General features: G+C 42.0%; 1 protein-coding gene, 1 long non-coding RNA gene and 4 other non-coding genes across 10 annotated transcripts; all 6 read left to right on the top strand.

The window, feature by feature from the left end:
• Positions 1–6,771: 6,771 nt before the first annotated feature.
• STAU1 (staufen double-stranded RNA binding protein 1) lies at positions 6,772–40,315 on the top strand. 5 transcript variants are annotated; one of them, XM_074604656.1, is made up of 15 exons: positions 6,772–6,969; positions 17,499–17,775; positions 18,615–18,739; positions 20,552–20,708; positions 22,095–22,236; positions 22,969–23,134; positions 28,836–28,934; positions 30,287–30,499; positions 31,055–31,198; positions 32,043–32,189; positions 32,986–33,058; positions 35,080–35,399; positions 36,145–36,267; positions 37,783–37,868; positions 38,516–40,315. In XM_074604656.1, exons 2-15 carry the CDS (start codon positions 17,583–17,585, stop codon positions 38,526–38,528), a joined length of 2,001 nt encoding a protein of 666 aa, XP_074460757.1. In that variant the 5' UTR covers positions 6,772–6,969; positions 17,499–17,582; the 3' UTR covers positions 38,529–40,315. The 5 variants fall into 5 exon arrangements, with proteins under 5 accessions (XP_074460757.1, XP_074460754.1, XP_074460753.1 ...); XM_074604653.1 differs by having other exon boundaries at positions 38,502–40,315; XM_074604652.1 differs by having other exon boundaries at positions 6,808–6,969; positions 30,269–30,499; positions 38,502–40,315.
• A 9,981-nt stretch (positions 40,316–50,296) lies between these two features.
• Positions 50,297–50,382, top strand: LOC141750532 (small nucleolar SNORD12/SNORD106). The gene has a single exon (XR_012589692.1). It is a non-coding gene; the product is annotated as a small nucleolar SNORD12/SNORD106 (small nucleolar RNA).
• A 1,015-nt stretch (positions 50,383–51,397) lies between these two features.
• LOC141750531 (small nucleolar SNORD12/SNORD106) lies at positions 51,398–51,488 on the top strand. Its single transcript, XR_012589691.1, has one exon. It is a non-coding gene; the product is annotated as a small nucleolar SNORD12/SNORD106 (small nucleolar RNA).
• Positions 51,489–52,305: 817 nt separating this feature from the next.
• LOC141750530 (small nucleolar SNORD12/SNORD106) lies at positions 52,306–52,396 on the top strand. The gene has a single exon (XR_012589690.1). It is a non-coding gene; the product is annotated as a small nucleolar SNORD12/SNORD106 (small nucleolar RNA).
• Positions 52,397–52,467: 71 nt separating this feature from the next.
• On the top strand, positions 52,468–54,835 carry LOC141750342 (uncharacterized). The gene is made up of 4 exons (XR_012589642.1): positions 52,468–52,605; positions 53,170–53,296; positions 53,540–53,585; positions 54,697–54,835. It is a non-coding gene; the product is annotated as an uncharacterized LOC141750342 (long non-coding RNA).
• LOC141750528 (small nucleolar SNORD12/SNORD106) lies at positions 53,007–53,097 on the top strand. Its single transcript, XR_012589689.1, has one exon. It is a non-coding gene; the product is annotated as a small nucleolar SNORD12/SNORD106 (small nucleolar RNA).
• Positions 54,836–64,424: the final 9,589 nt, after the last annotated feature.

The raw sequence follows: 64,424 nt of genomic DNA, 5'->3' as shown, positions 1-64,424 counted from the left end.
TTAAGTTTAACTCGGATGTTCTCCCTGTCTCCTCATAAATATACTGATTAGGTTTGGTAGCCTTGAATTCTAAGTGCATCAGTTTACGTTGCAGTTAAGGCTGTTTAAGTGACTAGTGGAATGCCTGGGCCTTACTGTGTTCTCAAATGGCCTGGGCACCAAAATACTAGACCATAGGCTTTTAGAGCACTGGTACTTCAGGGATATAAATAAATCTAATTATAGAGACTGGAAAACTCCTGAGCAAGAGTGAAGTCTCAGACTTATGTGATACTAAGCAATGTCATACATGACAGATCTATTTTTTTTTTTTTTAGTTACTTGTCCACAGAAATTCTGCAGATGACTTGAATCAGGACTGATTTTTTGTAGTTAGAATACCTGTTGAAGCTGGGCCCTGTATCAAGAAAGTTACTGAATTTACTGAGGGTGAAACATAGGGCAGAATCAAACGTCTTTCAGTTCTTTCTTAGTGTCTGTGGCTGCCATGTGAGAGTGCGTGCTGGCCATTTCTCTTAAAATATAAAGAAATGAGTTGCTTGTTAGACAATGGATTTAAACTAAGTGCCTAAAAATGTATTAAATGAGTCAGCATCAACAGGTTTTCTTGAATCTGGTTTGCAGTGCAGTGTCAGACCTTCTGTTCATAGGTATGAGGTGAAAGCAGTTCTCAAGAGTGAAATAATACAGTGTTGATAATGCAAAGCATCTGCCTTAATGCTGATGAGAGAGACTGATGTGTGTTATAAGTTTGCCGAAGCGCCTTGCAGAACGAATTTCAATAGACAGGCTGAAACCACATGGGAGATGTGTGACGTTTGCAAGGAACTGAATGCCTACCTCGAATGTCAATGTTAATTGAGCTGTGGTCATTCAAAACCTGCAAGCCCAAAGGATCCTCTGAGCTCTGTCCGCTCTGCAGCTTTGTCTTTTTTCCTTGGGTAATAGGGAGAACAAATCTACAGAGAACTTGCAGACCTTCTTACCCTGTCAGCCTCAAAGAACAAAAATTAAATCGGTACTGGTGGTCACGTTCAGTATTTTGACATGCTCCCTTTGCATCTCTTGGAGTGCATGTATGCTACATAACCTTGTGCCGAAGTGGGGCTCTCCAGCACTATGCAATATTAAGGGGCTCGTTGTATTAGACTGTCGTAGTTCTACAGTTCTAAGCAAGATTTCTTTAGGTTGCTGCGATGCGTAAGTAAGTGAACAGACATTTCTTATCTTGCCAGTACCAACCCTAGGTGGAACTGGACAGAATGTACAGCAACAAGCCAGAAACTTTTTGAGAGGTAGCCAAAGAAAAATTGGCTCTTCTGAATGGAAAATTATCAGTGAATCTTAATGTTCACTATCTTGCACTTCCCCCAACGTGTGACCTTTTGTTGTTGGACAGATGTTCCGTGTGAATAAGTGCCTAAGTGACTTCAAGAAATACTAGTGGCATACTTGTCCTTTAGTTCACTCTGAGTTGAGTAACTCAGACTTTGTAGACATGGCTGTGCCTGTGGCACTGTTAGTGACATGTTATTTAGCGCTGATGTATTCTGCAGACTTCATAAGGCATGCAAGTGTTTATAGACAGCACTTACCCTTTCAGGGAAATGAACTTTTCAAGTGTAGTGCAGGCAAGTGGATGCATCTCTGCTTCCCGGTACAGGCAAATGTTATTGGCAATGCCCTCGACCTTCACTCAGGTGGAGACCTGGTTGCTACTTCTGACACCTCCCATTCTCAAGACTTGGGAGGCAACACAATGTTCCAACTACATTTGTCTGTTAAGTTTAGTGGAAACTGATGCAAGCAATGTCGTAACAGTTTTTGCAAGATTGTTAAACTTCTCTGGGCCGCCCTTGGGTGTATTCCTTGTTAAACAGTTGGGCAAATACCAGTTTCTTCAGAAAGCCCAGGCTGGAAACAGCTGGTATCAATGGAGCTTCTGAGGACTTGGGAGCATCTAATTCAATGTTAGACAATTAACTCCTGGTCCTCTTCCGAAACACTTCTGAAAATAAGTAGCCAGTTCTCCCTTGCAATTGACAATGGGAGAAGATTATTCAAGTTCAAGGGGCAAAAGATTACTTGCTCCATTTTCAGTATGAGATAGGTAAAGGGACACCTGTTTGGGGATCTTTCGACACCACAGAACTCTAATCTGTCCTTTTTTGGAGCCCACTGACTTGTAGTTTTCAACTTCCAAATAATGTTCTGAGGCTTTTGTAGGAGAAGAAATACCTTTTGTTGGTTTAAGGGGGGGGAAAAAGAAAAAATTAAAAAAGCAAAATCAACCCACCCTCAAGACCGATACGTGTTCTTGTTTTCTTGGGTAGCGAACAGGCCGTGATACTACCAGCATTCCTGCAATGTTGGCAGCACATACTAAAGCAAAGTTCTAACTCCCTTTTCTTGATATAAGTATGTGCTAAGATAAGAGTCATCCTCTCAGTGAGCCAGACATTTCATTCCAAAATTCTCTGGTGAGGCCAGAGCATATTCTTTCTCTCAGCTGACTTCTGCTTTCAGAAAACTTGTTTTTCCTCAGGCTCTCGGTAGCTTGCTTGAATGGCCTTCCATCAGGCTACGTTCCTTTGATTGTTGCATGGACTTTTTACTCGTTCCATGACCGTAACATTGTCCAGAAAGGGTAGGCCAGAGCAGAGCTGTCAGAGCGTGTCTGCACTGTCGCCAGCACCAGTTTTAACCATAAGGCATTGTGTGAGATTCCGGCTCGAAGCTGGTCACAGCCATCTATTTGTTTACAGTTCTTCACCCTTTTCTGAAGTTCGCTCATTCTTGTACAGAAAAGGTTTTTCATTCAGTGAGCTTCTCTTCATCAGTCCTGAGACGGCGTGCTTCAAGCTGTCAAAAATGCTGGCGAATCTCTTCGAAAACATTTTGACAAAATGTTGGAAGAAGTTTGCAGCGCGGCATCTATGTACCTCGCTCGAGTAGATAGCAGAAGCAGCTGGGCTGCAGCAGTGTGGAGGTTTAGGCATCCAGCTCCATTTGGTGGAGTAAATTGTCTCGTCTGACAAAGAGCTGCCTCTGCCGGGCTGCCTGCGGCCGGTCACGCAGGGCGAGTTTGGATGCAGCTCCAGAATGGCTTGGTGGTTTCCTTGTCCCAAAGCTCCCCATATCAAACTGATTTTTGTCTTAAAATGGCTTAATCCTTTCTTCACAGAAGCAATAGTATCTCTTAATACCTGCTACCTGCTTTGTGGATTCCATCAACAAAAAAAAAAGCCAAGAGAAGGGTCATGCACATTCTTTTAGCCCTCAGCAGAAGTATTACAAAGGCATTTTCTCCTGTTTTAAGCATTTGCTTTTAAAATTATGAGGATGTTAACTGATAAAGGTACGCTCCAGGCATGACTTCTCTGTGAAAATTTAAATCCAGCTAGCTAGCTAGCTATCAGAAAGCAGGATAAATGCTTTATTTCCTCTTAGCTTTCTACCCTTACTTATTTAAATGCAGTCATTATTGCCATTAGTATAATGTAGAGGAAACGCGAGGTGTTCTGGGGGAATATGGGCTATAATAGCAGGTACCGGCCAGTACGTGAAAAGCTCAGTGGCTTCTGTTGACAGCTGGTTGCAAAATGACTGTAGGCTTTAAAATTTTTATCTCAAAGTAATAATCTTCTAATTCGCACAAGGTCAAAGCTTATGCTGGACTTACTGTATTGTATTCAAGATGAGAATAGAACAAAATACTTTATTATTAAGGTAATAAATCTTAAGGGAAAGTAAAAGATATTTTGTTACAAATGAGTAACATGTCAGACAAGCAGCATAAAGGGGTTTTAGCACAGCTAGTTCGTATATTTAGCTTCCTAGTAAAAAGTTTTCATTTTCTAAAGCTGTGAAGAGAAATTCACACTCTGTTTTTGTGCCTGATGTAAAGGGGTATTTTGAAGTAAGTATTTAACAAAGAAAATATATTAATAACAAATATCAGATTTCTACATGAACATCTGAAAATACTGTAATTACAGTACTGCTTTCTTCATGAAAGAGAATGAAAGTTTCAAATATTTTGCAAATCATTAGCTAGAAATATGTCTCTGTCCTTGTTTGAACCGCTGCATAAAGAAGAGTGGAATCGTCTTTTGTAATGTTTTTGAACAATTATTAATCATACACATACTAGAGGAGTAAATATCCTTCAGCTGAAAGGACAAACGTGTTGGATGTTTGAGGTGGGGCGCCAAGTGTTCCTCGGACTTTCGAATTACGTATGGATTTGCTTAAATTACGGTCAACTTCATAATCTGGCTGCAGATACTTTTTGTCCCAATCGTGCAGATTTTACACTTATGCAGGCATTCACAATTTTCTGGGAAAAGGTACCATAAAACTGAATTTTTAATGTAACTCAATCTGGGGAAAATAAAAAAAAAAGCTAGCTTTTAATTCCCTGTCTCCACCTCACTCTCTACAGGAAACCTGCACAGATGTTGTTTCTGTTCTAGAGGGTATGAAGCCTTAGAGTAATGATTACACAACAGTTGGAATTTCATTTCCTTCTGAAATATAACTGTTGCTGGCTTGGAATGATTAAAGCATCTAACAGCACATATTATTATGCAACAGACCACAAGAACATATGAATAGGTGTTTAAGTGTGATATGGGATATATATCTATCTATACTTATATACTGGAGAATGTCTTTTAAATGCTATATTGTCAATTGATTTTAAGTGTATGATGTATTTTCTTTATGGTATCTTTGGAATCCATATCAGTATTAAATACAGCAATGGATATGGAGCTTTAGGTATACTGGGTTTTATTTCTAATTTGTTTTTGCTGAAACGTTGTAGTTGTGATTCTCCCGACTAAATATGAAGGCTTTTGCATTTACTGTAGAATTAAGTTCCATGTATTTGGTTAGTAAATGTTGTGGGCTGGATGCCACTTTTTTTTGCTGAACAATGGCAGTAATTACTGACTTGCAATTTAATGATGCCGTTGGGTTTAAATGCAATCTTGTAACTTAAAGTGTATTTTTACCTATTAAGAAAGATAAAATATTTCTAAACCAAAATGTTCTCATAGTATCTTTTTCTGGCAGAATGGATTGACCTATTCTAGCGCAACTGAGGACTGTTTAATACTGGACTGCAATTCTTGCTGGCTTCTTTGCTAGTGCAGATTTGTTAGAAAAAGCAGTCATATTGCTTTAAGAAATCATACAGGTTAGGAAAAGCGTCTTTAAAATACTTAATGATACTTAACTTTAAAAAAAATTAATGATGGCATTTATTTAAATCTTGTAGGGCATTTTGATTGCTACAGTGACCCGGGCAGGAAAGCTTGTGCTGTGTCAGAAGTTGACCGGACAGCTGCGTGCTACTGCTAACCTCGTTAGCACTCTTCTTTCAAGAGCTACAGTATCTGAAGCAACAGAACAGTATTTAAAGGCTCAATTTGTCTGACAAATCTAAAATTATTAGAAATCATAGACTTTAGTAGTGGCATGCTGGAATTTTTGCTTTCTTAATGCAAAATAAATACATTCCCATCTTGGTTTTGACTTAGCTAATGTACATGGATTCACTCCAGGCAGTAATTTCAAGAGTCCAGCAGAAACAATCACAAAGTAAGTGAGAGCCATGGGTAAGGTAGCGGCAGTTAATTATTGACAGTTGTGGAGGAGGCTTTGGGAAATGGGGGGATGGCTGCAAAGAGGGCAAATTAAAGCTGTGCATAGGAACTAAACAGATTTAGCTTACACGCCGTTTACATATGCTCTTTAGATTCCAACGCAGAGCTTGAATTTAAGCGTACCCCAGTTAGCTGCCACGTTAAATAACGGCAGTTGTGTGCAGCTCTACACACAAATTGTGCAATTTTTTCCTGGGCAGTATCTGTTCAAAGGATTTTGCATGTATGTAGTTACTGGTTTATCTTAGGTTCAGCATGACTTTTCCTTCCCACCCACATGTTTTGAAATTTGAGATTATTTTTTTTTAAATACTTGTCCCTAGTACACTAGAACACTACCTGTTCTTTTCTTATTTGAAAACACCTTTACGCTGATGTTTAACCTGAATGCAGATTCGCCCTCGGCCTCGTTTCCTTTCTCTAAAGGCAGACCAGGCTTCCCCAGGCAACTTCTCTGTTTCTTTCCTTTCAGATTTTTCTCTTTCCCAGAAGTGCAGGGAGCAAAGAAGAAAAAGGGTATTTTATGCGCGTGTCTTTGCTTTATCCGAACAGCAACGAAGCACAAAGCGGGGCGGGCGGCCGCCGGGAAGGGCTCCATCCCCGCGGCCGCTTGGGCACCCACCCTCTGCCCGGGGGCTGCGGCCTGGCCGGTCCCGCCGGCCCCTTGCCGCGCTGCAGCCGCCTCGTACGTGGCCGCTGTCCCCGGCCCGGCCCGCGGGCCCTCACGACGCCCCTCCGCCAGGGCCCTCGGATCGCCCTCGCCCGCTGAGCGAATGGGGCTGCCGGGCCCCGGAGCGGGAGGGGGCCGGGCCCCGGGGGAAGGCGGCCGGGAGCGACCCCGGTGGCGGCGGCAGCCCGGCCCGCTCCTCCCTCCTCCGGTGCCGCCATGTTGTCCGGCTCCGCCGCGCGGGGCACGCCGGGAGCTGTAGTCCCCCGGCCCCGAGGAGGCAGCGGCTCTTTCCCTGGGCACGCCGGGACTCGTAGTCGCCGACAAGAAGGAGGTGCTCCCAGCCGGTCCTCGCGCCCATTGGCTGACAGCGCGGAGGGGGGCGGTGTCCGCGGGGGCTCGGCCGCTCTCGATTGGTTACACGCCTGCCCCGCCTCCCGGCGCGGTGCCGTCACTTCCTCCCCGGCCGGAGCTGGCCCCGCTCATTCTCTTTAGTGTTTGCCCTGTGCCCGCCGCCTCCCTCCGCCGCCGCGGTCGCCCCCCGGCCCCCCCCGAGACCCGGCCCATGGACTGAGCCGCCCGCTGGCCCGCACCACCAGCCGGCCCGGGAGCCGCAGCCCAGGCAGCCAGGTGAGGGGGGAGGCGGCCCGGGCTCCCCCCGGCGCCGAGGCAGCGGGGCGGGGGGTGGCGGCGGCGGCGGGGCCTAGCGGGGGCCGCGCCGGCGGGGCCGTGGGGAGGGGGCAGCCCCCGCGGCGGGCGGGCCCGCCCCCCCCGCTCCTCTCTGCTCCCGCCCCCCGCTCCGCCGCGTCCCCTCCGCCCCGCCCGGGGCTTTGCCCGGCTGCCGGGGGCGGCCGCGGGCCGGGTGGGCAGCCCCCGGCCCCACCGCGGGGGGGCGTGGGGCAGGGGGCGGCGGGCGAGCCGCGGGGCCGGCCCCGCTGAGCCCGGATGGGGCCCGCTGGCGGGGTCAGCGCCGGCCCCCGCCCGGCCGCGGCGGCCCCGAGCCCGTGGGGCGAGCGGTGGGGGCGGCAGGCGGCTTGGCCGGTCCCTGGGAGGGCAGTGACAGCGGCGGGGCTGGGGTCCCTGCGCGCTGCGAGACGGGGCAGCGGCAGCGCCGGGCACCCCCAGCGCGCCGGGCGGGTGATGTTGGCGATCCTTCTCCCAAAATCCCCCTTTCGGCTTGGAGGGTGACAGTGGTGACTCCGGGCCCCCCCCAGGAGCAGGGGCTGGCGGCAGCAGATCTGGCTTAGGCTCTCCGAAGCCCTTGGAGAAAGTGGCTGCGGCCATCCCACTGCTCCAGGTTGCCCAGAGCCGGTGACAACAGTCACGGACTTCTGCAAAGTCTCAGGGGCGAATGATCTTGGTGTCAAAACTCCCGAGACTGAGCTAGACTTGTCTGACTGTTCAGATAAAAGGTGTAGATATGGTGACAACAGCAGGAGACGCCCCCAGCCTTCCCCGCGTACGGATTACAGTGCAAACACCGAGACAGCTGGCATTAGCAGCATTAGCTTTCCTTCTGAACACGGGCATCATCACACTTTCTCCTCATTGCCCACTGCGTTTGGGAGCCATCGCTGCCCCAGCCTCACTTCCTTTCACTGTGTTTTGATCACAACACTAAGTTTTTCAGGAGATGTAACAGCAACAAGTTCCTTTTGAGTCTTTACACCACTTCTAGAGCTTCTACAGGGTTTGAATTATTTGAGTTGTCCATCGAGGTCGTACTACAGCCAGTAATGTTGATGGCCATTTTTCTGATTTATTCATCTGCTGGGTATTTTTGCCATTGCTTTTCTGGCAAGTTTAAGGCAAACCTGGGAGGAAGATCATTTGGAATGTAAATGGAGGCTAGGTGTAAATATAGCAGTGAAATAAAATATCTGAATGAAGTCCTTTGTCTGCTTCTGGAACAGTATGTTTATAAAATGTTCTTTCTTCTAACTAGAACGTGCAAGGGTACTACATAGTTCCCTTGTGCAAACTGGCAGAAAGGTATTTTTTTTAAATACTAGTGAACATTAAAACTTGAGTTTTAATGGTGCAGCTCTAGGTATGATGTAATAAACTGGTCTCGGATTTTTCTGTTGATCATCTCAGGTGTGCAATGAATTTGTATGTTCAAATTTTTACAGAGATATTAACTGGATGTCTGTCACATCTTGATGAAAATTTAAAGAGCAGATGAGATGAATTTTTTACTGTGTTTTCTATTTTCTGATGTTGTATCAGAATCTCATTTTAAAATTCTCCTTAAAGGATGTATGCAAGATACAATTCTTTTTTTTTATTATAATTTTAAGCAGCCACTCTTTCTTTGTTTGAGATTTTTCATAACATTAATAATTTTTTCACTATCAGTACCATCAGTGAAAGTATTAAGTATTTTGTGGCACGATTGAAGTATTCATGGGTTGACATAAATTTAGGGTGATGTAACTGTACAAAGTCCAAACAAAATTGAAAACTGTTCTGTGCCTTTCAGATCTGACTGAAAAGCAGCAGCTTTATTCTGAGGACATAAGAAATTTCAAAAAAAAATTTTTATTAATGGCTTTGTCTAGAATCCTTGCTGAGGGGGTGATTGTTTTATTAGAGTTCTTGAAGATGCAACTGGAACAATAGAGGAGACCTGTGCATTGATTACTGTGTTAACTAATCAGTATCAGTGGGCGGTTTTGACCTGTTCTACTGCAGGAAAAAAAAAATTCATTAAATATTTTGTCACAGTACTAACTAATTCAGCTAGAAGTAAGTGTTTAAGCATTTATCTTTATTCATGATTGACTTCCCACTTGCTGGTTTATTATTTTGCATTATGTTTGGAACGGTCTGGTTTATGTGTGCATCTGCTAGTTCCCTCTTTTCCTTCAGATTTTACTTTCAAATTTTAGCTTTTCATCACCTGTTCTCTTATTAATAATCCATGTCTTAGCTCCCGAACTAATTTGCTTAATATTTAGTGTTTCTGCCCTTGAAAATTCATCTTACCCATACTCAAAAAGAGCATCATTTTCTACAGTGAATGTTGCCTTTGAGCTGTACCTCATCTTGCCCAAATATTATAAAGATTTATCTAAGGAGGAAACATTGTTCAGCTAGCATTTTACATTTTGTGTAAATAGCCTGAAGTCTGTAAAATTTGTAGTCTTTTTTTTTAATCTTGATAGTAAATATTGAATATTTCCAATTGTAAAGAGTTAGGTGTTGTTATTAAACACTGTTTCACTGTTGCTTTAGAATTTTATGTTATATATTATAAAGTTACCACTGATGCAGGTTTTTCAAAGGTATATTGGGAAGCGAACCATCTCAACAAACCTCCTAGAACTTGTGGGAATTTGTCCTTCATGCTCCAAAATGGTCGAGTGTTGGACAAAAGAGACTCAACCACCACATTTGAGTTATTTAAAACTCCTTTTAAAAGAGGGAGGAGAGGGGGAATCTTTGTAACCAGTATTTTATGTAGGTAATGAATGCACCGTAATATTCCCCAGTCTGCAAACAAGAGGCGAAAGTGGTGGTGTTCAGTGGCGGTGTTGTCTGTCTTGGATGTGAGGGTGACTTCTGCCTTGAGCAGGGCAGGGTTCCTGCTGCTCAGGAGGAGCTCAGCAGACGGCTCCTGCCCGTCGGATCAGCGCTGCTGCATGCAATGCCGCGGTTTTGCCCAGGTGCGGGTTGGTTGACATTGAGCAGCAATAGAGCTACGGGCATGTAAAAATACAGGTGACAAAGGAGTTTGTGGGTAAATGGTGCGCTTTCTGCAGTTCATTTGGTTGTTTCAGTTCTGCCTAACCCCCAGCTCGGATACCCGCGTCCGTTTGCAGGGATAGGACGTGGGGTTTGTGTTCTAGTTGCCCATCTGTGAAATAGGGATAAATGAACTTTCCTGCTTTGAGAACAGGGTTCGGTGTTCATAAGGAACAATGAATCTTCCTTGCTGTCTGACTGAAGTGTCGGTAACTGTTCAGGTGCACGATGTTATGAAGCATCCGATTTTCAGGAAGAAATTAATGTTTAATTTAAAATTTCATTTCCTATACCTAAAACTTTTTCTTGGATATTGATTATTACATGATTTTTAGTTGGTGATGTCAAGAAGTCCTTGTAATTTGAATCGTGATGGGTTTATCTGCTATCTGTTCTGTTTCTCATTCTCCTCTGTTCTCGTTCCATACAAAGCCCTCCCTGCCCGGTGCTGGGTCGTGAATGAATGCACAGGAAGTTTTAACGGGGTACACATGCAAGTTCCTAACAATTAGCATAATGAGAATGTCATAATTTCCAGCCTTCTGACTGTGTGTGTCCTAAGGAATAGGACACCTTTCCATATTCTGGTCCTGACAACGAATAAAACCTATTTCTTTGAGGATTTAGTCTCTCTTGTGGTTCATTGTCAGAGTTCAGAGCAAGTCTGCAGTAGGACCCACGTGAGATCCCCCTTTTTGCCAAACCTGTTGTTTAACAACAAGGCCGTTGTCTTCCTCTGATAAGATAGTTACAGTCAGGTACGCCGAAGTGTTGGCTGTCATGGGAATGCGGGCTGGGGGGGACTCGAGGGGGTGAAGTAGTCCGTCCCTCCGTGGTGTCAGCTATGCTACCCTCATTCTCAATGGGTGTTTATCAATTACTTGAAGTTTGCCAACGGTGAAGTCGCCTCTGTCACCCAAAGCAGTATAGTTCATTGCGGCCATTACTATCAGAAAGCATTTTCTTGATACACTTTTAAGCCTCTTGCCTCTAGTTCTGTCACTTTTAGCACGAAGGACAGATTATTCTTTTCCACTCCAAAAACCTTTGATGACTTGAAGACTGCTGGTTGTCAGGCCTCAGCCAACCCTCTCCTCTTCAGCAAGACCAAATCCTTTAGTGTTTTTCTTACAGGTTACAGTTTTCTAAAGCGAGTGTTTTGTGCTTTTCCTACTTTGTTTTTTGCTGACTGGGTCCACATCTGTCTTGAAGCGTGGTACCTGTGTGTGGATGCAGGGCACCCGCTGAGGGCTCGGTAACACTGAATCCAGAGCAGAAGGACCACTGCCAATATCTCTCAGGCTATTTTTCCATTTTCCCTCTCAGTGTGGTGATTGCTTTTTCTAAAAGAGCCTGTCAGCATTGGCTTGTGTTGGGTAATGATGTTGTGTTGGTTGTAACTCTTCTCTCGCTCTGCCGGTGTCAGTTGGTGGTTTTTCTGTCCTGTGTTTGGTCGGCAGACGGTGGCTGCCCAGAACCTCGCACTTGTTCCTGCTGAGATCAACTGATTCGTTTTTGAGCCGGGTTAGAAAACCAGAGATGGCTGTAGAAAACTCAGTTGCCTTTGTACCACTTGGTTTTGATCCCGCTTGGGAATATTATCCATTTCCTTGGTTTTCAGGTGCTTAGTTAAGCCTCCTGAAAAAATTCTAGATGAAAAGTTGAACTCATAGGACCGTAATCCTCTCATCTCCCTCCTTCACTCTCCAGTGAAAAAAATAGGCACGATATCTGCCTTTTTCAGGCTCTGTGTCCTCATCTGTTCCGCAGGACTCTTTCAGGATAACTGGTTATGGTTCTAAGATTCGTTGTAGGGTTTTGAAATGGCTGGCTGAAGTAAATTCAAGAGCTTGTTTATCTACATCCTCTTCTAACCTCAATCAAGATTGAGATCTTACCCGTTTTCTTGCTGGTAGTAATGTTGCTAGCATCTGCGCACAGTTGGCTTTAGTCATGGAAAAGAAGGATTAAACACTTTGCGCTATATTTGTAAGCAGAATAAAATACGTTTGGATTTCCATTTAGAGCAGCCCATGCAGTGACAGGTTTCATATTCAGTACCAAAACAATTTTATTCTAAAATGGTTTTAGTTAGGCTGATATTTTTATATGCCTATTTATGAGTGAAATCATTAGACTGGAGATGTAGCCAAAAGGTAAAATCTGTATCAGATTTTTGCAGTTAATAGCTGCCAGAGATTCTCAGGTTAGTGGCTTGCTTTTGCTTTGGCTTTGTGAATTAAAGCCTGGGTCTAATTTCAGTAGCTGATCTCCAGGGCTGTTAGGAAGAAGGTTAACTTCTACGCAACTGGAAGCCTTACTACACAAAGTAAATTTGCAAGTGGCTCTGATAATCCAGCAAAGAAGCACTGTTGCGAGATTCCACTGCTCCTGTATGAAAAGTCACTTGGGTTTGGGGAAGGAGCAAGGAAAGAAGACTGTTGGATCAGGTTGGAATTTCTGCTTGGAAAAACGTAGCTCTGTTGAGCAGTCTGTCAGTGAGAACGTCATGGTCGTGCAAATTCTTGTCACCCAAACGCATGAGGCAAACTCAACGTAGTGGTGAGACATTTACTACAGGAGATCTTTTTGTAGCTTTAGGAAGCAAAATGATAACTCTCTGCTTTTCGTTTTAGGCATTTTCCATCATAAATGTCCTATTCAGAACTAAATCCAAACCTTCGTTTTCTGGATCTCCTAAAGGTACAGGAAACTTACTTAAAACATTGAAGTTTCTTGCCTTTTATTTGCATCATATTAAAGAAACCACAAGTTGTGGTAAAACGTGATTATCCACAGGAAGTGTCTGTTTTTTGTTTGATCCTCTGGCTTCTATCTGCAACACCTTTGAGAATTACAACACAAAAAAGCCCCAAGAGAACTTTTATCTGAAAATGCTACATTCTTTCTTTTATACAGGAAGATTTTAATTTATTTTTGGCTGAGTGGACTGAGACTATGTTCACATCTTTGTGCATTTCTTTGCTTGCCTTTTCATTACCTTAGTGACTTCTGAACTTTGTGGTTTAATGTATTGAAAATTTCTGGGAATATTCCAAGCGCTGATGCGCCAAAAGAAGATAAAAATCTAAAAACTGGAGTGGGGAGCGGTGCTCTGTCATCTGAAAATCCATCTCTCTAAGTTTCTTATTGTCCGTAGGTCATTGAATTGTTTGATGGCGGCCATTACCATCATAAGGATAATATTCCAGCGCAACACTATCTCAATGAAATTTAAAATATTGATGTCTGAGTTAGCAAAAAGTAAGCGTGGAAGGGTGGGAAAGGAGCAAGCTGTGTGATCAGCTGCTGGCTGAGATGGTATGAGCAAGACATTTGTTCGTTCACCTATTTTTTGATGTTTGAGTGGTTTTAAGTTCTGGTAATGCCTAGAGTATTGTATAGGGGTCAGTTATTTGTGCTTGTATTTGTCTTGAAAAGTTTGAAGTAGCTAACCCCTGATTATGTGGAAAAATCCCCTGAAATACTGGCATCTCTGGTTCTCTATCCACTGAAACAGCCTTTATAAGTCATTAGCCTCAACTTTCTGGATTAGGGTGCTTTTTCTTGTTAGGATTTTGTAAGGCAGTTGTAGGGTAAGGGCAGATTGCTTTGTAAAAGCACTGTAAACCCTTTTATGGGCCCCAAATAACCTATAATTAAATGTGCAATGATTGACAGTGAGTTCTTATACCCTAGTGAAATACTTCACACAAATCAACTACAGTATCATAAACTTCACAGGTAGCTGAAAAAAATACAAACAAAATACCAGTTTGTTTTGTCAGGCTGTTCTTTGAAGTTGCTTGCCAAAGTGCAAGGTAAATGTTTTTAAAAAGAAAATACAATATATATTTGCATATATAAACTTGTAACATATAATCTTGTAAGTTACTATGTAGTGCCTAAAATTGTCAGAAATTTGTAAAGTGGAATTTCAACAATTCAGAAGATGTTTTTAATGCCTGCTTTGCTTCAGTTCTGCCTGAATTCAATCTAATGAACTCTGCAATAGTCCTGAATTGGTGATAACTCACAGGACGTAGATTCAAGTTTTGATCTGAATGTAAAAACATATGAGATTGGTGTATTGGTGAAGGAGAGAGAAACATGATGATGATGACATAGCGATTTATGTAGAAATGACATAGTAATTTATGTAGAAACAAGCATTGTATTCACTTAGGTTAAAAATGATATATTTAATTGGAAAAGTTTTATTTCCATTGCAGTTCAGTTCTCTCCTTGATAATAAATTTCAGTTCAGCTGTGGTGCAAGACTGGCGTGCCCAGGTACTCAGCTGCTTGAATGTCTTTGGGATGAACCTTGAGCAGCGGTGTGTTCTACAGGTTTCACATTTCTATTTCAAGTAAAAATATAGCTTATTAATTCCTTCACATTTCTTTTTGGTTAAGCATTGCAGCTTTTCATTCCTTCCCCTTTAGAAACAGTCCTGGAAAGGAGCACTCACACCATCCTGTTGAGTACATCTTTCTTGCTAAATTAATGGCTCCAGAGGCCATTTGTATGGTAATTTTGGTCATCAAATCACTGCTACCTTGTAATTGCAAAGCGTTTCTCCAAAGAAGGGTGTGTGGGATTGTTACCACCTTACATAAGCATAAAGTGAGCTGTGCTTAAACTCTGAATCCTTGGTTTCTTGTGAGGCTGGAAGTCTTTTGCATTCCCAGAAGGTCCAGGGGGGGCTGAACTCTTCTGTTTGCTGAAAGGCTGGGGGAGTGCGCGTGGTGAATTCCAGCCAGGTGTGCTTCACACACTTTCCTAGGTCCTTGCGAGTCGGTTTAGATGGGTCTGAGCAGCCAGACCTCCAAAGAAGTTGGGCAACTGGGCTCCGTGCTGAGAATAAGCAGGTTATAAGCTGTGGATGTGCCTGCAGCAATTTTTTTGTCTGGTTGTCGAACGTGCACAGCCGAAGTCTATTCGAAATTGGATCAGTTTCCAAAACCTTATTGTTTCAAGCACTAGGATGTGACCTCAGGTCTCCACAGATTTTTGTGAATAATGGCTGAATTGTCTGTCCTGAATATTATTCTAAGCAGAGGTGTTTGAAGAAAAGCTTTTTCAGGCTGAAGACTGATGGCTGTAACTCTTGGTGGAGAGAGAGCTGGGTAGAGAGCAGTCTGAGCTGCTCCGCTGGGAGGTTCTCTAGTAATCTGCCGTAAATATAGAAAGTGAACTAATTATATCCTTGTCAGGGACTTCCCTTCTTGGGGAAAAAAAAATTACTAGGGATTGGTATACTGTTCTTCTCTGCATTGTATGACTAGAAAACCACTTTAACGTATGTATTTTGGAGCTGAAATTCCCTGTTCCCTGAAACCAGGTGACGGCAAATCAATGAAGGATAGTGCCTTGCTTTCAGAGCAAAGTACGTGTAGGTGGAGTTCTCTGAAAAGGATTTCAGACTTCCTTTCCAGCATGAATCTGAAAGATCCTGATGTTACTGACTTCAAATTAAAAACTTTTGTTGGTGTTGTCTTCTCAAAATGTGTGGATTAGAAACTGTTTAACTTCAATTACTTTGAAGAGCATTGCACTTCAGCAGGAAAGGAGAATTAGCTTTTTTTATTGCACTGCAAGACTTCATAGTCTCTTCCAGGCAATTATTATTGCTGTATTATGTTTGAAAATTTTCAGTGTTTCTGGTGATGCTCCTGGGAATGAAACTTAGTGGTTATAAAATTATTACCCTGGAGTCTTATTCTACATACTTTTCATCTTTGTCTTAGAACTTCATGGAGTTCCTTTAGATAGACTCCCTAATAGCATTTTCACAGTTACAGTGCACCCAATGTGTAACTTCTGCAAATTTAGTAGTCAAATATAGGATTTGTTTTGAGAGTATAACCTACATATAGGTCATCTGAACTAGTTTTGCTCTCTAGTAAAAAGCAAAGTTATTCAACTGGTAGTATGATAAGCCTGACATGTTTATGATGTTTTTTCAAAGTGAGAATATTCCAGATGGTGGATTTGTTGGTGTATCTGTTGTTTCCCAGTAGCTTCTTTCCTCTTATGTAATAAATAAATCAGTAAATAGATCTTTGTATCCATTAACATATTCACCTAGGTTCTCCTCTTAGGCTTGTTTTGTCAGTAACTAGCTAAAAACTTCACTCTGACTCATTGCTGCTCCTCCTACATTTGGAAGTCCATTCACAGGTTCAGAATTTGAAGCTTACAGAGCACTAGTGGAGTTGTGTTGCTACTAATAGCTCCCTGGTGGTATCTGGAGCAGTGATTTCTCCTTGTCATCCGTAAATTATGAAAGAGTAAACCTTTGTTTGCTGCCCTAATAAAAGCTATAGGTGCCCCGTGTATGTGTGCATGTGTGTGTGCCTTTGTGTGTAAAATGTATTTACTTGGCTGTAAATTTTATTTTTAATAAATAAATTGATACGTGGATCGTAAGCAGATACGGGCAGCTGAGCTCTGGCAGCAATGATAGCCTTCAAACTGGCAACCTGTTAGTATATATTTAGGTTTAACTGTCTGAGCATGAAGATAGTGTTGCATCCACGTGTAAGAGAAATCTAATATTAATTTGTCGGTGGAGGAAAGACCTGTCAGAGTGTTTCACATGGACTGGTGCAAGTTCATCACTTGCAGGTGTTTTTGCTTAAATGAGCATGGGTGCCTGTGAGCACTTTCAACACTTGTTTACAGTGTTGCAAGGCCAAATAGCTCTAAATTGATGCTTGAACTCTGACTGAGACACGTTCTGACATAAATAGAGGTAACCTTCAAAATGCATGTCGCTTATGAAGTTTATGAACTCTTACACCTTCACTTCTCCCAGTCACAGCTACTTCGGCATTTTCTGCTGGACACTAGTTGTGACACTCATAAATGGCTGGGCGTTCTCCTCGCTGGCCTGGGGGACAAAGTATATGATTATAATAAAGGATGCATGCTCTGAATAGCTGTTTTGTAAAGACTGCATTTATTGCTTGCCCTTCCAAGTTAAAAACTTTAACTTCAAATGGTAGAATGCATGAAATGTAATCTGTTCATGAAAGTTGCTCTTTGTTTAGTATATAAGCAGTGGCTATCAGTTTCAGTAACTGGATTTGCATTGTAAGTGGATTCAGTGATGGGGAAAACAGATGGATAGTTATCTTAAATGAACAAGCATAAATAAAGCTTCTGTACTACTCTTTTATAAGTGAAAGAAATGTGAAATTTAGATGTTAGGGCTTATAGATTGAAATATGTTGTTAAAACTGGATGTGTAAGTGATTTATTGCATACAGAATGGAAACAATGGATGCTTGATTGAACGCTTTTTCCCCTTTTCCCCTTTTTGTTGATGAAGAAATAATGTCAATAGATTGTTAGTTAGAGAATGCTAAATATTTTGTATAATTCTTTTTTCATCTTTACCTTTTAGGTCAGCAATTTGGCTTCATCACACTGAGTTTGCCTGCATTCAGAGCTGTTTACCTACAGTAATTCGCTCTGGTTGGAAGTGAACATGTCTCAAGTTCAAATTCAGAATCCTTCTGCTGCCCTTGCAGGGAGCCAAATATTGAATAAAAACCCATCTCTCTCACAGCCTTTGAGTATTCCTTCTACTACTAGTTCTTTACCCTCTGAAAATGCAGGTAGACCTATCCAAAACTCTGCTTTACCCTCTGCGTCAGTTACATCCACCAATGCAGCTGCAGGTAAGATTGAGTGTCTGTTAATAAGTGTATATATTCTTAGTATTTATAGTTTGGCATGATACATTTCTGATGTCTTGCACCTACAAATGCTTTAAAAGTACCGTTTTTCCAACTACAGTGGCTTGTAATGCTTTCTCCCTATTGAATGAAATCCGAGACAGACAGAAGCGTACTTCTCCTTGAAGTTCTAATAATGAATTGAAATGTTTGTAATAGTAAAGAATATTTAAAATTGTATAACATTGAGGTTTTGAAACATTGCTATCCATCTTTTCTACAAGTAGCTTGTTTTAAATACAAAAAAATTATGTTGTTTGGAATAGTTAGTTTAGTTCTATTATCATCAGTTCTTTCATGACCAGTTTAGTGATAAATATATTGTGCTAATAAAATATAATAGAACAAATAAAAGGTAATAAATAAAAAATAGATAATAGGGAAACATAGGAGAAGGAAAAAGAAATGAACCGACTTTTTGAAATTATTCAAAGCAGGTGACCATGATGAATACGTAGAAGATTTGTTCCTTGAAATGTACTACGTAAGATGTAAGCTAAATGTGGGAGTCTCCTAACTTCATACTTCTGGCTTACGTTAAAGCATTAAATTTAATAATGCTGTCTTTTTGGCACACACATTGCTTGGAAATCCCAAAGTTCAGTAATTTGTTGCCTGTTTTGCTAATGACCAGAACTGTCTATTCCAGCAAATCTTTTCTGAGAACTGGTGTATTGCAGACAACTAAATGCTAAGACAATGAGATTATTTTTTTTTTATTAAAATTTGTAGTAGGGTTCATGGCTATCGGTTCATTTATCTGATTTTATGTAATCTTTCAGCTCCTTCAAACATGGCAAACCCCAAAGAGAAGACTCCAATGTGTCTTGTGAATGAGTTAGCCCGTTTCAACAAGATTCAGCCTGAGTATAAGCTTTTGAGTGAGCAAGGTCCAGCTCATTCTAAGGTAAATAGTCATAGAACTTTCTTGTTGCTGCTATTCATGCTCTTTCACTTTCATAAGTGGAAAGGCAAAGTATATGCTTTCGGTGCAAGATAATACAGAATAATGGTGAGGGATGGGAAGCTCACAAAGTACTGATGGTAAGGAGTTGTGAAGCTGTTACCTAAAACTGCTTAGCTTTTTGGAAGAGTTCTTTATGTTAGCTCCATTATGAGATGCTTGACTTTAACTTTCGTTTAGCAAACCAAGGTTTGTCCCTTTCAGTCTTTGCTAAAAAATTTTGTATTAAATATGGATGATCTTTATACAGTCATTTTCTAGTATGATGTTAAGCTTTTGTTCTACGTCTTGCCTGTTCTCCAGATTTTCTGTGTTCTTCCTGTGGTACATTTTGAGATAATCCCACAAACTTTAAAAGATCAAATTAGTTTCTTAGTCCAAATCATTGCGTGAGATGCAGGAAGATTTATGGCAATTATTTTTGTTTAGGAAAAATACTACATAAGTAGCTGTAACGCTTTTGTGTCTATGTAGTTGGTGAGGTACAAATCTGTATTTGTCGATATGCCTGGAATAAGTTTTACTACTTAATTTTAAGAGTTGTTCTCTCTTGTGCGGATCATAACTGAATGTTACTTTGCTGTTGCTCTGTTTTAGTTGTAAATAAAATGAACTTTTTTGTCCTAATTGCCCGATATTTGGAAAACAAGGATCTCGGTTTATGTTCTTTAATGCCTGAAGTACGGTATGATTGAACATCACTGAACATTTATCTGTTGTGGAACAGTTATTGCAGCAAAAGAATCTTTAGTTCTTCACAGTGGGAATATAGGAATGTCAAGGGTAGAGCAGCATGTGGGGTGCATCCCATGGCACGGCATATCTTAAATTTTTTCATCCTCACTGAAGATCTGTATTGTATGAGGACTGAGGTCAAGGCATACAAGGAAAATCTGCCTGAGATGTGTCTATTTAATCTGACATCATCTCCTTAGGGTGTTTCCTGGAAAAGCATTCGTTGTATGTTAGAGAAATTGCCTTGGAATTAAATAATATTAAGAACTAAAATCGTTTGTCCAAAATATGTGTAACGTCAGCTTCAATGTGCAAAGGAAGCAAGGTTTGCATTTACAAAAAGTATTGGAATAGCATTCAGAGCATGTGTTCACTTGTGTTTTCATTCTGATTGAAATGAAACTTCCTCTAATTACCAGGGAGATCTTAGCTTGCCGTTGTATGATTAATTTGTGAAAATTTAGGACAATAAATATCCTTCCTTATTCCACATACTTAAAAAGTGTCACAGAGCTTTGCTCTTTAATCAAATAGGCTTGTGCTCACCTGTGGGCATGTAGAAGCTTTTAAGGTGCAATGTGAACTTACATTTCTTCAAACTGCTGAAAAATATCGTTGAAGAAAACCCACAGTATTAAAGCAAGGATTGAGCTATGTGGAATAAAAGTCTGAATTTCAAGGCTGCTGTTCGGAGTAATGATGGCATACCAGCTATGCATGTAGCTGTCACCTCTGTACACGTGGTGTCTTTTGTTTTTTAGCCTATCCAATCTCGTGCAGCATGCAGGATAGCTGCTAGCTACAATTACTGTGAAATTCTTAGGTCAGTAATCAGGGCAATCCTATCGATGTCCAAAGCGTTTAAAATCTAGAGATGACATAGTAGTTGAGGAAAGCTTTGATTACAATATTCTCAACTTCTGCATCACTAAAAGACTCATCGTTTTGTGGAAGAGGGTCTAATAAATTACGTGAATTGTGAAGCAGCTCATAATAAAATTAACGTTTTCTATTTTTGAGGTGTTTACAGTTCAGCTGACTCTTGGGGACCAGCACTGGGAAGCTGAAGGAACTAGTATTAAAAAAGCGCAACATGCAGCAGCTGCCAAAGCTTTGGAAGGGACAAAATTCCCTAAGCCTACGGCTCGTCCATCTCGTAGTGAAGGCAAAAATCCAGGTATTATGTCACAGCAAACTGATTTAAAAAAAAAAAATAGAACACAGCTTTCTGGTTTTGTATGTATTTTAAAGTTGCATAAGGATGAATAAAAATAGTGATTCTGCATATTTAACAATGGCAAAACCAAACAGGAATTTGGTCAAAGCAAAGAATAATCTTTTGTGTGGGCAGATGAATGTGGTTGATTATGGCGATGGGATAATTCAAAAGCTTGCCAATACAGATTTCTTTGGAAATGTAAGTAAAAACAAAAACAAACACAACAAAAGTCCTGTTAAACTTGTGTTGAGGGATTGGATCAGAACTTTGTAATTTCCATCATTTATACTTCTTTAAAAAGAAACGAATGTTGGTGTGTATAAAAGCATTTAAGTTGTAGCTAGCTATGTTTAGGGTACTTATTACTTTACTAAGATTGCTGTTAAGATATATTTAAAATGTAAAATTAAGTATGAACTAGCTGCATATGTGATTGTTTTGTATTTACTCTTAGTCACTTGAATCCAAAGCTATTGGGGCAGCATCAGTATGTTCAGCAAAGGTTAAAACTCATCTTTTGTGCCAGTTGTATACTCATATCACCTAAATTCTTTCTTTAAAAACACTTCCTACAGTCAACAGTGAAACTGTTAGAAGCTAGCAATTACTTATTTTGTCTGTGAATCTGTTCCATAATTTCATTTTCTTTTGGCAATTGCCTTATAACAAGATCCTGTTGTACTAGAGTACACACTGATTTTTGAGCCAGTGAGGCCTGTGATAGGAGAAATGACCACTTACCTGAGTGTTCTTTCTCAAATGAGAGTACTCAGAGTCAGTTCTTCATCCACAGGATATCTGCATTGAGGGAAATGTTTGTAGCCCTCAGTAGCGATATAGCTTCCCTTTGAAAAAGCAAATTGCAATTTGAAAGTTGAAGAGTCATAAACCCCCTTCTTAGGTCATTGAGTACAAAGAGAAACATTTGATCGTTATCAGTAAACAACAGAAACAGTAGGTATGTAGCATGTTTGTTAATTTAATTTAAAAGTGTTTTGGGGGGAAGAGAAATTTCTGTTCTGCAGATCACATTGTTAGATACGCTGTAAAAATACATAGGTAGCTTTGCAAGTTTAAAAAAGAATTAAATAAACCCAAACAACAAATTCACTTTTTTGTAACAGGATTTGTCACAGCTGTACTAGGCTGCTAATTTAATATGCATCATATAGACTTATTTTCTTTGCGTTCATTAGCATTTCTATTAAGAATTCATTCATTTAAGATACTGCATATGGCAAAACTTGAGCTTATTTTTCCCTGCTTTGAGACAGCACAAGAGTTTAGATTGTTTCAGTTCCTTGTGACAGTTGGACAACTCTCTTTACATTCCTTTTTATTTAGACAGTGTAACCCCCACAGTGGAGTTAAATGCACTTTGCATGAAGCTGGGAAAGAAACCTATGTACAAACCTATCGATCCTTACACGGGGATGAGATCAACTTACAGCTATACTATGAGAGGTGGCACTTATCCTCCTCCACGGTACGTATCATTTAACTTTTTTTTTGGTTTTGCAGTCTTATATCTTTGAACTTCTGCTCTCTTTGTCCAGTGCTTTCATGCTATCTTCTGAAAACTGGCTAAAAATGCAACAGCCCTTAAAGGGGTATTCAGCTTGGAACAGAGCCAGCTCATGAAGGAAAAGGTTTTGATAAGTACACCCCATTAGTATCTAGTATCTCTAATTTGTCTTGTGTAAGGTTTTCTTTTTTCTTTAGGGGGGAGGGGGAAGGGGAGGAAAAAGGGAACTGAACCAAATGATGAGGCGTTTTTGAGGGCATTCGGATATAGCCAGCTTCACGAAGTGAATAGCTAAATATTAGCTACATTTCCTTTCTGTGTAAAAGCAAAAGTGAAGAAAACAGATTGATGCTTTTTTGAAAGCTGTTTAAATTAAAGCTTCAGTTTGAAGAATTTTATATGGGCATAAGAAGTGAGAATTCAAAACTTAAGTCTATAAAAGTGCAGTAACATTGCCTTTCTCTGTTCTAATTGGTTAGATCCGTGTTCATGTTGTAAAACAGAAATGTTGATACTCTGTTTCTAAGGTCTCCCCCTAAAATCTTTTAGACTTTAAATCAAAAATTTGCTTAATACTAGTGCTTCAGTGCTAAGTTGTGGTTACTGATATCCAAGAGATTCATCTATGTGTAACTTATGTTTCTGTTTACTTTGTAAGACAAACCATTTCCTTATGTAAATCTCTCTTTGCAGGTACTTTTACCCATTTCCTGTTGGGCCCTTACTTTATCAAGTTGAGCTTTCGATTGGAGGGCAGCAGTTTCATGGGAAAGGAAGAACAAGACAAGCTGCTAAGCATGATGCAGCTGCTAAAGCACTGAAAGTTCTGCAGAATGAGCCCTTGCCTGAGAAACCAGAGGTGGGAATTAATCTTGGTATTGTAAGCATAAATTGCTAAGATAAACTGAGATATTGTTGTAGATTTTTCCATTATTGAGAGGAATATGACAGTTGTGGAGTTTAATTCGGTGTAGCAGTGTTGACCTACTTGTGTCAGTAGAAACAATTTGATTTAAAAATATAAATTTCTATGGAACTAGAGTTTTCCCAAATGAAGAAATTAATTCTTTTGCTGTCGTATTTTTCCACAGCAATGCTATAGACCTCTGTCAGATATGAGCACTGGAGGCATAGATAGGAACTAATATCTTATCAGGTACAGATCATATACAAACTTCTGAAGAAGTGTGTAAATGGGGTACTTGCATTCTAGTATGGGCAACATAGAAATTAGACATGGGTTTGCTTCCTGGGCAAAATTCCTACATGATTTCAGAAAGAGCCACAGAAGTTCTAGAAGAGCAGTTCATGGAAATAGTAAACTCATTCGCACATTTTGATATGAATATTAGAAGCAAATTTTTATCCCTCTATATATTTATGGCTGCCCAGCACTTTCTATTGCAAGACCCTGTTGGGTTTTTTCGTGCTTTTTTGTTAAGTTGCTTTAGGCAGAAGGTCTCATTGTGTGCACAGGAGTTACTCGTAGCTTCTGGGGCTGGTTGACTGCATACACCCTCTCCACGTGTGTTGGCTGACTGCTTTGGCCAAAGACTACTACAAAGAGTGTATTTAGCCTTTCCTATATGGGCTCATTATGCCTGTCTGAGTTATGAGGGCTTGATGTTAGAACTAAGAGCAAGAGATCTATTGATGTACTCCATGCTGGCATCTAGATCATGTTGAGGAGGAGGTCATGCAATACAAACCTAGAAGAAGAGTGAGTAGAACATTGCCAGAGAAGTGAGGAACGGGAAGTGGAGGTTAGACTGATAACTTACAGTCTGGGGAGCATAAGAACTTGCTGGATACGGAGTCTGGCTACGTGCAGAGAAAGGAGGGAAATGAAGAATTGGGCAAGAAGGTAACAAGGGGTCTCAGACTGGGGGAAAAAAAACCAGCTGGGAACTACCAGGAACGGCAGAGCAAGAGGACTGAGGAAATGTGTTGTGAAGCCAAGGGACATTGAGTTAAAACTTCTGAGTGTGCTTGTGGGAGAAAGCATTGCTTGGATAATTAGGCAAAACCACAGGATCTGATTGTTCAGGGAAGAGGCTGAGGAGGCACTGATGGGAGCGGTTCAGGTAACAAAGCTCTCCTGGAGGAACGCAGGTTATTGAATGGTAGAGGCAACTAAGAGTCAAGGGATTACAAATGCTATTGGGGAGAAGAGAGTGATACTGGGAATAGAAGCAGAAAGAGTGGAGATGAGTTCTGCACTGGAATCTAGAACCGGTGATAGGCAGAGTGTGGTCAGGGACAAGCTGGAGGCCATGCAGGAGAGGTCAAGCCTGAGGGAGATGTTCTCCTTCAGTGCAGGGGAACCCCAGATTCCTGAGTATTGTCGTTCTGTGTCAGTGATATATAACATCTTCTTTTTGCACTCACCCTCGTAAAAGATAACCTACTCTCATCAGCCATTTCTCCACCTCAGGTAGCAAAGTTGTGTGTACTGGACCCAAGGAGTCCGACTCTGCAGAAAATAACAGGATCACATGTAACTGACTTCTTTTCTGTTCACTTTTTCAGAAATGCTTCTGAACAAGTGACTTTCTGAATATTTGTAGAGTTGTGTTTACAGTTGAGTAACATGAGGTCTTCAGAACAAACACTGCAATTGTCTTTACGTGACCACATATCCTTTTCTATAGGATGTCTCATTCAGTGTAAGGAGTGTAAAGCAAGAGGTAAAGGAAGTAAACCTACAGAGTCTTTTTTATTTTTTTTAGGACATGATAAGGGACATACTATAGTGAATGATGCCAGAGATTGCAAGAAGGAGAATTATTTTATGAGTAAAACAGTTGCAAGCTCGGTGGGAGCTGAATGCTGTCTTGACCCTGCTATACATATGCTGGACAAGTCACTTAAACTTTCACAAGAAAAATGCATTTGTCATTTTATTTTTCTATTTATGTTTGACTTGTCTACAAAATGAACAGTAGGGAATGCAGCTATGCTTAAGGAGAGCAATCCTTTGAACACTGATACTGTTTTATAATAAGTAGTCGGATAAATGAGTCCTTAATTTGAAGTTTGGTACTTAAATACTACGTTCATTAACATTTGTGACTTTCAAATGTAGTTTTAGGAATGTCTGAGGGAATTGCTGTTTTTGTAACAGTGTTTTGCACTAGACAAGAGGAAGACGCCCAGAGAAGCTGTGGCTGCCCCATCCCTGGAGGTGTTCAAGGCCAGGCTGGACGGGGCTTTGAGCAGCCTGGTCTGGTGGGAGGTGTCCCTGCCCAGGGCAGGGGGGTTGGAACTGAATGAGCTTTAAGGTCCCTTCCAACTCCCGACCATTCTATGATTCTATAAGATAAAATAAGGAATATGTTACCACTAAGTGAGCACTGTTCATTCTTGCATTCAGTAAGGCAAGGCCCTTGAAGGATACGGCAGTGTAAGATCATAAGAGATGCTATTATAATGCGTGTATACAATGGAGGCAAATTAAGATTTCACAAGCAGACATAATACTGATAATTCCTACATGTCACTTGATGTTGCCAGTAATTTTCCTTTTAAATGTAGTTATTTTTGTGTGTCCCATTGATGTGTGTGTAAACAGAATACGCTTAACCTCGAACTCTCGTATTTCTTGGAGAGGGGGGTGATTTTGTAATTATTTTTTTTTTTCATTTTACAAATTTTTGTATTTACGGGATTTTACTCTTGTACTTTTAAATTAGAAAATATTCAGTGCTTAAGAAGGAATTGTAGAATAAAATGATTAGACTTTAAGGGTAAGAATGACCATTTCCCACACCTTCTCAGACTACAAATCTAGAAGCAAGTGGCACAAAAAAAAAATTAATAGTATTAGCTTTCAACTGGACAAGGCCCTGCCTGAACAACCCAATTTAATTTTAAAATCCGCTCTGCTTTGAGTGGGAGGCTGTAGGAGGAGACCTCCAAAGGCCCCTTCCAACCTAAATAAGTTTGATTGAAGACACACTGACAAAGTTGCGGTACTTTGCATACTTTGCATATTCAAAGACAGAGGTGATAAAGCATCAACTTAAAACATAGAAAGTTATGCTTTCTAGCAGAAATTCTAACTTTTGCCTGAAAATACTAAAACCAGAATTGCTTCTACGTATTTTGCCGTCTTACTTGGTAAATATCAGCTGTTTTTTATACCCTTAACGTGGAAGAAAATAGTCAGACTGATAGCTGTGTTGAAATCAGTGCAGTTCTAATCAGCAGCTCCACCGGTTTTCATAATTTGCTTAAAGCAGTCTTTGAGGAAGTGCATGTTGAAAGCGTTCCTAGAGAAGGGTGAATCCCTCTTAAAGGAGTATATTACTTTTGCAATTTGCTTGGGAGTTTTTTAATCTATCACTTCTGTTTCCTTTTGTGACTCTTTTTCACTTGTTAGAGGCAGATTTGAACAATTTGATGAGAGCTAAGTGGTAAATGCTTATATTCCCAGTCTCATTCTGATTGAGAGGCATAAATTCCTTGGAGAGTTCAGTCTATGCACACATGCAAACTCCTTTAAAAGCAGACTTTATAGATCATCTGCCTTGAGCTGTGCAGGGAAAGAGAAAGAGGGAGAGCGTGTGTTTATGATTAATTTTTATTTATCAAATAAACTAATCCAGAACTCAAGCAGAAGTAAAATAGCTATAGTCTGTTAATTGTTATTTTGCTATTGATTTACTCTTTTTAGATTAAGGTATTGGAGAAAAGTATCTGTGTTTTTTACCATGTGAACAGATTTGGAATATGTCAAGAATATACACTATAATATAGCAAACAATTACATGCTATTTATTTGTATTCTCTTGAAAGGATATTAAATAGGAAAAATCTAACCCAATAAAGACAAGTCACATCTCCTTCGCAAGGAAAAATGTTGTAATTTGAAAAACTAGAATATATCTGAAATTACAAGGAGGGGAAAAATATTTGTAATTCAAGTGATTGTGCTAATGTTTTGACAGTAAGGGTTGTGACAGATCGTTCGTAGAGATGCTGGTAGTAAACTTGCTGCAATACCTAGACCGTAAATAAGATCTTAGTAGTTCATTTTTCTGGGTATATGATGCTATTCCTTTTGGACTTACCAATTGCATTTGAAATAGGTTTTAGAATATGGTGATCAAGACTTTTGGCTCCTGTATTCAGTCTTGGTTTTGCCAGTTTTTACCTGCCTTGTTCCTTCTGCTGAGGTATAGTATGGTTCCTCTAGCGCAGGTGTTGAGGTGTTGCCTCCACGATGGTCATGCAGTCGATGGCCATGCAGTCTGAGGCGCAGCACAGCTACCTGGCTCCTTGTGGGAGTGGTGCCATCATGTGGTCTCAGTTTTCGCAGACCTGAAAGTTGCTCAGTGTACACCTCCACGTAGAGGTTGAAGACTGGATGTAGTAGTGGGATCAGAAGTATCAGATGTTAGCATTCTACAAGGATGTTGGGCTATGTGTGCTCTTCTGAAACGTTTGCAACTCGAACCTGAAATACAAAGTCAACCCATAAGAACAGCGTGAAATATGATGAGACAGTGAGAAGAGTGAAAACCACAGATTAATTTTACTAGTATTTTTTTTCTGGAATGGGAAGAGGCTGCTTTAAGTTGGTGGTAAAAAATTCCTTCATGTTTTTATCTAACGGACTTTGGGGATGCTTGCTACCATAAAAACTAGTTTTAACCAATGAGAGCTCTCTAGCATATTTCTGCTGCTCCAATAAAATATTTAAATCATTTTTGTTACCTGGTTGCATAACTAGTATTGTGGCATGATATAATTGGTGAAATTGTTGCTGTTCATCTTTATCATAATCTTTCCAATATCACTGTTGGACACTTAGTCTTAAAATTTCTCTGTTGCTGTTACCATGCCTCTTAGTTCATGTTGATCCCAACATCAGTGAAGACATTTTTGGAATCACAATCAAAATTTTACCTGGAGATACGTAGAAGTGCCTGTAGGTAAGCTTCACCTGGCACTGCTGTCCTCCTAGCAGGTGTAAGTTCTCAGAGATGTACACCATTTGATTTAAGGCAAGTTCCTGATAGTATGTTCTTCAGCTGAGAAGATCTGTAGACAAAGCGCTTACAAGGGAGCATGTTAAAAGACAGGACTGTGGCAGGGTCTAATTAGCCATACTTTATTCACATCGGTCCCGCTCTCAGAATCTTTATTTTTCCTGCCCTTTCTCTTATCTGATACTGTCTTAGTGCTTTTGGTACGAACGTCCAATCAGTATATGAAAACTGTATTTCATAAAGGTACTTCCATTTGGAAATCAGTTCATTTAACACTTCAGTTTGTTTTTCTATAAATAGATCTTTAAACCTATTGGCCCTTATTCCATTTGTTCTTTCCTGTAATGAGCAGATGAAAATATGAAGGTTTGCTAGCTTTTACACGTACACCTTAAATGACCTTCTTAAATTTCAGTTCTGTAATATATGTGCTGCATTTCTACACATTCACGTAAAATGGCAGGAAAGGTTAGACTACTTAAAATTTTGAGAGTTCAGTAAACTGGTTGGATGGATAAAATTAAATTTAATAGGATCTTTATTTTAAATAGAGTATGCTTCTTTTAGGTTAACGGAAAAGAACCAGATGATGAAAATCTCAATAAATCTGAAATAAGCCAAGTTTTTGAGATTGCACTTAAAAGGAACTTGCCTGTGAATTTTGAGGTATGTTTATTTTACAAGCTCTAGATTTGTTTTTCGTAGAATATTAAGGTTACACATTAAGTTGAGTTTCTTCTAGATAACCCAAACAACTGACTTTTAACATGTCTTGTTAGTTGTGAATACACTTTTACCTTTGACAGTCACCCTGATTGTCTCGGAAGTTTATATGGTAAAGTGAAGAAAAAAGAAAAATCCACCTGTTCACGAATTCATGCACTAAAATCATCACATGAGTGAACAGCTACGCTGTAGTTGTCTGTGCAATCTTTTTTCAAGCTTTTTGAAAAATCAGTATTACAGTGAAGAAACAAAACACAACCCCACATTAATGGTTAGAACATTGAAGTGCAGAGTTGAGGCAAAAGAGCATAGCTCACTCTGAAAGACATTTATGGAAGTATTTGCGTAATTACGCACTGATGTGGACTACCCGCAAGTTGCAGAATCTCACAAATAGGTTTCTTTTCTTGCCATGAGGTGACCTCATGTGCATCTTACTTTCCTTTCCCTTTGGCCTGGCTGCTTGCTGCCTCTTTGCCCCTCCTTGATCATTTTAGTTATCTTAAATCCATAGCCTCCACAGGAGCATCTCTGTTTCACTAAAATATTAATTTATCGTGCTGCTTTCCTGAGCTGGCAGAGCAACATTTAAGTCAACTATCTGAATTATAATAGTAAGAAAATGCAATTGTGTGTAACTAAATTGCTTCTAAAACCATTCTATGAAATTTTACAGGAAGCTTTCAATTATTGCAAATTAGCCTGAGCGTCACTGGTAAAAACATATCGTCACACAAAGCCAGTTGTGGGTGGAAGTGCTTAATTCATTCTTACTTTTCGACTTTATGTATATTATGAAGTATGATGTATTATGAATGGAGTTAAAAGACTAAATCTGCAGTGGACAGCTGTCTCTTAGATGTCTGTAGAATTCTTGATTTCTGAACTAAAATTCTGGATCCTAAAGAATTGCTTTTTCTGTAATGTTCTAGTACCATAACATGATGCATTTAATGAGGTGATAACTGTGTGGAAATACACACTGATGAAATAAAAACAGTCATATTTTAATATTGGAAGAGTAAATCAGTAAATTGAATAAGATGTGTTAATGACTTACATGTAAATACTGTTTACTGCTTGCTGCATCTAATCTTTTTAAAGTATATGTTTATTTGGGTGGGATTATATTATTAGAGTGAGTATGATTTACATCTCTACTTTCTGGATTGTATAAGAATCTAAAATCTCTTTATCCGTAGTTCTTGAGAGATGTTTGCTATAAACAATGTGCCCTACCATTTTTAATAAGTGTTTATCACGCTTTCACTCAGTTTTTCCCTCTGAAACAGGTGACCAAGGAAAGTGGTCCTCCCCATATGAAGAGCTTTGTAACCAAGGTGTCAGTTGGAGAATTCATGGGTGAAGGTGAAGGAAAGAGCAAGAAGATCTCCAAGAAAAACGCTGCAATAGCAGTCCTAGAAGAACTGAAAAAATTGCCACCCCTTCCTACGGTTGAGAAAATGAAGCCACGAATCAAAAAGAAAACAAAATCAATAGTGAAGGTAAGAGACAAACAGATTGGAAATCTGACTGTTATAAATAATCATCAGATCAGAAACCTGAGTTAATTATAAACACTTTTCAACTACTCAACCTTTATCATCGGTCTGATACTACCAATCAAATGATATTTTGCTCCCACTCTAAATGGGCTTCTGGCACCACTTTTACAACAGTTATCAGTAAATTCGGGGCGAAAGAGAAACCTTATAGAAGAATGAGTGGCACATAAAAATCAAGCTCTGACTTTCAGGCTTTGGGTTTTGCATGCTGTTGCTTGTGCAGCTTCTCCTGCGAGCCTGTCCCTCCTAATATAGCAGGATTAGAACTTGTAAAACTATTACCAGTGGTAGGTTACCTGTGGTCAACTGTGACAGCGGAGTCGAATAAACCAAGTGTTTCTCTGGCTGTGACAGTGTTTCATTAAGCAACTTTTGTTTCAGTATTTTTAAATTCCTGGATTTTTAAATGCATGAATTCACTGACATGATGCATTTTGTCTGTTAAACCAAATATTCTTAAATTTTGCCTTATTTCCTAAACATTGTTCTACCTAGCTGCAGACGAGTCCAGAATATGGTCAAGGAATGAATCCCATCAGCAGACTTGCCCAGATACAGCAGGCCAAGAAAGAAAAGGAACCAGAGTACATGCTCATCACAGAACGTGGCCTTCCAAGGCGCAGGGAGTTTGTTATGCAGGTTTGTATGTTAATTTGAGAAATCCAGTTGCATGGTTTTAATGTCTGTCTTTTTTTGTTGTTGTTGTTGGCTTATGGTAATCAAGTTGTCATGATGATATACAAAGTTAACAGGATTACGTCCAAATGTCCGTGAAATTTATTAAGAAAACATCTAGTGGGCTACATTCATGGAAGATAAAGGTTCAAGAGAAGTGATCTGAATCATGTTTAAAAAAAATTGCATAGGGCACCAGCAGTCTATGTTGTTATTGCCTAATGTTTTAATTAACAGGAATATTAATATTCTGCTAAGAGGTACTGAGCTGCTTACATTTTGTAATGTAGGATTTATTAACAGGAACCCGGGCATCCTTCACTTCCTCCTTCCCCTGAGTTTTTGTGTGCTGCTTTAGAGTGCAGCACTTTCTGCACTCTGCATTGCAAATCCCAATAGCACAGTAGTATTTTTGAGTGCTACTAGCCTCTGATACTTAAGCGCGTTCTCCAGACCTCTCTCCTCTTCTGGCCAAGACAGGAAAGTGAGTTGCTTTCTTTCCATTACATTAGTAAATCTGCTAAACCCGTAGTTTCAGCTTGGAAAATTTTTATCTGCTGTGATACCAGTTTTGAGCATTTAGGCTGTTGCCAAGGTGAGATGATGAAATGTAGTTGTTTTTGTGACTTCTGTTTGGGTTTTTTGTGCTTGGAGGCCAATGATCATTGATAATAAACAACTTGCGTAGAATAATGATCACTTGAACTGTTTTGTGACTCATGGCGTGCTTGAGACACAGATCACTAGCAAGTGTATTCTCATACTTCTGTTTAAGAATTGATTTGGTTTTTTGTCCTCTCTTGTCCAGGTGAAAGTTGGTGTACACACAGCCGAAGGAATGGGCACGAACAAAAAAGTTGCTAAACGCAATGCAGCTGAAAATATGTTGGAAATTTTAGGTTTCAAAGTCCCTCAACCTCAACCTCCAAAGCCAGCATTAAAGACAGAAGAGAAGGTAAGAGTTTTTAACAATCAGTCGCGGTTTAATACTACAGCAAAAGTTGAATTGAAACAGTAGCAGCTTTTCAAGGCAGTAAGTCTGTAGTAAATTCATGCTTTCTGCACTAGCCAGGAAGCAGTTGTATTGAGGTGACTGTTCTCTAAAAAATAGTTAATTTTGGAAACATTAAGGATTCAATTTTGCAAATAAATCAAAGTCTCATCAGAAGGCTAAATGAATGTATTTCTTCTTTATAGAATGGCTCAGAACCTGTGATAATTGATGTATTGGTCTTAGAAACTTGCAGACATGTAGTTTATAGGACTTTGTGGTAGCAATAGTGTTCTGTCACCTTATCACCAACTGCAGTGGAAAGTTTGTTATGGGTCTCTTTCTTTGGTGGGTCCTTAGCAGGGAAAGAGCATTGTGTTCTCCTCTTCATTCAGCAGATGTTACCAGAGAGTTAAAATAGCAAGTGTGGGTTTAGTTTTCTCCTATTCGTGTGCATGCTCATTTGTGTCCGGTGTGTTGTCCTCAGCAATACCCATAACTAATGTTAGTTTAACTGGCTTTATTATGGTATCTAGTTCTCAAAATCTGTGTTCTTAGTACCACTTCACTGGTCTGTAGATAGTTTTAGTCATTCAGTAAGAATCACTGAACTTGTGTCTTCTTGGTAGCTATGTAATAATTGAGGTTTTTGAATAATAAATTTTTCAGTAAAATTTTGACTAGTTGACCTTGAAGACTTGGGGACAAAAGAATTTTAAAGGAATATGCTGTGTTTGGCTTTTTTCCTTTTATTTTTAAGACACCAGTAAAGAAACCAGCCGATGGAAGAAAAGTAACCTTCTTTGAGCCAGGCTCTGAAGAGACTTCAACTAGTAAGTAACCTTACTGAGAGAAGCGTGGCCCTGTTAGTGTGTGTTTGTGTCTAAGATGTGTTTCTCAGTCCCTTCAATAGTGTCGTTTAACAGTCCGTAATGAGTAGAGGTGTGTAACTGCTGGCTTGCAAATTCCGTCTACCCCTTGGGAAGGTTTTGTTCAAATCCCAAAGAGCTTATTCCTCCCAAGTCATACAGTATTCAGCTTGCTTGGCCACTGACTCGGGGCCGAGCTAAAAGCGCGTGTGTGCTAATGGGTCAGTTGAGCAGTTAGTGGAGGTGCAGCTGCTGCTACCTGCAGCCTTTGGGCTTGTCTTAACCTCGATCTGAGGGATCTTGGGACAGGTTTCAACCTGTGTCTAGGGCTTTCTAGGACAAGAAAGGACTGAGCTTGGTTCTGATCCAGGGACCAGGCTCCTTCAACAAACAGCAGGAGTGAAGTGGGTGCAATTTCCATGGGGAAAAAGGTTAAGGGGAGGAGGAGAGATCAGCCTCTCTGGCTCAGCAGAACGTTTCTCGGTTATCGGGCCCAAAGGGGGATGGGAGCAGATTTCCTGGGAAAAGGTTTGGGGTTTCTGGCACCTAGGAACAGCCTTCTAGATTTGGAAGAATGGTTGCAGGTTGAAAGACTGCCCCAGAAATGTCACTCTAAGCCTGAGGTGGAGTAGCAATGGGAGGGTGGTGCTGAATTTGTTGAGGCAGAGTTAGCTGTGGTAAGTTTGGCCGTATCAACCTACAGATGTTGAGGGAATAACTGCAGTATGTTGAAGACTGTTACTGGGATGAAGACGAGAAAGGATGTCAGTACTAACTGAAATTGGTCTTCCTAAAGCAGAATTGGAGAAGGAAGGAATGGCCTTGTAGTACAGAACAACCTCTTCGTCTGTGCTTGGTCTCTAATGACTGAGAGCAAGGAACTGTGCCTGCATTTATTTCAGACAGATGATGGTTATAGTGGTCACCCACAGATGACTGGCTGGAACAAAAAAAACCCAAACCTGGCCACCAAGTACACAGCTGTTGGCTTTCTCTAATGTCAACTGTTGGGAGGAGTCGTTATGGAAAGTTTGTCTGTCGCAACATATCTGTTCTGGATAGTATGTTTCAGGTGCTTTTTAAGTATAATTTTGTTGCTTAAATCATGAATAGTTGGAATTGACTTGGATTTTAGTAACGTTGCACTGCATCCATAAGATCCTAGGTAAACTTCCTGATTTCTTATTCGAACTTTGCCATCCTTGCATTCTTCCATCTACAGATTTTGGCTTTCATCCTTAGATTTGAAATAGCTCAGTCCTGCTGAACGCTGTTCTCACTCCTCAGTTTATTTCAGTGGCACTCTCTTCTCTGCCTTTCTTGAGCACACCTCTGTAATTTTCCTCCATAGTTCTGTGTACGTGAGTTCCTGGTAAAAAGCTGTTCTTATCCCTCTTAAATCTAACTTATGCCATAGTGGCAATAATTGCTGTCAGCTTGACCATGGTTGGATATTTGCTGGAAATAGTCATTATTTCTTCTTCATACTGTGCTAACATTACATTTAACCTTACCTACCTGTTTACACTTTCACAATATACAGTTTAAACTTTGTGGACTATCTGTCACTGTCTTTACAATATTTAACAGTGGCTCGGGCCATTCTATGGTTTCATTATTTGCTCCTACAGTTTAAATGATCAAATAAAAAATTCTGAAACCAAAAGATATATCTGAAATGTGGTTGCAATTGTCTGAGGCATCTGTAAGTTTGACTGACCCGGAGAAACTGCTCCCAGAGGTAAAGGTGCTTCTTTTGGCAGAAGCAGGTGTTTCACTGAATTGTTTATTCAGTAAGGAAACTCTGTCTTGGTGATGATGAATCTCTGACCCACCAAAGGTGAATCAAGCCTTTCAAAGTAATTTGAAACTTTTTTTTTTTTTTCCAGAAGTGGCTTTTGATGCCTATATATGCCTTCATGTGCCTGCAGAAGGCATCATAGGAATAGCTAGCATCTGTTTAGTATGTACCTCTCTCTTCTCAGGTAATAAAGAAGATGAATTTAGGATGCCTTATCTCAGCCATCAGCAGCTTCCTGCTGGAATTCTTCCCATGGTCCCTGAGGTTGCACAGGCTGTAGGAGCCAACCAAGGACACCACACCAAAGAGTTCAGTAGGGCAGCCCCAAATCCTGCCAAGGCTACCGTAACAGCAATGATTGCTAGAGAGCTTTTGTATGGTGGTACTTCTCCTACTGCTGAGACCATATTAAAGAATAACAACTCATCAGGCTACGTACCCCACGGACCACTTACTAGGCCCTCTGAGCAGCTGGACTATCTTTCCAACGTTCAAGGAATCCAGGTAAACTTTCAGCTTTGCAAGATTTCTTCCTAAGCTATCCAAACCGGTCCAACCTGTTGCTTGTTCTGAAGCTTTTTAGTTCTGCTGGTGACTGATGTATTCGGAGGCTGCTTGTTAAGCTGAAATTCATGTAAATGTTTTACTTTACCTATGAAGTGTACTGAATTTTACAGCTTTTTTTTTATTTAGTTTTCAAATGTACATTTCTGTACTGCAGCCTCAGCTTTAATTCAGTGCTACTCTGAATTCTTGGAAGAATAATATTGAAATTAACATTTTCTGAAAATTGCCAGATGTATGAACATAATATGAACTTGAAGTTGGCTGATCTGAAATATTTTTTTTTAATAATCATTCATACATTAACATTTGCTGTAAGCTGTACATTTTCTTGTGTTTGGTCCCTTTAATCGGAATTGCATATAAGTTCCTATATAAATATGTTAAAGGAGCTCAGTGGATTAAAAAGTATAATAGGGAAAAATTTAAATGCAGATAGCTCTAATCAGAGTAAAGGTCCTGGCAACAACCATTATTACGTAGCCACTTTTATTCAGAAGGCTTGCAGAGCTCTCATGATTACTAAAGAACATTGCAAGTGAAGTCAAACTTCAAAGTAAATGGTTCTGCTGGCTGACAATGATTAAAGTTCAGCTTCATAGATGGGCAAGTAATCTATAGCAGTTGTGATCTATTTCCTGTACTTGGTTAACTGAAAATAAATAAATCCTTCTCTTTTCTTCAGGTTGAATATAAAGACTTTCCAAAAAATAACAAGAATGAGTTTGTATCTCTTATAAACTGTTCCTCTCAGCCACCACTGATCAGTCATGGAATTGGAAAGGATGTAGAATCTTGCCACGATATGGTATGATGACTGTTGCTGAAATGCTTTCTCTTTGGCCTTCAGTGAGCTAAGGGATGCAGCAGACAGACCAAGGTTTCACGTTACTACTGGATAGCAGGGAATGAAATGCTGTACAATTCCCTGGCTAATTTTTGTCTAATATTTCACAGGTTGCTGAAATAATTGATTAATAATGTCAGAATCTAATCTAAATAACCTTCAAAGTGGTTAATATATGCTCACAATTTTGGTCTGCAAAAGCACTTTATCTTGATGTTATTTGCATGAGTGTATATTAAAGAAAATGTATGAAAAGGAACTTTTAAAACATAAGAGCATATCGGCTTATTTTCTGTACCAGAATGGGCTGCTGTTTCATTGGGAACCATCATACTTGGGTTCACGTTACCAGACTTTCTGCGGGAACAGAATCCAAAATGGAAGAAAGGCAATTCACCATTAGATAGCTGGAGACACTCTCAATCTGTTAAGCTCCCTTTATAAAAAACAATCTTTTATTCACAGGAGCTGAAATATTTCTTTGTGAAAGAATGAGTCTTATAGACTGTCAACTGTAAGGGACTTTGTCTATAAAAGGCATTAGATACTGCTAACAGTATCTACAGAGTCTACTATAATTTGAAAAGAGTTTAGTTCTCTTGGTAACCAATGGCGACCTGAGTACTGACTGCCGGCTAAAGTAATAGTTTGCAATATGTCAATGCACTTAGGAAAACCTGATTTTTTTTATACTAAAAAATTTTGCAGTAATTTTCTAATGGCTATAATTTCATACAGATTCCTTTTATCTTTGTCACTTGATATTGGCATTTTCATAGCTATCTCTACATCTTGTTGCAAAGAGCTCCTGTAAGACTAAGTACACAAGTCAGGGCAGGAGGTAGAAGGGAAAAGCACAGACAGAGCTTAAGCGTTGCGACTGGGCCAACGTGAGAACAGTTTCAGCTTTCAGGAATGCATGTGCCATAACTAATCAGGGATATTCTGAAAAGGTGCACCTGAAATTAATCTGAATAAAGTTGAAAAAAATTTTCAGTTCTCAAAGAAGGTGACTGACTTTTGCATTAGCCCTGTCGCGTTGACTCTTCTTTTAAACAGTCACATGTGCCCTATCTGTGTTGTATTTTTGATTCTTGTGTAAGTGGCTTTCTTTTTCTGCAAAGGACTTTTTGGTTCTGTGTATTTTAATGTTCTTTGTCTTAAGCTCTGTACAGTTTGAGACATTACTGATTTCGTGTCTTTTTCCTTGATATTAATAGTACTCCTGATTTAAATTTCCCCCATTGCTAAAACAATTGCAATGGGCATCCCCTAGCCGCAGCACCATTCTGTTGTTTAACGTAGCAAGATGAAATTCTACACCATTGCATTTTTTCCATCATAATTATATATCTTAAAAAACATGTTACCAAAATTAGAACATTTACTTTGTTTCAAGTCAGCCCTGGTCCTGCTTTCACGAAATGAATGAAGTGGGCTTAGGTTGAATTGCTGAATGCTCTCTCTTTTTTTCAGGCTGCACTGAATATTTTAAAGTTGCTGTCTGAGTTGGACCAACAAACCACAGAGATGCCACGAACAGGAAATGGACCAATGTCTGTGTGAGTGTGACCCATTGACTTTCCCTTGAATTAACGGAAACTTCTAACCCTAGGATGTTCTCTAAACAAATAAAATGTGAGGGTTTTTTCTTTGCCAGAAAAGTTAAAATGCCAAGGGCTGTTGTCTTCTTCAGAAGGATGAGAGGGTAGGTTTTATGATCAAGCTTGTAATTTTCATGTGTCAAATGCAAATTACTAAGCAGGAGCAAGTGGATAAAATGTAATGACTGTGATACAGCGCGATTCTGACTGTGATCCCTCTGCTTATATTATTTATTTACATATATTTGTAAATAGTGTGACTTTTCAGTATGTTTAAGCGTTGCAGCTGCTCCTCTCTTTCGAGAAATTTTCTGTTTGTAAAATGTAAGCAATGTATAGGTTTCACAGCTTGAAACATGGAGGGCTTGCCAATAACTCCCTTTGAGTTTGGGGGGAGTTTGGCCTCTCATTTAGATAATAAGTTCTCAAAGTGCTGGAATTAACAAAGTGACAATTGATTTAAAAGGGAGGCCAATTATATGGAAACAAATCATTGTATGCACCTCAAATTCTTTGTATCCAATTTAGAAGTTTCTTGTTCATGGAAATAGTGTTTTATCTCCTAAGTAACAGGTGTGTTCTCATTTGTAGATGTGTGAAACAAGAAATGGAAAGTGACCCTCTTCTCAAACCGGCTAACTCAAACACTTTGGGACAAACACTGGACAGCACTGCCTAAAAAAGGCTTTTGACTGGACCCAAACCTGAAAGCACCAGAGAAAATCAAATGCTTCCTATTAATGTAACCTAACTGTTTTAGAGTGCTACAGTCTTTACAACCTACTGTAGTGTCTAAATCATAACCGTTGCTTTTTCTTCAAACAGTGATAAATTTTTAGTTTCATTATGTTGTTTTGATTGAAATGACACTATAAATTTTTCATTTAAAAGTTTCTTAATTGTATCTAGAACAATAGCACAGTTTAGAAACTTTGTCTTCTGAGACTGACATGTTATCTGTGAACTAACTTGGGAAGATCATATCCATGTATGTGGTTATTTTGTTTTTATTGAAATAGCAACGTTTCACTGGAAACAAATTGTGTGCCCACCGTTTTTAAAAGTCCAATATTTTCACAAACCTTAGCTTAATTATCCAACGGTTGAATGAATTAAAACTCTTTAGGAATTTTAAACTTTGTTTGATCACTTTTGGTTAATTTCTAGTTTTCTTTGAGTGGGGGGTAGGGGAACTCGAATGCAACGTGACTTTAAATGATCTCTGATCGATGTTTTAAGGATTGTGTGTATAGATGGCACACAGCTCACTACATTACAGGATATGATCTCAATGTAGTGCATATAAAACTGCAGATTGATTTTCCTTGAGTGCTTTATACTGTTTAATTACATCTCCATGTAGGGCTGAAAAAAATTACCTATGTTTATATATAAACTGTGTTGCTTTTGATGTTGTGTTATTGCGCACTGAACCGTGCGCAATAAAGTTTTTTGCATATGGTCCAGGTAAAGCACGATAGCCTTGCAAGTTAAGTACTGCTTCAGTTCATTGTTTACGCTGGAATTTTTTCTCCCCATGGAATGTAAGTAAAACGTAGTGTTTGTCACCAATAAATGGTAATACTAAATTTTTTTGGTTAATTTATTCTTGTATGCCACTACAGGGGCTGCTTTTTTTATAGGATTTGTAATGCTTGTGATATAGTACGGGCAGTATTGTAAAGCTATGGAGTAACTGTACAATGGTTATCAATTACATATAAATAACTACTATTTAGTAATGTTGAGGATGTGAAAACCTGGCAAGGTCAAGGAAATTCAAAAGTAACGTGGGTACATTTTGTTATTTGTGCCACAGTGTGTTAGTGCAACTGTATTAATGGGAGCTTAAACTAAAGTTAAGATTATGACAAGAAACCTGGCACAACAGGTTGGTATGATTTCAAAGTTTAAGTCTCTACTTTTAAGTTTCCTTGTTTGCTTGTAATTTGAGTCATAACCTTGCCTTGCACTTAGTAATTTTGCGGGGGTGGTACTTTCAAAGCAAAACTTTCCCTCTAGCAACAAAATCTGGCACGGTAGACTGACACATGAAAGTGTATCGTTTGGATGTGAACTACGTTCAGTGTGTACTTTACTGGTGATCTGTAGCAGCACTTCCTAAACACATGTTTGCAGCGCGTGTAGTAACTCTCATCACAGAAAGCAGTTACTGCATTTGCTGTGTCTCAAAGCTAAATGTCTCGGCCATTTTATTTGCATTATCAAAAGCAATCAGGCCACATTAACTGCATACCAAACTTTATTGAATCAAGTTGGTTTTGAGCATTATAAGCGGAAAAAAAAAAACATTGTAAAGTTTTTTGGGTTTTCTTTTTTTTTTTTTACATTTGTAGAACTAAAATGCTGTACATTTAAAAATTAAAAGAAACTTGCTAGGCTGAGGCTTTGTATTGCAAATTCTTACAACTTAGAAACTGCTTACCAAACAATTTATAGTGCAAAAAAAAAAATACCACATTGATAGCAATGTAAATGGTCTGCCTACCTTTATCCGCTGTTACTTAGGAGTTCTCTCTTTGGATGGGACTGGAGCCTTTTCTTCTGTTTTGCAGCGTTCATTTGTTGATAATGCTGTGTTTTGTATGAACCTGAATGAAGGTACTTTGCCATAGATACCTCTGTTCCAATAGTCTTAAATGCATCTGTCATCTTAGAGGTGCAATGTAAGAGAAGGTTCTTCTGTCAAAGAGCTTGTAATCACAGCCCCATGATGGAAGACTTCAGGTCACTATGCGGATTCTGGGTAAGCCAAAGGGAGTTCTAGATAAAAGTCTGGGTTTTTTTCTAGAGCACTACAATCACTTGCTTTTTCTGTTGTCTGCTCTGTGCTTGATACAGCAAAGCTAGGAAGAATGATTACATATTACATGTAATCACCTGAAGGCTTTATATGACACTTTGATTCAACAGATAATAAAATGTTCTATGAAGAACAGAAATATAAGAAAACTGAGGAGAAGGTGAAATTCTCTGGCTGCAGTAGACTAGCAAGCTGGTACTGGTATAAAGCATACATTTCTGAGTACTAGCAAAGTGCTGTCTGCAAGACACCTCACCTTCTTGGATTCTTTCTTTGAACTTTTTACTTTTGTTTTTGATCTTAAGAAACCTTTTGACTGCAAGTGAATGAGCTGGAGCTTCCAAATATGAGTGTCAGTGTACATTAACTCAGGCTTTGTGCCGTTCAGTAATGATCCCATTATAGAAAATGTAAGTATAGGGTCTGTTCCAAAATTACTTTCTTGTATTCAGATCTCAATTGGTTAGGGTTGTTCTCCCACAAGCGGATTTTACCAAGCATTTTTCTCCCCATTATCTTATTTGACTCTGCTTAAATTGCCACATTTTAGTAAATTAATGCATTTTTTTCTGTTTCTCCATAAGTATTTGGCAATATGGCACCACTAATCTGAGTGTTCCAGAATCTGCCGTACATTTAACAAATTGTGACATTTTGCACTCAAAATATTTAGTTTAGTTCAGCTGCAGACAACTTCCCTTTAATCGCTTTCAAATGGGAGTAAGAAAAACAAAGTATTTAATGCGATCTATCAGGCTTGTAACTATTGTGCTAACAGCTGCAACACCGATCTTGTTTCTTTTCAGAACTTACCATGTTATTATTCCAGCCCCTTAAATCATATGGCCAGTGTTCTGCAAGTAGGGATGCCCTCAAGCCACAGCTTCAAAGTGGAGAGGAAGGAGGTCTGATCCTAAGGGATCTGCTTTAGTGTAACTCGTAATGGAGGGTGATTCCCGAGGAGGCTGGTCTGGTCACTGGGGGACAGGAGATGTGATGTGGCAAAACGAGTCACTGAATTCCAGTGCATTTCAGTCTTGTTCATTTGGACCTTTTTTAACGCCTGCCCATCCTGCTTCCAAATGCGGAGCATACGGGCTCAAAGGAAGTATCTGAGGAGTTTGGAAACCAGATTCTGGAAATATTTATGTTCATTTTCCAGTAGTTCAGCTTGTAAATAAGATCAGCAGAGACCAGACAGTGTAGGCAATACATTTTTCTTCACCAAAGAAAATGTCCTGTCTGCCTGTCCTTCCTCCCATGTCTAGAGTCTGCCAGTCTCCAGTCTTCATGTTGTTTTTTTCTGCTGTTGGAAAGAAAGCACTCATTACTGTTCTCTGAAATTTCAAAGCCTTAATTAAGCCAACTTCTAAATTCTAGCAGCTTTTGCATTGCTTTTCTTCAAGCTTTTTCTTATTCTTACAAGTATGCAGCTGCACTTAATAGAAGCTCTTGTCAAAATAACAACACTGGAGAGGTGCAGTCAAATGTCTCTTGTTTCAATGCCCTGTGGAAGAACCTGAAGAGTGGCTTTGTGATGTGCTGCATATCAAACCTGACAAATGAAGCCTGTTCCGGTGCTGTGTTCTCAAGCTTAAAGTCTGCTGCTCGAGTCTCCTATTTTGAGTAACAAGTTGCACTCTGAAGTTGGTGTACAAGAAGGAAGGTAGTCCATGATCATCCAGGGCTTTTTGCTTTCTTGGATGGGTCAGTTTGCTATGCTCAAGACAAAAAAGTGCATCACGTAAAAGTTAAAGGGGAATAATGACATTAGTCAGGGAACTTTTTTAAGGCAGAATATTTTGTCTGTTAGTAGGAAGTCCTGACTCCCCGAAGGAAGAAACATGACTTTTCATGATCCATCATTCTTGGTTTCAGGATGGAGATCTTAAAGAAAAGAAGGATTTGTGCAAAATTTATTTTTGGGAATGCTGACCTGTAGGATACCTAAAATGTGCCTACAGAATGAGAAGCAGCCTGGATTCACTGCAATACCTGTTTCTTCCACAATATTAAAATACATTCCCATAACTTCGTTATTGTTTTGGTTTAGGATATAGACAGCTGTTATTTCCTTAGGAACAATCCTATCTGAAAGGACTCAGGTGGGGAATCTGGAGTCTGCAAGCCAGTTATTCTTGTTCTCAATTCTCTGGCCAAATTTTAGTACCATATATCAGAGTTAAATGTAGCTATACTTGGAGTTCCACTGAAATTATTATGTTACCTAAGGATCAAACCAAAATTCTGTTCTAACCCACTGATCAAAGTTAAAAATAGTTTTATTCTGTCCAAATGTATATGGTGGAGTTTCCAAAAGTGCCTAACTGCAGGAAGGGATAGGATGTCTGTATACCACTTCACTAATCTTGTTCTGTGAAGCAACCATATAATTGTTTGCTGCTTTTATTTTGAAAATCTGCAGACAGAAACCAAGAAAACGTGTGAATCAATGTAATATCTTCCTTAAGGGCTTCTATAGTTAAGTGAGTTTACTTTGACTACTCCTCTGTTTAAACTCGGACAAAGAAATGCCGCTCCAGAGGTGGTTACAAATCTGAAAATACTCAAGTTCATCTCTGTGGCTGTGACACACTGTATTGCCTCCCTTTACCTGCTGATTGGATACGTACACTTAACACCCAGGAACTTCTCAGCAAGAACCTGAACATCCCATGGAAGGAGGCCGGGGAAAAAAATTAAGTTGTTAGAGCAGATTAAAATCTCAAGGGTATTCATTTAATCTCTGGATTAGAACTGAATAAAAGCATACAGATTGTGAATAATACTTATCCAAGAGTGTATTTTATTCTCTGACAAATTATTTTGTATACATCTAGCAGTATCCTAATGCAACAGAATTGTATTTGATTAGAAATGAAAAAAATCATAGTCCTTTTAAACTTTACTCATTCTCTGCCTTCCAATTTCACAGTATTTTTTCGTAACCTGCTAGTAGAGGATGTTTTAGGTCTTAAATGTCCCATATTAACAATGCAGAAAATGTCCTTCACAGAGTATGCTTTCAATACTTTAATCCTCTACTACCATTCTTTCATTATCTTTACCATTTCCAACCAAAAGATAGTCTTTTATGTTTAAATTACTCTTTTTTTTTTTTTTTTTTTCTTTAGCAGAATGGAGATTAGTGCTTCCCAGAGAAGGCAATCCCAACCCTGTGTTAAGGGACAAAACCTCTGATAGGTTTCATGTCAAAGTCCACATGCAAAATCTGTCTGGGGACAACTGGGCATCTCTACAGACACTAATCCCTATTCCCTGTTTTATCATGGGTGCAATCTCCCAAATTGCTGTTCTTACAGTTTTAAAGCTACAGACAAGTACGTCACAGTAGGGATATACCTTCGTGGTTGGATTCCTAAGTATTGCTTACATTGTTTTTTTCATACAGTAGCTTGGTTTTAACCAAGACGATTGTTTAGCTCTTGCCTAGAAAAAACAATTGGGAAAGGAAGGCATCACTGGAAAAATAAATTAATCAGTAGTTTATTGTAAATAAGATTCAGTATAACTATTCTACAAACTGCCACTACATTTGCATAAAAAGTTTGTAAATTCCCTTTAAAGCTTGTTAAGTAGATACGGAAGAGCTTCTGTATTAAAATGTTAAGCCACCAAGTTATTTTAATTACTAAAGTGGATAATAATGTGAAGAAAATGTGCTACTTCAAACTCACAAAGGCTAAACGCATTTAAATAATTGTCACTTCTAAGCATTCCTAGCAATAACTGTTGTGCTTTCTCTTGTACTGTACTAATTTCAAAGGTAACTGTTGTTTTCAGTGAGTGTTTTAACTTCTATTTCCATATGCTAAAGGGCTGATGTAGAAATCCAATGCTGGTTTTTATTTAAAAGAAAAAAGGTTATTTAAGAGCTTTTACTGTCTAACCCCTCCCCATTCTGCCGGTCCATAATTGTATGCAGATAGGAAAGATGTACCTAGATTAAAGTGATACTTAAACTGGGTCAAATGCAGACCTCTTGTCGTTCATCAGTCAGCTGGATACAGCTTCATTGATTTTAACGGCCTTTTGCCACATGCTGATTGTGGTGCATTTTTATGTAGGCTGGACGGTAAACAAAGCTAGTCCCACTTCCAACAAGCACACGGCAAGTGTTCAAACCAGGAACGTGCACAAGCTTACACACACTGCATCTGCAAGCACTTGAGCCCGTGGTCCTCTGGGCTACCCAGGGAAGGAATGAACCTTGTGGTTCACAGAGGGATATTTCCAAATTCCCTGTGAATCCTGCCATTACTTCCCCTTTTCTTGTCTGTCAGAATTTTTTGTTGGCACTTTCTTTTGGGAAGCTGGTTTAGCCTTTAGCTATGTGGCATGCTCACCCCTCCTTCCTACTAGTGGTTTTGCTTCATAAAGATGCTTAGTCTCTTCCCCTCCCCTTCTCTCCATGAACTCCTCTCCTAGAAGAGTAACGTCTCTTAAAGCAGGCTTTAAGATTATCTGGCTTGTGATGGACAGATCCCTGCATCTATGAGGGATGTGAAGCATTTTTCCTTTCCTTAGAGAGAAAAATATTTCAACAAAATGTTCCATGAGGTGTTCTTCCAAACTCAGGAAGAAGTCAGAGAGTGAGCTGTACTTGCAGTCAGGGCTACGTGGGGTCTGTGCTCTTCACCTGGCTACCGTGGAGGGTTGTCATCCTCAGGGAAAAAAACGGTGCTGTTGGAAACAGCAGGTTTTGCTCTGAAAACAGGTCAGCTTCTAGGAGATGCATTTTCTCTTCATCCTGTGCTACCTATACCTGATCCCAAGAAGCCACTAGCAAGGCCTGTGGTGCCTTCCTGACTGTAGCTAATAATACACTGTTCAGATGAACTAAACTACTGTTTATCGGTTGAACCACAGCATTTCCATCTGAGTTAAACTGAAAAGCCCTGTAATGTGTTTGAGTTCTTTTTTGAGTTCTTTCAACACTGCAGTTGAAAAGCTTATCCCATGTAAATAGACTAAAAACACTTGGTTATTTTTGCAAGATAAAGAAGGATGTAAACATTTAAATTAACTTTTAAATTAACACCATATTGGTCTACAATTTCCTTTGTCTTTTTGCTCAGTCTCTTTGTGACAGTGCAGTGTCTTTCATCAATGCCTGTGTAAAATTTGTTTGCTAATAATCAAAAAGAGTAATCTGTAAGCCATCAAAGCTCCCTTCTCCCTCCAAAAATGTTTTCTGTAGTCTAGCCAATAATTTTGCAAAATTTTACTGCTGTCGTGCAGCATCAGAAACTGCTCTATCCTCAGTACAAAGCTGTTAACAAGGCTGTTGCTCGTCTAACAGGCATTTATTGTTTCCACGTTTTAAGTGGTTTATCTGAGCTTGGAAATACTGTTAAAACATTTTGATCAATTTTAAGGATAACCCTGAACAGACGCATAAAATCAGGAAAGGACCCAGTCGTGCAAGGTGGAGTGCTCTGGCTCACCCCAAGACTCGCTGCAACAGTCATACCCTAATAATCTGCAGCATCCCTAGGGAAGATTTGTGTTCGTCAGAAAATGAATGTTGGGATCGCTCTGTAACAGTGCTTTGTGTCCCTGGTGATCCACAGCTACTGACCTCTAAACCTGCTGCTGCAAATAGGCCTGAAGTTCCCGCTACAGTCACTCTGTAGCCGTGATCCACTTCTACCATTTTTGAAAAGAAACTCTTTGACAGTCTGTAGGAAGGAAAAAAAAATAGCATGTCATTTATGTGCAAATAGGCCTATTAAACTGGTAAATCTGAATACATCTCCCTGCTGGGTCTCTTTTGCTGAAACTCAGCTGGGTCATTCACAGTCGTCGTTAGTTTCTAGTTTTAGCTGCAGGCTAGAAAAATTCTGGCTCCACAAATAAACTATGGCAGTTTCTTCCTTACTGCCCTTTTATCCATTCCCCGAATTTTGCATTTGGAATTTTTCATATTTCAAAAGACCAGTGTGTATGATTTGGCAGAAGGCAGATGCTCACAAAGATTTTTTTCAATGCCCTGTCAGTGTGCTGTTTTATTTTGATTGTCATAGTGCTCCACAGTGAAGTTGCTGACCCAACAGTTCAGAGAGATCTTTTCATGGCTTTCTTGATACACATCCTTTAAAAAAAAAAAAAATTATTACAAAATGTTATGCTGGAAAATTACAGTCTGTATTAGAAATTCCCTGAATATTGGAGGCATCTGGTGCTGAGTTTTTAGTTTTGGTTATTACGTCGGGAAGTCAGAGGCTGCATCCCAATTAAAGTCTGGATTTCTTCATATTCAGTTCTCATTTAAAAATAACCCTGAATGTAACAATGTAGCAGTTGGATGCTGGCATGTGAAATATTTAATTATCCCATGAGATTAACAAGGTCTTGTTTAGCAATTCAGAAGCATTTCTTCTTTCATCAGATTTCCCCTTCCTAGAGCAAAGAATGATTCTGTGCTTCCAATGAGGTGGAAGAAGCTAAAAGCAAGTCCCTGTGAAGGCTGGCATATAGTACAAAAGCGTTCTTCAGAAGTCATGATACTTTTTAAAAAGTGCACGTAACTGCCTTTTAACCTTTTACCTTCACTTTGGCCACCAGACAGAGTAACTGCTCCTGCGTGACTCACACAAGAGCACCTAGAGGGACACGGCACCGGAGGGGCTCAGCCCAGCACGCTCTTGCCTGCGGCTGCAGCGAATAACCACCCTGTGCAAGAAACGGGCATAGCCGTCCTGCGGACAAAAGTCCTGCTAATCAGCTGTGAAGCAGAGCTTTCACAGGCTGGCTGTTCTGACAGCAATGCCCCACAGAAGAGGTCCCTCCGCAAGTAAATAACAAGGAGAATTGGGACTTCAGTACGTTGGGACTTCTGCCGCCTCTTGAGGAACATCCTGAGTTCAGTGAGTCTTGCTACAGTGAGCCCTGACTGAGCTGAAGAACTCATCTAGCTAAAGAGATTTTTCAACGTGGTTCTGCCAAGGAGAATAAAACGCAGTGAAGTCAAATAAATTTGATACTAAACTCTGCTGCAGCTGTTTAACATCCCAGACCTTCCCATTTTTCCTTCCTTGCCAAGCTAGGCAACACAAATTACATTTGCAGTTCCTTTCACGTTGTGCATGTGACATGGGCTTGCAGCGTAACAAGATTAGTTTTCCCTGTAATCCTCTTAAAATGTCCTTCCTTTGATTGTCTTTTCATCTTTTGGTGTTCTGGAACTTGGATTAATGGGATTGAGATTTATTCCACAAGTCCTGTTTGATAAGCTGCTTTCAAGATTTAGTTGCCTACAAACACATTTAATTTGGAAAAAGCATTTTAATGGTAGCTGAATTATGCAGTGTTATGCCAAACGTGCTATAAGGCCTATATATGTACTTGCAGGGTGTATGTCTGTAGATACTAGACAAGGAGGTGAATAAAACAAGATAGGCTTACTCATTTCAGAGTGTCTAAAATATCTCAAGAAATGCTTCTCTAGGCAGATTTGCAGAGTCTTGGCTGTATGTTTGCAAACTAGCCAACAAATCGACCATGTGCCTTTTCTTGTTCTGATCACATTTCAAGCCCCATCCTTGAGCTACCCCTTCCATTGGTCCCACGGGACGTATTCCCCTCGCGATCAGCTTGATCTGGTCCCCCTATCACTGAATCCCTATTTAGTTTGTAGAAGCTCAATACCAAAGTGAAAGCTGGCTTGCTGAAGCACTGATGTGACAAGTCACACAACGCTAACACTTCATACAGCTCAGAGCGAGGGACTGAACAGCTATGCCTGGTGCCTTGGCACAATCACTGTGTATTTTACAAATGTAAAAACCCAAAGCATGGAGCAATTACATGATTTTGAGCCAGTCTAGACCAGAGCTGCTTTATTGCAGAACTCGTTGTTCAACTGCTGTGTTTAGCCCAAAAGACCACCCTGACAATGTAAAACTAGCATATGGCTTTGTGCCTTCCCCTACCTGTCCCCCTGCCTCTTAAACCTTTACTCCATTTCAACCTCATCTCTTTAGTTGGCCTTCTCCTAGTGACAAAAGTTCCTACTTTTCCCCCTGGAAGGGGGGGTCATGGCTGCAGAACATTATGAATCATACAGAGGCACCCCCTGCTATAGAGTGACCACCGGTGAAGGGTGAAACGCTGTGCTTGGCTGACCTTTCTGAACATGAACAGACGCACGCACTCTGCCTGAGTGCAGGACACTGAAAATACCTTCAATGTGTACTCGAGGATGTTATGTGGCAGGTCTCCACTAGATACGGACGACTGGATTCACACCTACTTCCAAGGTGAATTTATAGCTATAAAATCACCACGTGTGGCAGGGCACAGGTTACAAAGCCAGGCTGTTCTCATTCAGGGCACATCCTTTGCTCGCTATTTAGCCTCACGTCACTCAGTGGCAAACTATTTAACGCAATGCAATTTTCCTGTCTATGGACACCTAAAAGCAAAATAACTGCTGCTGTGATGTGTTCCCCAACCTGTGCGAGGTATCCCCCCCCGAGCTTGTGAAACACCGAAGTAACCGCTGGGCGACAGCCGGCCCAAACCTGGTGACACAAACTTGAGCTAAAACCACATCGACAGAGCCTGAGCTGGGAGAAACGCAGCGGTGGAAGCGGGCAGGCCTTGAACTGGGCTCCTGCTCCGGGTTAAGGTTGATGACAGGCTTGATGCTGCCACTGCATTTGCACATGCCTTTGGACAAGTCACTAAACAGCTCTGAACCCATTTTTTTTTTTCTTGTAAGAAGGAAAAGAAGAGAAAATTAAGATTTCCAAAGCCACACGCGCCCATCCAAATAAAACACGATAGAAGTGCCGATGCCCCAAGCCGGGGGCACCCGCAGCATTTGCTGGGTGTCACTGTCCCCTCACACAAAGCCCGGGCACAGCAGCCGCCCCGGGGCGGGCTGCAGGCCGCCATGAGGGGAGCGGGGCCAGGGAGCAGCGCCCCACCCTGCCCGCCCCCGCGAAATGGCGGCCCCGGCCGCCCCCGCTGCCGGGCTGCATTTCACGCCACCCCCCCCCACCGGCTTCGAGCCCGCCCGAGCGGGAAGGGGACGACTCGACTAAACGCACTGCCTCCCGGGGAGTGGCATCCCCTCCGCCGGGCCGGGGGGAGAGGCGGGCAGAGCAGCTCCCGCGGGCGGACCGAACGGCACCGCCCGACATGGCGGCGCCGGCGGCTCCCGCCCTCCCGCCTCAGCGCGGGCGGGGCCGGGGCGGGCCCCGCCGCCCCTATAAAGAACCTCGCGCGGCGCCTGCCGCCCTCTTGCTCAGGCCTGGCCAAGGTAAGTGCGGGTGCGGGCGGCGGGCTGGGCTCCTGGGGGCTGGCAGCTCCGCGCTTCCCCCCCTTCCCGGGGGCTCTCCGTGCCTGAGCCGGCTGTCGGTGGCCGCCGGCGTCGCCTCCCTCCCCGCCCGCTGGGGGAGCGGCCGGGCCGCGTGGGCTGGCGGCGTGGCCGCCTCCTCCGCTCGGCCTCGTGGCCCCCGTCCCCATGTGCTCTCCCTCGGGTTCCTGCGGCCCTTCCCGGGAAGGTCTAACAGCCGTGGGGGAGCGGGGACTCCCTGGTGCAGGTGATGACACTTTCCCCGTCAGAGCGACAGTGTTGATCTCTCGCTGTTAAAGCCAGATCACATCTGATGCACCAGCGGGAAGCGCCGCTGTGTCCCGCACCCTTGCGGGATCCGGTGCTGACTGTTCCCTGTGGCTTTTGCCTCCCAAAGCGGAGGGTGCAGGGCGCCGGGAGACCCGATGCCGCGGGATCAGGCCTGGGAGGAGGGCGGTTACCGGGTTTACTCCGCCATGCCCGAGCCTCCGGCAGGTGGGAATGGTAAGTCCTTAAAGTGACTGTTCCTCACTGGTTTAAAAATACGTTTATATAATTTTTAGTTTTTCAAGAGTTACTGAACTGCTTCTGCAATGCTTTGCCAGTCTGGTCTCTCTGGGGGCTGGAGAGCTGCGTGGGTTTGGCCATTAGCCTAGACGCGGTGGAGGGCCTCCTCCCGCAGGACCCTGCAGCCAGGCCCTTTGCGCCGCGTCCCGCTCCCCATGTGTCCAGCCGGGCGAGAAACCCGCAGCCCTGGAAGGGCGGTGGGTTGGCAGTTCCGCCGCTGGCAGTGCCTTGTGGCCGGGGGACACGGCCAGGCTGCGGGCAGGCGGGCGCGCTGCTGCCGCTCCGGCATGGCTGCGCCCTGGGAGAGGGGTTCCTGCCCTGGCCCTGCCGCTGGGTGAGCAGCAGCCATCGCCACGCGTGTTCCTGGCCGAGCTGTTCCTGGGGCCTGGCGGCCGCACGGCATTTTGCTGCTACGCGTGCGACCTTCTGCCTTCGCGTTGGGAAGGCAGCAGCCTCGCATGGCCATAAAGGCTGGGCCTGCAACTGGGCCTGCAAAAGCGATAACCTCTTATCTCTGCCTGCCTCCTCTTTTTGTGTTACGTCTGGCTTAGCCGTCTTATGCTCTACTCTGGAAGCCCCATACATCAGTGTTTTTTCTCTGGACTTTTGCAGTATTCCCCCTGTCCCATGTGCCTGTTGAGCATGCCAACTGGCCATCTCTTTTTGAGGAAGGATTTGCATAAATTCACTCATTGCTCGTGGGTCTGCTGGGGGAAGTGGGAGTGTGGCACAGCTGCCGTGGCTGTGCAGCCACCGAACTCCTGGGGACTCGCTGGTGTCAGTGATGACTGCATTCTTTCCCCTTCAGAGCGACAGTGTTGATTTCTCACTGTTCAAGCCAAATCATGTCTGATGCACCAGCGGGGAAGTGGCTGCTGTGTCCCACACCCAGGGAGGGCCTGGTGCTAATTGTTCCCTTTGGTTTTACTTGTAGGGTGCTGCAAAATCAGTGGGGATGTTGAGGCTCTTGGAGACCTGATGTGATGGCTGTAGCTGGCAGTGATGATCTGCGTGATGAGGGCAGTTGCCTGGTTTGCTCCACCATGCCTGAACCTCTAGCCAGTAAGAATGGTAAGTCCTTAAAGTAACTGTTGATCATTGGTTTAAATTAAATTAAAAAAAAAAAAAAAGGCGGGGGAAGGGGAACACAAGGTTTTCCTCATGCAGAAACAGTGCAACAAGGTCCTTTGTGCCTCATGTTGCTCCTGTTCCAGCATGTCCAAAGTGGTAGGTGTGGCTCATGACCAGGAGCTATCAGGGCAGGGATCTGCAAGCTGCACCAGTGTGGGCTAAGCTGGAGCAGGATGGTGGTTAACAGCTCTGTCCTGTTTTTATTTCCCTGATGCATTGTGTTCAGAGAGCTCATTTTAAGAAATGCCCTGCATGGAGATGTGTGTCATCTGCTCAAAGCAGCTGCCCCAGTAAGGGACAGGAACCATCCTGGGTGAAATGTGTCCTTTGGAAGAGAAGTGCGGTTGTGTCTTTTCTGCCCTGCCCTTGCTGGCCAACTTGAGGGAGTGTGAGGGGACAGCAGGTGTTCAGCGTTTCCTGGTGGCCATATGTGTGCATGGCTCTGCCACTTCCTCTGCTGTTAGTTCACTCGGTCCCTGCAGATTTGGGGGAAGTGGGAGTGTGGCACAGCTGCCGTGGCTGTGCAGCCACCGAACTCCTGGGGACTCGCTGGTGTCAGTGATGACTGCATTCTTTCCCCTTCAGAGCGACAGTGTTGATTTCTCACTGTTCAAGCCAAATCATGTCTGATGCACCAGCGGGGAAGTGGCTGCTGTGTCCCACACTCAGGGAGGGCCTGGTGCTAATTGTTCCCTTTGGTTTTACTTGTAGGGTGCTGCAAAATCAGTGGGGATGTTGAGGCTCTTGGAGACCTGATGTGATGGCTGTAGCTGGCAGTGATGATCTGCATGATGAAGGCAGTTGCCTGGTTTGCTCCGCCATGCCTGAACCTCTAGCCAGTAAGAATGGTAAGTCCTTGAAGTAACTGTTGATCATTGGTTTAAATTAAATTAAAAAAAAAAAAAAAGGCGGGGGAAGGGGAACACCTTTCTGGAAGGGAGTTCCTCCAAAAAGTCTTTGTCCCTGGAGACTTGACTGACCTATAAATTTGAGCATTAGCCTGAGCATTGTAGAGGTGAAAGCACATAAGTTCCTCATGTGGAAGCATTGCAACAAGGTCCTTGTTCCCCTTGCTGGTCAACTCAAAGGAGTGTGAGGGGACAGCAGATGTTCAGCATCTGGTGGTGGCCATATGTGTGCATGGCGTTTCCTCTGCCATTAGTTTATTCAGTCCCTGCAGATCTGCCGGGGGAGGTGGGAGTGTGGCACAGCTGCCGTGGCTGTGCAGCCACCTAACTCCTGGGGACTTGCTGGTGTCAGTGATGACTGCATTCTTTCCCCTTCAGAGCGACAGTGTTGATTTCTCACTGTTCAAGCCAAATCATGTCTGATGCACCAGCGGGGAAGTGGCTGCTGTGTCCCACACCCAGGGAGGGCCTGGTGCTAATTGTTCCCTTTGGCTTTGCTCTTAGGGCTCTGTGAAGACAGTGTTGAGGCTCTTGGAGACCTGATGTGATGGTTGTAGCTGGCAGCAATTGTGTCGTGAGGGCAGTTGCCTGGTTTGCTCCACTATGTGTGCCACTCTGGCAGGGGAGAATGGTAAGTCTTTGATCCAGCAATGTTCACTGGTTTAAATTAAATGAAAAGAAAACAAAAAATGGAGGGGGTCAGAAACCACCTTCCTGTAGTGGAGTTGGTTCTGCAGTGCTTTGACAGGTCAGTGTCCCTGGAGATTTGACAGATGTGTAGATTTGAGCATTGCAGCAGGGGCCCTTTAAGTCTTGGACCAGAGTATCAACACCTGTTGAAAACTCAAGTTTTCTATTACCTTCTTTCCTGCAGGGATTAATAGCTTGTCAGTTGTTGTGGACCTGAAGATTTTTCAAACGTAAGTGGTTGACTTTTAATGTTCAGCAGAACAGCATCTGTCATGATGGCTTCAGACTTTTTTGCCCACCAGATTGGCAATGCTGATGGAAACTTCTGTTTTATCCAGATTGACTGATTCCACAGATGCAAGATGCTTTGATTCCTCATGTGGCTGTATATTGAGGCTACATGTCTGTTGCAGGGGAAACTACATGTATGCTGCATGCTTTGAGGGCGGGCAGCACTGGAGGGTGCTGTCTGCACATACTGTAGTAACACTGATCATGTAATGCAATCTGACATGCGTATAAGACCTGAGGATCAGAAGTGAAAGAATTATTGCTTTCAGAAGATCTCAAGTAAATGGCAGAGAGCTCTGACAGGTTTCAATTTAAGGGCATAAGCATATCTTTTATTTTGCCCCATTTAAGCAGTGTTAAAACGAGATGCTTCTTACAGAGTCTGGCAGCTTTTGTTCTTGATCTTATTTTTCTTTTTTTCTCTCTCTGAATGGGAGGTTCCCAATGCCTTGGAGATGTGTGGGTGAAAGTTGACTTCCAGCAATATGTCTATTTGCAAGAGAGGGATTGGTTTTGTGTTCTTTTTCTTACTTTGTTTTTTTTATAGAAGATTGGCGATGACATATTCTGAAAACTTGGCTGTCAGGATTTCACTAATGCTCTAGAAAATGTGCTTAATATAGGACCTTCATTGGATAAACACCTATTGTCACTGGCTTCATTCAGTTACAGCCTTGTGTTGTTCAGGTGCCGGTTGTGCAGCTATTGTATCTCCAAGGAGGCTAAAGTCTCCTTGGTAGCATGTATGTATGAATTCAAAAGGAGTGTGAGTGTTCTGTGTCAGATGGTAAAGCTGGTAGAATTGACTGAATATATTACCCTGTCACTCTGCTCAGTCAGCTTCCCCAGGTTCTATCAAGCACAGCTCTAAAAGCTCACGTAATACACACAATACAGTTTGGAGTGCTCCTGTTCGTAGTGCTCGGCAGTGGAGTTTTTGCTGTTGCAGAGCAACCCTCTTTGTCAAATAGTTTGGGGGGGATTTGGAAGGTATATATTTGCGATGTGAGGTGGAGTGGACTGACAAAATGTTGGCTGTTTTTTTGACAGGTTGAGATTTGTCAGAAGTTGTCCTGGGACCTGCTGTGATTTCGGTGTACTAGCAGAAAGCTGTCTTCTGCTAATGATGTCCCTCTCCATGCTGCTGCGTGTGATCCCTTGTCCAAGCTACAGCATTCACATCACCCTGCAACAGCTCTGGTCTTTCTCAGAGCTAGTGGGAGTGATCAGTTGCTGTCCCGCCATCTTACAGAGGGTTTTTCTTTCCCTTGGTATGAGGCATTTAAGTATAATGGATTCTAGAACTTGCTGCATGTTTAGTGTAATTGGATGCTTTTGTCTGCAAGGGCTGCATTCACCACCTGACAGCTCGTGTTATCCTACTACAATCATTAAAACTAAGGAAGCCTTTCCTTGGAGGGCAATTGTCGAGTGTGGGAGGATGGCCTGCTGTGTAAGGGGTGGGGGGACTCCTGTTTTGGGTTTCCCCTCTCATCCAGAAAGCTTTACTAATGTATCATTGGCAGCCTGTAAAGTGGGGAAGGGGCTTCTTGGATGCTGTGGCACAGTGTGTGTTTCTGTACTGTGTAGAGCTTATTTTTAATAAAATCTGAATACTGCGTGAATTCAGCTGGTGGCTAAAATTCTCTTTACACACCTACATCCCCTAATTGTTTTGGGGAGTTAGATGGCAACAGTGCTTCTGTAGTGATGGCTTACATGGAGCTGCCTGCTGCCTCCAGCTAGGGGAAAGGGACATGATCTTATGGCAATACAGCTTCACATACCCTGAAGAAAAAGTGCCTATCTGAGGTTTGTGGCTGCTGCTGTGCTGCCGGAAGCATCACTAGGGCAGTTTTGTGTATGTAATAGTTGGGTGCTAAAGGTCGACAACAGGCCTGTCTTCTGGAGTTAAACATGCGTAGTCTGCACTTTACCTCTATTTGAACAAGGGCTCTGCCTTTGCTTCTCCCTTAGATCCTGTGGGGAGCAGCTCGTGTAAAACATAAATCAGTGGGGACTTGAGCTGCCCTGGTAAAAGGTGTAGATTAGCACATTGCCAAGTAAGTCACTGGCTTTGCAAATTCTTCCATACGTGAATCTTACAGAAAAGTGACAGCAGTCTGGGGAGGAAAGGAAGCTGATGTCAGCTTCTGTGAGGATTTGGACATTTTCTTCACGCAGTGTCTTCAGCTAGTGGGAATTGAGTGTGCTTCTGGCTGAAGAGACTTAGTGGCAGATGCTCATTCAGATCCTGCAGTCTTCCCCTGGATGCTGTTTGGCAAACTTCCAGGTTTGCAGAGCAGGAGAATCAAATATGGATTGTACATAAATGCTGAAGTAGGGAACCACTAAACAATAGGAAGCTAAAGGTTTTCTTAACACCTAATTTCCTAATACCAGAGAGGTAGTCGAGAGTCCTAAAATGTACTGCTTTCTGTACCTCTGATTTTCATATCCCAGGTCAATTGGCCGTACACATCTGGCCTCCTGAGGGGTGAGAATATCAATGCACCTGTGGTGTGTAATGTAGAGGGCTTGAACGGTGGTGAGTCTGTTCTGCCGGGAGGGCGAAGGCATTCTCCATCTGCTGTGCCCATTAGCCTGGCAGTCGGGAGTGGTGTCTGCACAGTCAGATGGGCCTTGGCAGATGTCTCATGCAGGTCCTGGTCTAGTAGCACTTGTATACCCCACTGGCAATGCAAATTAAGTTAATAGCCCCTTCACATCAAGCTGATGTGAAGAATTGGGTTATATATTAACTTGCAGTGTCTCAGACAGCAGGTTCACATTCAAACCCCAGGGCTAATGATGGAAGTAGCTGTTCTCCATGTGCTGCGGTTGGGAAGTAGTGCAGCAGGTATGTGCATTAGGGATGGGGTTAAGAACCAATCTCCCTGCAGCCTCATTAAGTTCCTGAGGAGCAGGGCCACCTGGCAGCTGTTGAAGGTTCTTGCATTGGTAGTTCTGGGCCTGTGGAAGCCTGTAACTGATGGGTCATACATGCTGAGTACCAACTGAGGGACTGCTGCCTGAAAGCAGCTGGGTGCACAGGCAGGGGTTGCAGTGAGCTAGCTAGCCCAAGGGTGACAATTCTGCTTGAAGTAGCTGAAGGGCAAAAGTGACGCGTGGATAACAGGCTGAGGAAATGTTTAAGGAATAATTTCCTGCAGCATTTGAAGTATTGCTGTGTTATTTTTACTGCCTGGTAGCAATAGCCTAATTAATACTCTAATGGATTGGAAGTTGTTTACAGCAAATACAAGTCTAGAAGGTATTTCTGCTACTTAAAAGCATAAATAACAGTTTCAGTGGTTATGGGAAGGGATTTGGTGTCTGAGCCGATAGTGGCCTTCGGCATATATGTTTAGTAGGAAACAGCAAAGATGAAAAATTAGCGATTAATCGGCATCCAAAGCAGTCTTCCATTAAACTGGGTAGAGATTTTTCTCATTCAATTAACGTAAGCAGCATAATCTCTTGAAACAACATATTGATAAGGGATCAGAACTGCTGCTAATATAATTACTTTCATAATCTAGTGAGCATACCTACCAGCAAGTGTACTTTAGGGAATGGAGAGTGGTGGTTGTCCAGTGGGAGCTGTAAGGACAGAGGCAGCTGGAACACGTTCTTTGCATGTTTTATTACCTCTCCAAGAAAAGTTGCTCAGGTCAGGATTCAAGCACTGCTGCTAGTGCACATGTGCATAGGGATGGAAGACAAAACTGAAGAGAACTGACCCACTGCAGGCAACCTGTGCATGCTCTCTAGTCCGGATACAGGGGCTAGTTGTATGGAGGAACTGAACTGCAGGGGATGAACTGAGCCTGGAGATCTCTGACCTGGCAGCTGTAGGGGGTGCTGTGTGCATGCGTTCCCCAAAGCTCAGTAAGGGCCAGATGGAGTTTCTGCATCGAACTGTCCGTTTGTTTGAGTTGTTCTGTGTGTGTATGTAGTCAGGATGCTTTCACCTTATCACTATAGCAGTGTACTGTAATAAACCTCTGGACCAGTGGTCATTAGCTTATCTGTAAGAGCAAGAGTGTGACAAAGTGGGGGCAAACCCTGAAAGTAACATCTGAACTTGTCAGAGGCTTTTATTTAGAGGAGCAGAGGTGGAGGAATTCTGTATGGATAGTTTTTTGCTTCAAAGCTTTCATCTGCCGGAGTTTCTGATATGCCTGCAAGCAGCTGGGTACCTTAGGTGTGGCTTCATTTTACATCTGGGTAGATGTTTTTGGTCTTTATGTTGTTTTTGCTGGAACTAGTTTGGGTCTAGAGATCATCCCCTGGTATTCCTTCCACACCTTTGCTCCAAATTCCCACGTACCATGCTCAAAAATGTGATTATGGCTGCATTTACCAAAAGTCTGTCTGGTCAGAGTTTCAGGAAAATGAAGATATATGGTAGGTGCAGCTGGTAAACGCAGACTAGGGGTCATGTTATTTAGTACCGTAACAACTTTTTTTCTGTTACACAGAATATCCTACCTTCTGCTGCTTCTCCAAACACCCTTGGTAATGGAGAGCTGGCTGAACTTGACTGTGGGCAGCTGTGGGCTCAGCAGTGTGGTATGCTATGAGATCAGATAATTTTCCTGTGTGTAACCATGAGCTATTAAAAAACTTGAGCTGCAGTGGACTTCCTAGAACAACTGCGTTACAGCCAAGTAATGAAGTAGGCCTCCCAGTTAATAGAGAAACCATCAAACAAACTTTATTGTCTATACCAAGCATGGAGGTAAGATTACACTATTTGAAAATCTCGTGATATAGCCCTATGATAAAAGATGAGGGGGAGGGAGGTTGAGTCCTGAGTTTAAAGCAATTTGCAGCTCTCCTCAGCTGTCCTTGGCATTTGTTGCCCCGTTGCTTACCTGACTTCTGCAGGCACTGGTCGACTCCTGAGTGTGTCTGCTGGGTGGTTTGAATGAGGAGATGAAGGCCAAGATGTATGTTTTGGACAAAGGCTGACTTACAGCTTTTTCTCTCACAGAGAGCTCCTTACTAGCTCTCAGAGGCCAGCAAAGGATAATTGCAGCATGTCCAGAGCTCATATTCTGCTGCTGTGAAGTGGCTGAAGGAAGGCAGAATTGTCAGTTCTGTCAGTTATAGCAGGAATAGACAATGCTGTATGTACTTGTGTAACTTTCTGAAACTGAAATCTGGAGTCACTCCCTGGGCTGGTATGTTGAAGCAAATGTTTACTTTTCTCAAACAGCTCTGTTTCTTGGTGCCACGAGCATTTGAGAGGAAAATAGCACAGATTATTTCTCTGTCTGATTAATAGACGTGTTTTCATACACAGTGAGAGGTTTAACATTTATATTCCCAAAGACTCAGGCATCTTTTTGACTACATGGTGATTATTATATTCTTTTTAGACCCATCTGTTAAGCGGCTGCATTAGCTTATGGAATAGCACAGTCCATTTACAAATTGCTGCTTCTACTTTCCGCCTTATTTCCTCTGCCTCCATCTCTGCTCAGTGATAGATTAAGTATTCCAATACATCAGCTGTGTTGACAGGCTAGATATTATCATAGAATTGTTTAGGTTGGAAGGGACCTTTAAGATCATCGCGTCCAACCATAACACTGTCAAAACCACCACTAAGTCGTGTCCCTCAGCACCATGTCTACCCGTCTTTTAAATACCTCCAGGGATGTAGGGTGAATAATGGACAGCAATGAAGCGAAACTTGGTTTTGTGATCACCCTAGGAAGATCCAGATTTCAGGAGACTCAGACTGCCCCACAGGCAGTAAGGGGAAGACTTTTTTTGAAGCAGAGTGTTTCTTTCTCCCACAGCATCCAGTCTTTTAGAGATGTTTTGCAGCTACAGACTTCTCTTCCTCTTCCACCCTTTTTGCCAGATCCCTTGCAGTGGAGGGGTGAAGCCAAGTGTCTTAGTTCAGCCTGAGTCTGTTTTGGCGCTGTGGGAACTGCTGGTTTGTGTTACAGCACAAGCAGTGGGTTCCCAGGCACTTCCCATCCAAGTGCTGGGCACAGGGTGCAGATAGGGCCAAGGCCCTTTGGCGCTGCACCGTCTGTCTTCTGGCAGCCTTTATCTTGCAGAAAACTGCAGTTTATGTCCCTCTGCCCCGTGCCGTGACTTTTCTTGCTCAGACCTGGCTGATGCTCAGGTTCAGCTCACTGTGTAGAGGGAGGACTTGTGCTCTCTCAGCAGGGTGAAGGGAGAGGGGACAGTGAGAGCTCTGGCTTTCTGCTGCATACACCATCAAAATCTCCCCTTTGCCCCATGATACCTACCTGAGACTGATGCGAAAGCCTTCTAGATCATTCCACAGTAAATTAAACTCTGGAGAAAAGTGCTGGGAATGGTTCTCTTCACGTTTACACAAATAGGTACTCTGGGGTCTGAAGAAATTCTGTTTATCTGTTTCTCTGCTCAGTGCCAACATGAGGCTGGCGAGGGCTGGATGCAGCACCTGCCATAGGCCTTCTAGTGGCTGAAATTGGCTCAAGTCTCTTATAATGTGGATGGGGAACACCTGGCAGCTTGCAGGTAGTAACAGAGTTGTCTTGGTGATGGGTAAAATTATTCTTTGTGCTAGACCATATTCATGGTGTAAAGTGAAGCAATTCCATTATATTCCCTAAGATTGATTTGGGTTCATGAAAACAAGTTCAGGACAATTTTTGTCTGTGTTACCTGAGAATCTGCCTGATTTCTTTAGTGTTATATTTAGAAAAATGCCCACTGGATACTCTGCACTTCACTGTGCCTGTCGCTTTCTCTGTTCAGTTTCGAATGCTGTGGCTAGGTCACCTTGAAGTCTTCCCTCTAGTGTTGAGAATAAGCTTGACTTCCTTAGTCTTTTCTCAAAGCAAATATTAAAGCCAGGGGCTGTCCTCATTTATCTGCTTTGCGCAGACTCCCTTGGGTTCATGTAACCTTCCTCAGCAAGGATGTCCAGGCCCAGAAAGGCTTCTCGAGATGTTGTCTCAACATTGACTGCGTGAAGCAGCAAAGCATGTTTTCCATCTCAACAGGGCAGCAGGTGTTCTTCCAGCGGGCTGAGGAGGCTCAGCTGGTGCATGAGGGTGGTAGGTAAGCAGATGCAGCCCCACGTGGTGCTGCTTGCCCAGATGGATTCCCTGAAGCCCGTTCCTGAAAGCCGCTGTCTGAAGGTGGGGTGGTCTGTCAGCACCCAGGGGCTGGCCCGCAGTAGCACACATGCTCTCTGCTCTGCCCATGCTCGCATTTCCCGCTGTGGGTGGCCGTAATGTCTTCAACAGCCTACTGCTGCTGGTTCAGGGCTGCTCTTTAATTGAAAGGGTGAGGCTTATGCTTTTGATCCTCCCACAGATACTGGAATGCTTGCACATCAGTCCAGGATACAGCCTGGCCTGTAGGCAGCAGCTAACTTCTGGGTAGCATTTCTTAGTGAGAAGAAATATTAAACTCTACCTCTGCCCTTGTTTAGCAGCTTGGAGCATGTGCGCTTTCTTTGTGCTGCACAAGTGCAGCAATGGTAGACGTTGCCTTACCCCCACCAATTTTCCCAAATCCATCTGGAGAATTTAATGGCCTGCTGATGAAGAAAGATGGTTGCTATCTCATGCAAATGGTTGCAAACCATCTGCAGGCTCACAAGAGTGTTACTGTAATTGTTACACGTTACACTGGCTTAGTCTCCATTCATGTTTGCAAGGATTTTGTCTACCAAGAGGAGATAAAAACTTATTTTTTCCCTGAGATACAGCACTCATGGGGGCAGGTCTGTCTTGAGAGTGAATCCATTTTTCAGCAGATGTGGATCAAGCCCTTGACACCAGCAACTGAAAACAGACTTTCCCTTTGAGTATTCACTGTCACTTTTTTACAGCAGGGTATTTATAGGTGCAATTTTCTTGGAAATCTACAGAGGAGGACTGGAAGTGTCTGAGAAATTTTGTTAGTCAGCAATTTATGTTGCTGTGGAAACACCTTGGTAGGGCTTGGGAAAACTGCCTGGAAAAAAAGGTGGTTGCCAAAGGTGCTAACAGCAATGTGCATCTCTTGTTAATTCCTAGCTTACTGAAACCTGTGCATAAGGTATATGCTTCACAACAGCTACTGTTGTGTCATGAGGGTGACACATATTTTGTGCTGCTGGTCATGATTTCCTTCTGTAAACCGTCTCTGTCACTCCTCTGAACTATGACACACGCTCCTTGCCAGTCTTTCCTCTGATCCTGGATGATATTTACCTGGACCTGAGCAAAGCCTTTGACACTGTCCCGCATGACATTCTGGTCTCCAAGCTGATAAAATATGGGTTTGATGGACTGACAATTCAGTGGATAAAGAACTGGCTTGACGGCCGCACCCAAAGAGTGGCTGTCAATGGGTCCATGTCCAAGTAGAGGCCAGTGACAAGTGGAATCCCTCAAGGATCAGTACTGGGACCGATCTTGTTTAACACCTTCGTCAGCGACATGGACAGTGGCATGGAGTGCACCCTCAGCAAGTTTGCCGACGACACCAAGCTGTGTGGGGCGGCTGACACGCCGGAGGGAAGGGATGCCATCCAGAGGGACCTTGACAGGCTGGAGAGGTGGGCCCATGCCAACCTCATGAAGTTCAACAAGACCAAGTGCAAGGTCCTCCATCTGGGTCGGGGCAATCCCAAGCACCGATATAGGCTGGGCAGTGACTGGCTTGAGAGCAGCCCTGAAGAAAAGGACTTGGGGGTGCTGGTAGACGAGAGGCTCAACATGAGCCGTCAGTGTGCGCTAGCAGCCCAGAAAGCCAATTGTATCCTGGGCTGCATCAGGAGAAGTGTGGCCAGCAGGTCGAGGGAGGTGATTCTCCCCCTCTACTCGACTCTCGTGAGACCCCACCTGGAGTACTGCGTCCAATTCTGGAGCCCCTACTACAAGAGAGATATGGACGTGCTGGAATGTGTCCAGAGAAGGGCCACAAGGATGATCAGAGGGCTGGAGCACCTCTCCTATGAGGACAGACTGAGAGAGTTGGGGTTGTTCAGTCTGGAGAAAAGAAGGCTCCAAGGAGACCTCAGAGTGGCCTACCAGTATCTTCAGGGGGCCTACAAGAAAGCTGGGGAGGGACTTTTTAGGATGTCGGATAATGGTAGGACTAGAGGGAATGGATTAAAACTAGAGATGGGTCGATTCAGACTGGACGTTAGGAAGAAGTTCTTCACCATGAGGGTGGTGAGACACTGGAACAGGTGGCCCAGAGAGGTGGTGGAAGCCCCATCCCTGGAATTTTTTAAGGCCAGGCTGGATGGGTCTCTGAGCAACCTGATCTAGTGGGAGGTGTCCCTGCCCATGGCAGGGGGCTTGGAACTAGATGGTCTTTAAGGTCCCTTCCAACCCTAACAATTCTGTGATTCTATGATTCTATGCTGGGTACCAAAGTGGTGTTGAAATCCTCGTGATTGAGGTTGCTGGCTGTAAAGGTAAGTTAGCAACATCAGTGGGGGCGAGAGGGATGCTGATGAGGTCTCACATCTCAAAATGAGTTACAGTGACTTGGTGAATGTATTTGCACACAAACCTGGCTTCTTTTTTCTAGCAGTGCTAACCAGGTAGACCTGCTGTTACACTTTGGCAAGTGGAAGGCTTGGTGAGGAAGTGTCAGCTTCCAAGTCATCTTGTTAGTTTGTAAAACAGATACAAATGTGCCCCTTGGAGTTCTTTTACAAGAATAAATAAATAAATACCAAGGTATTAAACATAAACATACACATGGAAACTGGTAATAGCTGAAGTGAATTAGGTATTTGATTGTCCGTGTATTTCTTCATGAACAGTGAACACACATGTGAAAGACCTACCAGGAAAGGGCATGTATAAGGGTGATTTTGAGGTTGACCAGGAAGTAGTTGAAGCCAATTGTATGTCTTGGTGTCACCGATTGACCCGCTTGTTGGAGATCTGAGATACAGATAGGGAAACAAAAGAACACAGTTAATTTCCAAAAATATATTCCAGATTCATTGACAGGAATGGGAGTGAATGGACCCTGAATGCCAGATGTAGCACTGACATACAAGGAGACTAACGCTTCGTCACGTTCTGTGTCACAGGGGTATATGGAGGTGGAAGGAGCTGTGCAGTTGTTATGAACTGAGTTGAAGTCACTGATTCAGTTCATCAGGGCTGGCAGAAAGAGTCAGATTTTTTTTCCATAAATATGGATTCCTCAATGTCTTGGCCACAGCGTTTAAAACCACCATGCCCAGCCCCTTCAGCGAAGGGATGGCAGATGACCAATGTCCAGCGGCTACAAGCTGGCTGCATGGATGGGGCCAGGCATCAGAAAAGCCTTTATGGATAATTTTTCTTGCATCTCCTTTTCCAAACCACTGAGTATCGCTATGGGTTCAAGACGTGATTATCGACGTGATTATAATTTTTAAAATCTGAATTTCACACATAGAAGTTTCCTCGAGATTTAGATTTGTGGTGCTTGTGAGCTGCTTTTGTGGCTCCCCTTTCTTTGGCAATGTTGAATACTATTAAACATTATTGTCATTATCGGCAGAGATACAAAAGGAATATTCAGAGATAGTATTAAGATGATTTGCGCTTATAATGCCAATTTCTTGGACTTATTAGGAATGTTATTAAAAGTCCTTTCAGAATGTCATTATATAAAATCTAGTGACCTCTTCTGTCATCCAGACGTCTACTCCTGACTGCTTTCTTTAAGGCTGTGAGTCAGACAGTGTTGATAGCAATGCTATGCTGCAGATGGAACAGAAATGTACAGCACTTCTATTAATTTTTAAAGCGGCTTGT

Source organism: Larus michahellis, chromosome 12 (genome assembly GCF_964199755.1).
Source record: "Larus michahellis chromosome 12, bLarMic1.1, whole genome shotgun sequence".
Taxonomy (NCBI): Eukaryota; Metazoa; Chordata; class Aves; order Charadriiformes; family Laridae; genus Larus; species Larus michahellis.
This window is presented reverse-complemented; position numbering and strand designations above follow the sequence as displayed.

Bases quoted from the DNA above. Each gene is read 5' to 3' on its own strand.
- STAU1 (XM_074604652.1), top strand. From the start codon at position 17,583: ATGTCTCAAGTTCAAATTCAGAATCCTTCTGCTGCCCTTGCAGGGAGC. The intron at 35,400-36,144 runs GTAAACTTTCAG...TCTTTTCTTCAG, and splicing joins CCAACGTTCAAGGAATCCAG to GTTGAATATAAAGACTTTCC. The intron at 37,869-38,501 runs GTGAGTGTGACC...TCTCATTTGTAG, and splicing joins GGAAATGGACCAATGTCTGT to ATGTGTGAAACAAGAAATGG.